The 72089-nt window shown below is 44.7% G+C and overlaps 2 protein-coding genes across 2 annotated transcripts; both read left to right on the top strand.

Moving 5' to 3' along the window:
- The first annotated feature begins 27223 nt into the window (after positions 1-27223).
- On the top strand, positions 27224-33031 carry SPRR4 (small proline rich protein 4). The gene is made up of 2 exons (XM_004589196.3): positions 27224-27407; positions 32639-33031. Exons 1-2 carry the CDS (start codon positions 27359-27361, stop codon positions 32893-32895), a joined length of 306 nt encoding a protein of 101 aa, XP_004589253.3. The 5' UTR covers positions 27224-27358; the 3' UTR covers positions 32896-33031.
- Positions 33032-49548: 16517 nt separating this feature from the next.
- Positions 49549-51268, top strand: LOC101517409 (cornifin alpha). The gene is made up of 2 exons (XM_058660925.1): positions 49549-49585; positions 50605-51268. Exon 2 carries the CDS (start codon positions 50624-50626, stop codon positions 51032-51034), a length of 411 nt encoding a protein of 136 aa, XP_058516908.1. The 5' UTR covers positions 49549-49585; positions 50605-50623; the 3' UTR covers positions 51035-51268.
- Positions 51269-72089: the final 20821 nt, after the last annotated feature.

Here is a 72089-nt window from a genome sequence, read left to right as displayed (position 1 = left end):
ACACTGTCCTGCATGCTCGCTTGGGACCATCCCAGATGCCAAGGCTCTACGTCAAAAGTCACGAGGAGTGGGTTTGTAAATCCAAGGAGGCTAGCCCTTGTGGTGTGCTGGGGGGGGTGGGGCGCAGGTGAGGGTGTCATCCCTAAATCCCGCCGCACCAAGAGGGAGGGTGCCAGCCATGCAGAGGGGTGAGTAAAACCTAAAATTTGAGGAAGGACAGGTGGATCCTATTGTGATTAGGGACTAATTAGGACACCCCCATCCTAGGCCATCCCTTGGCCTCAGGCAAGGACGTGAAGTGTATAAAAGGTAGGCGGGCTCAGAGCATCCCAAACCCCTTGGTCTCCACTCATTCCAGTCGCCCGTGGGAACTGCGGTAAGTCCGGCAAAGTGGTTTGTCTCAGAGGAGCCTCATTCTGATCAGCTACGCTGGCCTCATTAGGGTATCTCTCTTTAACTTGGGTCCTGAAAGTCCCAGTGGAGGGCTGTGGGAAGCTGGACTCTGATGGGAGGGGAGAGGTGATGAGAGGAGCAGTGTCTCAGGGTCCTGCTGACATAGCATAAGCACTGTTCCTTGGCCGGTGCCGAGGGGGGACCTGTAGCAGAAGGGAGCACAGCTCTGGGCAGAGCAATTGGCAGGGCTTCCCTTGCAAAGCAAACAGAGGCGCAAAGAGCGGCAGGGAAGAGGATAGCTTTGCGGATGCGTCTTGCCAGCAGGCAGAGGAGACCACGCTTCTTTCTCCAGTGCTGAGTGGTGATGCCTCCTTCTCCCGCTCTCTGAGGTTTGCTTTCTTCAGTGCTACTGAATGAATCCAGCTGAAAGCTAAATGGTCCATTTTGTCTATCCCTAGATTCCTCATTTCTACAACTAACCTGATAAGTTAAGATGCTTCTTTTAAAGACTTTTAAAATCTATTCAGTCAATCAAAACCCTCTGTAGTGTTCAGCATATCCTGGATGTTGATCGTGTGTGTGTGTGTGTGTGTGTGTGTGTGTGTGTCAAAAAAATACATCAAAGTCTATTGGAAAAATGGAATTAAGCAATAAGTTTATTTGGTGCAATTTTTTGGAACTCATGCACAATTTTTTATGATGTACATTTTCTATGATTTTTTTTTTAAAGATTTATTTATTGTATTACAAAGTCAGATATACAGAGAGGAGGAAAGACAGAGAGGAAGATCTTCCGTCCGATGATTCACTCCCCAAGTGAGCCGCAATGGGCCGATGCACGCCGATCCGAAGCTGGGAACCTGGAACCTCTTCCAGGTCTCCCACGTGGGTGCAGTGTCCCAAAGCTTTGGGCCGTCCTCGACTGCTTTCCCAGGCCACAAGCAGGGAGCTGGATGGGAAGTGGAGCTGCCGAGATTAGAACCGGCGCCCACATGGGATCCCAGGGCTTTCAAGGCGAGGACTTTAGCCGCTAGGCCACGCCGCCGGGCCCTCTATGATCTTTTTGAAGCACCCTCCTGTGTGTGGGCAGATTCATTTATACATGTATGGTTGTACATGTGTATTTTTGTATGTTTATTTAATCCTTACAGCAAACCTAGTAGGGATGTACCCTACAAGTTAACTTTACTAGTTAACTTGCTCAATCACACATCTTATAAATGGGATAGCCAGGCCTCAGTGCCAGTCCAGAACAGTAGCCAAGCGTTCACTCGTAACTGCCTCCTTTCCCTTTCCTTCTCTTGTTTTTATCATTGTTGTTTTTTCCACCTCTCTTCCCACCCATCTCTCCTCGCTCGCTTGCTCCCTTTTTCCCTTCATTCTTTACTCCTTCTCCACTCTCTCCAGATTTGCTTGTTCCAAAGGGAGTTGAAATGGCTTATGAACATTTTGCCACAGTTCACACCAACACTCCTTAAGGTCTGTGAAGGGTAAGCACAGAGCAGGATGTGAATGTAGCAGGTGGCTCATCTGGATCATAGCGCCTCTCCAGGCCTGCAGAGTTCCTCACGTCTGTTTCTCTTTGCTTCCAGATACAAGTCCAGCCCAGAATGTCTCAGCAGAGTCAGAATCCGTGTGCTCCTCCCCAGCAGTGTGCTCCTCCCCAACAGTGCTGCCCCCCAGCTCAGCAGACCAAGCAGCCTTGCCAACCACCCCCCAAGTGCAAGGAGCCTTGTGCCCCCAAGTGCCAACAGAAGTGCCCACCCCCTCAGCAGTGTCAGAAGTCCAAGCAGAAGTAAGCAGAGAAAATAAAGCATGAAGTGCCCCTGGTCGATACCCTGCCCGCCCTCACTCATCAGCCAAGCCTCCGCCCCACTCACCCCTGCTTCTGGATTCAGCCCCACATCACACACTGGGGAAAGGCAGCAGCACCAGGCTGGTGTCTTCCTCGGTCTTGACCTCTTTGCAGCAGCTGCAGTTTCCATCTCAGACAAGGATCACCTTCGTCGACAGGCAGCTACATCATCCTGCTAGAAGCCTGGGCGGCACGCCCAGGCACCTTCACTAATCACCTTCCTGAAACAATTAAAACAGAATTCCTCTGGCACTGAGTGTCTCTGTCTTACAATTGTTGAAAAATGCTACATTTCTGTGCAATTTCATATTCCTCCTCCAAACCAGAGCCCCAGAAGAGCGGGGTGGGGAGAAGCAGGCCTGGGGAGAAGCACTCCTGAGCTGTAGGTATATTTACAAGGGTCCTGCCCAGGCATGGAGTGACAGATGAGGACTCCTGCAGCCGAGACAGATGCTCGATGCACAGAAAACAAGAACACTGCATGGTCCCAGGGAGAACAGTAGTTGTTCAAGGGAGAGCCAAGCCCCCAGGCCTAGAGTAAGGGAGCTTGCTACAAAGACCTACACAACTGGAGGACAGGACTGAGGCAAACAGACTCTCATTGGATTCAAATGAGTCAAAGACAGGTCCTTAAAAAATCCCCATAAATAAAAGGAAAAGCCAGAGTTTAGTTCAAGCAAAGTAAATGTGTAACTAGAAAGCATTAAATGCAGATATATACATATATCTGCCAGTCAACAGCTCTCCAAAATTATAGGTCCTCTATTTTTTTCAATTAGGAATTCTGAATTCTTTTTGTCCCCAATTCTTTGTTCATGCTCTTAGTTCCTGAGAAATTGAGGAATGAATCAGATATATAGACAATACAAAGTCTGTTCTTATTGCTTCAATTACCCACCCTCATCTTTTTCCAGCAGATCTTTCTCAGGTTCACAGATGGGGGCATTGGAACCTCCTCTCCTACACCTGCCTCCCCATTCATGTCTGTGGCCTCCAGAGAGTTGCAGAGAACCAGCAAAGGATCCAAAAAAAAAAAAAAGACGAAAAAATAATATCAGCTGAAAGTCTGGATTATCTCCAACATACATTACTGGTCCCAGAAAATGAGAAGTTAGCCGAAGATCACAGCTTTTAGGCTGACTAGTTTCTTCTTCCTCCATCCTACCTACTTCAATACCTTTGAGTTGTCCTCTATTCATCCAGCCACACATGCAACATGTCCACACATCCAACGAGCATCATCCATCATTGTACTCTTAGTTTAAAGATTTTCTTATTTTTTACTGGAAAAGAAGTTTCACAGACATTAGATACAGAGAGAAAGATCTTCCATCTGCTGGTTCATTCCCCAAGTGGCCACATTGGCCAGAGCTGAGCTGATTCAAAACCAGGAGCCAGGAGCTTCTTCCAGGTCTCCCACACGGGTGCACAGTCCCGAGGTTTGGGCCATCCTCAACTGCTTTCCCAGGCCACAAACGGAGCTGGATGGGAAGTGAGGCAGTTGAGACATGAATCAGTGCCCATATGAAATCCTTGCAGTCGAAGGGGAGGATTTAGCCAATTAAGCCATTACTCCAGAAACAATATACTCTTATTTTCAATTAGTTGATTTATTTATTGGAAAGGTAAAATGATAGAGGTGTGGAAGAGAGATTCTATCTGCTGATTCATTTCCCAAATGGCCACAACAGTCAGGTCTGAACCAGGCAAAGCTAAGTTCCAGGAACTCCATCCCGGTCTCTCTTGGGTAGCAGGCTTCTGCTATCTCTTCAGGTGCATTATCAGGAAGCTATTTTTGAAGGGGAGCAATGAAGACTGGGATCAACACTCAGATATGGCATGCTGTGGTTTAACTCACTGCACCACAAACCACTACACCACAACACCGGCCTCACCATGCACTCTTCTTCTTTGGAATATTTATTTATTTGTTAGAAATGCAGAGTTAGAGAAATGGAGGAAAGGAGAGAAATAGAGAGAATTTCAATTCTCTAGTTTACTACCCAAATGGTTAACAGTCAGAGTGGAGGCAGGCTGAAGCCAGGATCCTAGAGCTTCATCTGGGTTTGCCACATGAGTTACAAGGGCACAGGCACTTTAAGGTAGCTGGCTCTTGAACCAGCACCCACATGGGATGCTAGCATCACAGGTGGTTTAACTTACTACGCCACAATGTACTATCTTTATGTGGTCACCTCGCATTTGCTTACAATGTGATGAACACAGCACAAGGATCTGAGCCTCTTGGCTTAACAGCCTCCATATGAAGACTGGGCTGAGCAATTAGACAAGGCAACATCTAATTAAGAGATGACTTAGGTGGCCACTGCCTCCTGCATGCTCTCAGAACTTGAAGGTGACAGAGAGGGAGGACAGTGAGAACTACTGGGTGAGGGTGGAGGACTTGGCCATCTCTAGTTATATCACCCTGCAGGGAATAGGTGTCCAGAGAAGGTCCATGTATTGACAAATGCCTGAAAAAGGAGGGGTTGACAGTGGAGGACAGAAGACTTGGCTAGGCAGGAAGAAGAGCCATTAGGACCTAGGTACGTCATGAGCCACTGCTGAGTACCAGGTGCCATGTATCTAATCCCTGGCACAGGGTGTCAGAAAACCACAGCCATCTACCCCTACAGAAAGTGAGGAGATAGATCTGATTTTGTAAACTACGACTTACAACACTTTTCCCTAGAGTACTGCATTCAAACAAAACACAAATCTGAGGCACAAAGAACGCATTGCCAACTTATGTGAACTTTAACTGAACTCCTAGGAAATGATGTCAATGTCTCCCCATGCTCGGATATCTCACCCAATAGTCTCCATTCATCATCCTCCGCAACTTTATCTTTTTTTTTTTTCATGACTCACTTTTTATTTTCTTCATTTGTAACATTTACTTTGGATTACAATGAGAAAGTAAGCAAAATATGATCTACATGATTCATCTCATGATACAATTTAACAACCTTGCAAAAGCTTTACATGTATTATGCCTTGCAATAAACATTGACATTGATAATCTAGAAATCTCATTTGGTAAAGGCAAACTCACTCTTTCACTTAGGTAATGAAAATTTAATATACTATGTGTATGTGCATGATAAGAGAAGGGGAATGTAAAATGTATTAAGTAATTCACTTGTATATTATACTACCAGCAAGAGGACATCATTTTTTATTCTCACTTTTCTCAAGCAATAGATTTTACAGCCAAATTGTCAACTGACGTAAGAGTTTTAGGATTTTTCTGACACAGTAAATTTGCTGAGAAAAGACAGTCTTCTCTGAGCAATTCCAATTTTCCATTTCCTCAGCATTCAAAACGTTGCAGCAGAACATATAAAATTAGTGTTTTTTTTAAATTTTTTTAATTAATTATTTCGCATTATGTGACAATTTCATAGGCTCTGGGAATCCCCCCACCCCTCCCCACGCCCCTCCCCCCCTGGTGGATTCCTCCACCTTGTTGCAGTATTACAGTTCAAATTCAATCAAGATTCTTTCCTTGCAAACGTATACCAAGCATAGAGTCCAGCTACTTATTGTCCAGATGGATTGAACAGTTTCTCGGGGAGACCATTTCTGGTCTGAAGTTAGAGCTGGTAGAATATCATCCCAGTCAATTAAGAGTCCCAATATAACATCAACAGCAATTTGCAACATTATGGAATTGACATGGTTTTGAGTAACCAGTATGTTAAAAAAATTAAAAAAAGCAAGTTCTTAACCTCAACCTATGATTAGCTCATTGACATTTCAATTTTAGTTTATATACAGGACCGGCTGCTATATACCTTAAAATGGCTATAAGGTACCATTCAGCTGTCTCGTGTCTATTTCATTTTAGTATTTAGCCATTTGTTGTGTTGAAGTACAATTTTGCTGATCTTGGCAGATTTTAGGATAATCTAGACTGGCTTGTAACTCTAACAAGACATTTGTCGACAATTAAGGTGCAGAACATTTTCTTTTGGGGGGGGGTGTGCAGGAAAATCTCCAACACCATGGTGAGGAGTGACTAATCATTGGCTCATGCCTCGCAACTTTATCTTAAGTAACCTCTAACCCCCTCTCTCCTTACCCTCCCTAGCTCAACAAGTTAATATAGGTTGAACTCTACAGCTCCATGCTTCATTCAATTCTCTTCTCTGCTCATAATTTGCAGGCACAAGCACATATGCCAGTAGAATGAGCAAGCAGCATCATAGAAACCTCCTCGGAAGCAGTTACTCCAGCTGGTTTTAGGTTTATTCGCAGTGGAAATGAAGTACTAAACATGGCCAACAGTAAGTGTTGAGTCAATGCCAGATCTGCCTCTACGCAACAGAGCAGCAAGCCTGCAGGCAGCACAGGATCCAGCCTTCTAGGGACACAAAGGTGTGAGGGAATGGGTGACAAAATTAAGGACTCCCTAAGTAGAACTAACAGACAGAGCTGTGTGCATAGGGGAAGCCAAATTTAGTCTGGGATACAAGTACTCTATTTGATGGCTCTCCTCTTCCAAAATATTTTCTTCTTAACACATTTACACAGTAGATCCTGCTCTTGAGGGAGTTCTGGGAAACACTGCACACACCCCCAACGCTCAGTCCCCTGATGACATCTGTCTGTCCCAGTGAAAAATGCTCCTGTCCCTTTTTTTTTTTTTCTGAGAAGGACAGAGAGAGGATTCTTATCCTCTGGACACTCCCTAAATGCCCACAGTGACTGAGATGTGGCAAGATAGAAGCCAGGAGCTCAGAATCCAATCCAAGAAACCCAAGTACTTGAGCCACCACCACTGCCTCCCAGGGTCTGCACTTGAACTCAGATACCCTAACATGGGTTGTGGGCATCTAACTTACTAGACCAAATGCACACCCGAGTCCTGTCTTTTGGAGGACAGTAGTAGAAGCTGATGATGTAAAAAAGCACATGCGGGGCAGAGTCTTGCTGTCATGAAGGGGTCCAGCATGCAGATACTTCTGCCCAGGTCAGCTAGAACCACCGTGCTGAGGCAGGTGTGGAGCAGAGTCCTGTTTCATGGTCATAACAGCTTGAAGGTGGTGGAGGTGAGATTCAAAATGGGGACCCTAGGACTCTCTGGTTTGTGTTCTTTATAGTCCAATGAGTGTTCTTGCTGGTTTGTGACTGTCAAAACACACAGAATCCTGGACCCAATCCTTACAGAATTTGCCATCCACCGGTTCCCTGGGAATGCCAAGCTGGGCATGTTCAATCACACACACATGTTTATACATGCATATACATACATGCACACTCAGACATGCTCATCTACTCACATCAATTCCACACAAAGTTTGTTCATAACATAGTGCTACAACTTTATTGGTTAATACCACATGGAGAGTAGAGACCTAGAGCGCCCTTGCAGTGCCCTGCATCAGCCTCTTAGTTTCTTCACGGTGTTGAGAATTCAGCAGGCAGCCAGGGAACCAGCAGGATACTGTGGGAAATGGAGTTAGTCTGGTGCTACGAAGGTATTGTCAATATTTTAATGATGCATTCAGCACCATCCATGCAGAACCTCAATCCTTTGCACACTCACACACACATGTGCAAATATATGCTGGTAGTCCTGCACGTGCGCATTCATGAACCTGCCCAAGAGGGCTCCACACACACTGATACACAATCCTTTGCTGTCTGTAACACACAACTGTGTCTTTACTCATCAACACACACTCACAAACACCCAAATGTGCACATGCACACTCATACATCATTATTCCCATCCCTATGTATGACCCAAAGGAGTGAGTCTGGTCTCAGGTCTCACGACCCAGTGGCTTGTTCTCTCAGCTCTCCCCAGGCCTTCAGCCCTCATTGAATTTCCAGGATGAGGACATAATGAGGGGGATCTGAAGGGGATCTGCCTTCCTCAGACACGCATGACAGGGGGTGTAGGATGGCCCAGGAAAGTGATCTCTTATGCATTATTTTAGTCTGGCAGATTTGGGTTCCAATCCTCTCTTCCCTCCTTTAGCAGTAGGTGACCTTGCCCTTCTTGTTTCAATTTGCTAAGCTATTCAATGATAATAACTCTAACTCCAAAGTCAGAATTTGAAGTTCAGAGAACTTCAAAGTGTCAGAGAAGCAGTGATAGTCTACACTTGGCTCATCTTCACCCTCTACAAACACACCTGGGAAAGTGAAGCCCCATCACCCTGCTAGGTACACTGCCTGCTGCAGCCCAGGGGCCCAGAGCTAGTGGATTTTGCAGAGGAGCTTCAGTCCTGGACAGCCAGGAATCCTGTGGAGGGAGCCCAGCCTGTGGGTGAGCCAGGTTTGATGGGCTCCACCTTCTCCTGCAGGTTGGTACCTGTGCCTAAGGTGGCTGGCATTCCTCAGGGATTCACAGAATCTATGTGATGAGTTTGGCTAACACTGTGCTAAGCTGAAACTTCTCCCAGGTCACACTTTGCTGACATATGCTTGGCCTGTGCACATGTATGGGGCATTGCTGTTTTCTGGGGTTCCTGTCTACCCACTAAGAGCAGTCAGTTTTGCCCCCAGAGTTTTGACTTCCTATATTTAGCATTATCTTCTAGAATTAGATCTTGGCAGCTTCCATCTCACTCAGCACCATTTTCTGTTTCCTGGGTAGACCAGGCAGCTCTTGGCTTGGGTCTCCTCTGCTCCCAAGGGCTAATGATCTGTAGGACCTGGATGCTTGTCTTCAGTGCACTTGAGTGGCATTCTAGTGCCAATTAAAAAGAAATGGGCAGGAGACTCGCAAGATGGCCGACATAGGAGGAAGACTGTGAGAGAGCTCACAGACAGAGAGGGCTAGAACGCGACAAAAGCGTAAGTGGAGCAGCATAGAACTACAGGGAGAAGAACGTGAAGCTTCCTGGACAGTGTGGAGCCAAAAAAATCCACACAACTCGGAAGAGCAACCAGGGAAAAACAAAGCAAAGGACAGGGAAGACGACTTTCCGCTCCTGACCTGCTGAGTCACCTCTTAGTGCAGACGCTGAAAGCCGCCGAACCCACCCAAAGACCGACCTGCAGACGCTGTGGCCGTGAGGACCGGCGGTGATTGGGACCCGCTGGCATCTGCTCACCCTGGTCACCAGGACTCACCAGGACCTGCCCCGCTGCGGACACCAGGACCCTGAATCACCGGGACCCGCCGGCATCTGCCCACCCTGGTCGCCAACCCCCGGGACCTGCACCAGCCGCAGCCTCCAGGCTCCATCGCGACCCGCGGAGACCAGCAACGGACGCAGCAGTCGGGAGACGCACTGGCGGCCAGGATTCCCACCAGAGGAAGAGGCAGACTGCAAGAACCTGAGGTTTGAGTGAGTTGGGTGGGGACAGTGGTGGGTTGGAGGCTTCGGGAGTTGGCCCCCCAGGGGCACGGACAGAGCCTGAACACAATTGGCCTCCCCGCCCCTCCCCCCCCCAGGCTCCAGCCTCTAGAGACACAGGGCGAGTGCCTTGAGACTGCCAAAACTGTGTCTGGGAGAAAGGCAAAAGGCACACTGGATACTCCCCTGTGCCTTTGCGGTGTGGCACTCAGCTGGGCGGTGCTATCCCACAGGAACCCAAGCACGCCTCTGGGCTGGGCAGTTCCCTGCTAGCGCCGGGGCGGTCGGTCCCCTGCAAGTGCTGGGGTGGGCGGGCCTGCGCAGGAGGCGTTTCCAGAGAGCACCTGGAACACGCCCTATAGTCCCTTGCTCCGAGCCCTGTGATCCAGTAAACAGGGTGCGCGCACAGAGAGTGCCTTCACTCCCCCACGCCCTGTGGTAGCATACCTGTAGGGGACGAGCTGAGAGTGCGCTTTGAATCCTCTGGGCCCTGGAAGAGGCGCCCTGAGGTCCAGTGTTCTGGAGACGCACCAAAAGTGCCTTGAAAATTCCCACACCCTGCTACTCCACGCCTGCAGACTCCGATCTCTACAGGATAGTGCTTGGAGACCCCTCAGCACACTGGTGCCTAGGTCTCTCAAAAAAGAAACACTAACACAATGGGAAGAAATACCAGAAAAGGTAATGATCCAGATGAGAGTGCCAACACCCTACCAATAAAGGATCGAAAGCCAATGTCTATTTCGGAGATGCGAGATGAAGACATAGAAGATCTACCAGACAAGGAATTCAAAAAAATAATGTTAAAATATGTCAGAGACAATGAGAAGAATTGGGAGGACTTCAAGGAATTCAAGAACCACATAGCCTCAGAAATACAACAAATGAAAAGTAAAATCCTTGACTTAGAGCACAAAATTGAGAGCCTAACCAACAGAACAAATACAGCAGAAGAGAGGATCTCTGAAACGGAAGACACACAAAACGAACACACCCAGTTCATGAAACAGCTGGAGACAAGTCTGAACAAAGCCAATAAGACCATACAAGAAATGAAAGACAACCTCAGAAAATCAAATATTAGGATTATTGGCCTTCCTGAAGGAGCGGAAAAAGAATCAGGAATGCAAATGGTGCTCGACGAAATTATACAGGAAAACTTTCAAAACACTTGGAACATGAATCCAGCTCAAATCCAGGACGGTCAGAGGACTCCCAGCAGATATGACCCAAAGCGATCTTCACCCAGACATATGGTGCTCAAGTTCCACTCCAACGAAGACAAAGAAAGAATCCTGAGACAAGTACGAAGCAGAGAAAAGATCACATACCGGGGAAAACCAATCAGGATCACGGCTGACTTTTCTGAAGAGACCTTACAAGCAAGAAGAGAATGGACAAAGATCTTCCAAATCCTGAATCAGAACAACTGTCAACCAAGACTATTGTACCCAGCAAAGATCTCATTCGTATTTGAGAACGAAATCAAATACTTCCACAGCAAAGAGAAATTAGAAGAATATGCCAGCACAAAACCAGCTCTACAAAATCTCCTTAGAAATGCACTAATTCCAGAAAAAAAGGAGGTGAATCATAAGCAAAGATGGCAAACAGGAAGGTCTCCCCACTAAAGTCCACACAAGGAAGGGCAATAACACAGATATCAACACCCACAAAAACAAGTATGGCAGGGCAAAATCACAACCTCTCAATTTTAACTCTCAACACAAATGGCCTGAACTCACCAATCAAAAGGCATAGATTAACAGAATGGATTATCAAACAGCACCCAACTATCTGTTGCCTACAAGAGACACATCTAACCAGAAGAGATTCAAAGAAGCTGAAAGTGAAAGGTTGGAAACAGATATTTCATGCCAATGGACGAGAAAAAAAGGCTGGGGTAGCTGTCTTAATTTCAGATGATGTGGACTTCAATCTGACACACATCAAAAAGGACAGGGAAGGACATTATATATTGGTGAAGGGACTGATCCATCAGGAAGTAATTACCATTGTGAACATATATGCACCAAATTCAAACGCACCTAGCTACGTGAAGCAATTACTCACGGACTTAAGGGGAGACATAGATATGCACACAATAATAGTGGGTGATCTTAACACCCCACTAACAACTATAGACAGATCAACAAAACAAAAACTCAACAAAGAAACAACAGAACTCATACAAACAATAGAACAACTGGACTTGGTTGACATTTATAGAATTTTTTACCCTAAGGCCACAGATTATACATTTTTTTCAGCAGTGCATGGCACCTTCTCCAGGATCGACCACATGATAGGACACAAAGCAAACCTAAATAACTTCCAAAAGATAGGAATCATACCATGTACCCTCTCAGACCACCACGGAATGAAGCTGGAAATCAGCAATTCAAAATGCCCCAGGAAATACAGAAACTCTTGGAGGCTGAACAATATGCTACTAAACGAACAATGGATCAGAGAAGAAATTAAAGATGAGATCAAAAAATTTATGGAAACCAATGAAAACTCTGACACAACATTCCAAAATTTGTGGGACACTGCCAAAGCAGTGCTACGGGGTAAACTCATCGCAATTGGAGCTCATGTCAAGGCCCAAGAGAGGCGCCAAATACAGGAACTAAACACACACCTCCAGGAACTGGAAAAACAACAGCAGAAGAGCCCCACACACAATAGGAAACAAGAAATCATCAAAACAAGGGAGGAAATCAACCAGATAGAAATAAAAAAAACCATACACAAAATCAATGAATCAAAAAGCTGGTTTTTTGAGAAGATAAACAAGATAGACACTCCACTGGCCCGACTGACAAAGAAAAAACAAGAGAAGGCAAGAATTAACAGCATCAAAGATGAAAAAGGCAACATAACAACAGACACCGCATCCATTAAGGCCATAATCAGAAATTACTACAAAGCACTGTACTCCAACAAATCAGAAGATCACCAAGAAATGGAAAAGTTCTTAGACTTCTACCACTTGCCAAAACTTAGCCCAGAGGCAACAAACGACCTGAACAAACCCATAACTGAAGTAGAGATTGAATCAGTGATTAAAGACCTCCCAACAAGGAAAAGCCCAGGCCCAGACGGCTTCACTCCAGAATTCTACAAAACATTCCGAACAGAGCTGACCCCAATCCTCTACAAACTCTTCAAAACAATAGAAAAAGAGGCAACCCTTCCAAACTCATTCTATGAAGCCAACATTACCTTAATCCCAAAACCAGACAGAGAACTAACAGAGAAGGAAAACTACAGACCTATCTCTTTGATGAACATTGATGCTAAGATTCTCAACAAAATCCTAGCCAACAGAATTCAAAAACACATCAGACAGATCATTCATCCAGATCAAGTAGGATTCATCCCTGGAATGCAGGGATGGTTCAACATTCGAAAATCTATAAATGTGATACACCACATCCAAAAACTGAAAAACAAGAATCACATGATAGTATCAATAGATGCGGAAAAAGCTTTCGACAAAATCCAACATCACTTCCTACTAAAAACCCTAACCAAGGTAGGCATAGATGGAAAAATCCACAACATAATTAAAGCAATATATGAAAAACCCAACGCCAGCATCATACTGAATGGAGAAAAGCTGGAACCCTTCCCACTGAGATCTGGAACAAGACAGGGATGTCCACTTTCTCCACTACTATTCAACATAGTCCTAGAGGTACTCGCTGAGGCCATAAGACAAGAAAAAGAAATCAGAGGAATCCAAATGGGAAACGAAGAAGTCAAGCTCTCACTATACGCAGATGATATGATTCTTTATGTAGAAGAGCCAAGAGACTCAATACAGAGACTGCTAGAACTTGTACGAGAGTTTGGTAGAGTGGCAGGGTACAAAATTAATGAACAAAAATCAACAGCCATAGTGTATGCGAACAGCCCCAAGATGGAAAAAGACTTAACCAGCAAGATACCATTCAAAATAACAGAGAAAAGTATGAAATATCTGGGAATAAATCTAACCAAAAATGTAGAAGACTTATTTGAAGAAAACTACAATCTGCTTAAAAAAGAAATTGAACAAGACCTCAAAAGATGGAGTAATATCCCATGCTCCTGGATAGGTAAAATCAATATCATTAAAATGTCTATACTGCCAAAAGCAATATATACATTCAACGCAATCCCAATCAAATTGCCCAAAACATTCTTCACAGATCTGGAAACAATGATCCAAAGGTTCATCTGGAAGCACAAAAAACCACGGATAGCTAGAACTATCCTGAAGAACAGGAAGTTAGCAGGGGGAATCACAGTTCCGGACCTCTGGACATACTATAGGGCAGTGGTTATCAAAACAGCGTGGTACTGGCACAAAGATAGAGAGGAAGATCAATGGAGCAGAATAGAAACGCCAGAAGGAAACCCACACAGATACAGCCAAATAATCTTTGACAAAAAGACAAACGACAACCCAGGCAAATGGGAAGGTCTGTTCAATAAATGCTGCTGGGACAACTGGTTGATAGCCTGCAGAAACAAAAAATAGATCCACATCTCTCACCATACACTAAGATCAGATCTAAATGGATAACAGATCTAAACCTACATCCAGAAACCTTCAAACTTTTGGAAGAAAATGTTGGAAACACACTGGAACACTTAGGGGTAGGCCCTCACTTCCTAAAAAAGACTCCAGATGCAGTAGAAATCAAGACCAAAATAAACAATTGGGACCTCATCAAACTAAGAAGCTTCTGTACAGCTAGAGAAACAATCAACAAAGTAAAAAGGCAACCCACAGAATGGGAGAAGATCTTCGCACACGACATAGGTGATAGAGGGCTAATCTCCAGAATATACAAAGAGCTACAAAACAACCAAAATGTCAAAACAAACAACCCACTCAAGAAATGGGCACGGGAAATGGGCAGACACTTCACAAAGGAACAAACCCAAATGGCAAATAAACATATGAAAAAATGCTCAAGTTCCCTGGCAATAAGGGAAATCCAAATTAAAACATCAATGAGGTACCACCTAACGCCAGTAAGACTGGCCCACATGAATAAAAGCACCAACGACACTTGTTGGCGAGGTTGCGGGGAAAAGGGAACCCTACTCCACTGCTGGTGGGGCTGCAGGCTGGTACAGCCTCTATGGAAATCAGTATGGAGAATATTCAAACAACTCAAATTCAACATACCATATGATCCAGCAATAGCACTCCTAGGAATATATCCAGAACACTTGTTCTATGAGAAACCAACATGTACTCCTATGTTCATAGCAGCACAATCAGTAATTGCAAAAACATGGAAACAACCAAAATGCCCATCAGCAGAGGATTGGATAAGAAAGCTATGGTTCATCTACTCCATGGAATACTACTCAGCTATTAAACAAAACAAAATGCAGTTCTTTGTGGCCAAATGGGCCAAACTGGAAACCATCATGCTAAGGGAAATGAGCCAATCACAAAAGGTTAAATACCACATGTTTGCCTTAATTTAAGATGATATGATGTTATGTATAACATGTTATGTTTTGAATGTTATATGTTGTGTATAAACTAAAATTGAAGTATAGGTGAGGTGGTCACAGAAGGTGGCTGGGAACCCGCATTTACTTTTAACATATTGGTTACTCATTACTATGTCAATTAATTCCATAATGATGTAAATTTTTGCTGATGGTATGTTGGAGCTTTCAATTGACTGGGATGATACTCTGCTGGCTCTGTCTTCAGACCAGAGAGGGTATACCTAAGAAGCCGTTGAACTTGGCGGGACAATAAGATGCTGGACTCTATGTTTGGTATACGCTTGCAATGGGGAAATCTCAACTGAACTTTAGCTGTGGTTATGCAATAAGGTGGAGGAATCCACCATGGTGGGAGGGTGTGGGGAGGGGTGGGGAGAACCCAAGTATCTATGTAACTGTGTCACATAATACAATGTAATTACTGAAGTTAAATAATAAATAATTAAAAAAAAAAAAAAAAAAAGAAAAAAAAAAAAAAAAAAAAAAAAAGAAATGGGCAGGGCCCAGCGGCGTGGCCTAGCGGCTTGGGTCCTCACCTTGAACACCCCGGGATCCCATGTGGGTGCCAGTTCTGATCCCGGCAGCTCCACTTCCCATCCAGCTCCCTGCTTGTGGCCTGGGAAGGCAGTCGAGGACGGCCCAAGGCTTTGGGACCCTGCACCCGCATGGGGGACCTGGAAGAGGTTCCAGGTTCCCGGCATCGGATTGGCGCGCACCGGCCCGTTGCGGCTCACTTGGGGAGTGAATCATCGGACGGAAGATCTTCCTCTCTGTCTCTCCTCCTCTCTGTATATCTGACTTTGTAATAAAATAAATAAATCTTTTTTAAAAAAGAAATGGGCAGAGGGTCCAAGGCCTGAACTAATGTCCTGGTTTTTCCCAGCCTCCTGTGTGCTGCTGGACAAGTACAGCCCTTTCTCTAAGCCCCAGCATCCTCGCCTGTACATGACCAGTGGGGCTTGCTGAATTATTTCTCAACTTCCTCCTAGTTCTAGCTCAATAAGAAGTGACTCATTCTAATCTTCCCTTGATACCTTCTCCTGCTAACTACTCACAGTCACGGAGAAGCCTCACAGAGGTAACTGGGGGTGAGGCCATCCAGATGCTTCCTCCCAGAGACATGGGGACTCATTAGAGAAAGCCTGAGACTGCATCTCAAGGGCCTTCACACTGAAGACTAACTTTGCCCCCTTTGGTTCCTTTGCAGGGAACCACCAGACACAGAAGCCTGAGAACAGTCACACACACACACACACACACACACACACACACACACACACACACAAAAACACACACACACAGCATGTTACTGCTATAAGCGAGGCAGTGCTCTAGGATCTTGATGTCCTTATATTATACAATGTTTGCTGCTATCTTACAAGATTATTTTTCAAATGAAGAAAGTAGGACCCATTAAGGGTAGTTGTGGCCAGACTCACCACCCACTGGCATGTGCTATAGCCAGATCTGGGTCCAGCTTGGTAGAAGCTCTGGAGAGTTGCGTCAACCAAGCCAGGGCACCCCCACAGTTGGCATGAATCAGGTCTAAGGGAGGGCCAGGTTAGGCCATTGCACCTGCTGATGTCAATGTCTCAAGAGAGGTAGGTCTAGGGAATGGCCTGGTAGGGGCTCAAAGGACGGCCCTGTCTGCCAGCGCATGAGAACTGGGGCTTGGAACATGTAAGAGCTGAGGCTGGGGACATGCGAGAGTTGGAGATGGGGCTGGGGTCAGACTGATGCACCTACCAGCACTTGCAAGACCTGGGACTGGAGGCTAACCTGGTAGGGGTTCCAGAGGATCCCCAGACCATATCTACACACCCACAGAAAAGTTACAACAATTCACCTAGAAGTGGGAGAACTGGAGCCAGGGCTGGGCTGGGTTGGGTGACCTGGGCAGGAGTGGACCCCTGAACTACATTAATACCTTGGACTGACAGGATCCCCAATCTCAAGGAACATCCCATGGATGTGTGGTCCAACAGCAGAAGGACTAGGCCACTCCTGTGCTGAATCCAGAAAAAAAGATGAAGAGTATACCCAGATGCACAAGAAAGATAAGGCAACCAACTCCCATAATCCAATAGAAGACTTCAATTACCTCTTTGAAGGTTGGACAAAAAAGTATGTGGCACAACACTTCAGGACAAGGTCTATGAGACCACCTAGATTTGCGGACACTCTGAGGCAGACATGGACAACCAACATGTCTCAGAACTTACACAGAGAGAACAAGGAAGAGACCTTGTGAGGACAATAGGACTGTCACCTCTCACACAATGCCCACTGAACACCCCCAAGACATTCTCCACCACTTTGAGACCATCTCTGTTTCCTGCCTGTAATGTGGTGTGACAGCAAGGAGCAGCACACCCTCTTCCGCATCCAACCTCTGTCACAGGCACATCTCTTTCAGCTCACCTCCCCTTTCTGACACTCTCCATCCCTACCAGAGGCTCACATGAGTTTTGCAATCCCTATCTCTTCACATGAACATGGAAAAATGAATACTTTATAAAAATTAAATAAACAAAATCCCTGATTTTAAAGTGTAAAAAAAAAGAACCAAGAAAACAAAGTAGGACCCAAAAAGATCATCAACATTGCCCAAGACTGCACAGCTAAGCAATAAAAAAATCTGAGATGCAAATATAAGTCTAACAGGATGCAGGAAAGCCAGTGTTGCCTTATTTTACCTGTATGTGAAAGTAAATCATCAAATTTGAAGAGACTGGAATGAGATAACCAGGGACTGGCAGTGCAGATGGGTGTGTGGGAGGGGGGAAGGTTGGAAGAAGACCCAATATTTCAGTTATACAGGAAGAATCTTCAAGAAACCTGTGAGATAACATGACGACTCCAGCTGACAGTCATCTACATGAAAACATCTGAGACAGAGTAGATCTTGGCTCTGTCAGGATGTTCTCATCACCCAAAAATGGTATTTGAGGTAATATATACAAGAAATAGCCCACTTTAACCACTGGACAATGTGCATATGTTTTAAAAAATCACATTGCATATGGTAATACATAATTTTGGTCAGTTAAAAATTTAAAAAGAAGAAAAAATGTCAACATTGGAGGAACTATCTTTGCAAGTTTTCTGTAAATCTAAAATAAATCCAAAACCTAAAAATTTCCCTAAGTGTATACACATTGGTGTGTCTTTTCATGGAAACTCATCTTGTTGGTTATGGTCCCAACATGCTTAGGCTGAGAACTTCCAGAGTTGGCAGAGCTGAGTTCGGCTCATTGATGTTTCACTGTAGTACTTGCTAGGGAGGAGAACTCTGGATGATGTCGAATATGATGTTTGGGTGTGAGTTACAGCCTCTTTGAAATAGACCCAGAGCCTTTTCTCTTTCTCATACTGGACTTGAGAGAAGGAAGTATGAATGGTGGGATGAACGTGCATGTACCAAGGCTCCCCTGATGGGAACGGTTGGGAGATCAGGGGTTTGTAAGACAGGCAACTGCAGTCATCCATAGGCTTTACAAGTCTCTTACCAAACTCCATGCCATTCTCTGCTTGAGACCTTGACTCCCTCTGGGCAAAGTGTGTGTATGTGCAAGTGTGTCACTATGCACGTGTGTCCATGTATATACACGCATACACAGGCTAACACACCTGCTGTTTTCTTTGTGAAGTCAGCAAAATGGCACCAGTTACCATAATCTTTTCACAGTTGCATGTTAAACGCCCAGGGCTTTATGTGGGGAAGCTTGTAAAATTGGTGCGGATGCGTTTTACATTCCTTAGGCCAGACTTGAGGACAGTTTATACAATTGTGTTTGCTTTTCCATCCCAGGGGCCTGGTGACTTGTGATTATGGAACATCTAGATGGACAGAGGTGTTAAATAGGAAAGATGGGATCAGAAAGCAGGAGCAACAGCCTTGTCAGAGGCATGTGGACACCAGGCAGAGACTCTCTCAAGCCCTGCTGAGGCCAAGCTCAGTGCTCATGCAGCTCAGCTTGGCATCAATCACAGGTTCCTTCTATCATAGATTGGGCCAAGGCAGGTGTCTACCTGGGGCTAGAAGCCTGGAGGACATTTTATGGGAAGAAGAGCAGCAACTGAATAATAATCAAAATAAATTTTATGAGACGTCTCTACCAGTTTAAACAAGCTAAAGGTTAGCAGTGAGGACAACCCTGATTATTGCTCCCCAACAGCCACTTCCACTTAGAGATCTCCAGCTGACGCCTCCTTAAAGCCTTGGCTTTGGAACTCAAATGAAGCCAGAGTAGCTTTTGGACAGGACTAAAAGTTCGGTCATCACCATGGTAAGTGCACACGAACAGGGATGTGGAACCTTGCCAATTGTCGATGAATGCATTCCCAGCAAGGACCCCACTGCTAGGCCATCTTCCTGTTCAGGCCCTCTTCTGCCATCACACCGCAAGACCACCTGACCCCCACAGTCCAGGAGTTCGCTCGGGCATGCCCAGGCCTTCCACAAAACCAGCCCTTCCTTACTGTTTCTTGCTCTTTCAATCACCGTATTGGTGGTAGAGTTCTCAAAGGGAGAAGGTAACAGGGTCTCCACACTGATATCACCATATCCAGCCCTTGTGTGAACCCAAGAAAAACAAATGTTCTACAGGACTCCCTGAGTTGTGTCTAACAGAAGGTGGCTGTGTTTAGCTGGCCTGGAACCAACAGATTCTGTCATAATCACCTGGCACCTGCTACCTGTTTATTCCCCAAATACAAGGTTTGACACCCAGAGGTTATTCCAGTAGTACTGATGAAGGACATGCACGTTCAAGCTACTGTGCAGCTCAGAACAAGTGTCCTAGCTTGTGGCTGCTGCTGTTCCTCCCTGGTCCTCCATCAAAGCCAGCTCTGATTTGCTCAGCGAACCCCTTGATGTGCACCATGTAATCCCTGTTGCTGGATCACTCTCTGCAAGAACCTGAGCCCGTGGTGTGCCCTGTGCCAAAAGGTGGAGTCAAGAGGCAGAGAGCTTAGGCTTGGGGTTGCGGGGGAGGAGAGGGGCAAGTAGCATGATTCAGTACAAAGTTCAGTCTTTGAATACAGTGCATGACACAGGACGAGTCAAGTACCTCTCCGGGTTTTAGATTTCTCATTTACTAAACAGGGTGTGTTTCTCCTTCAGAGATCTGAGCTTCAGTGTACAAAGTCTTGGCATTCACATGGGAACTTCCCAGAAAGCCATTCCTCCAAGAGCTTCTCCTCCTGCATCCAGGCAGATTTTGCTGTACTCCAGTTTCTCACTGCCAATCCCATGCATTGTCCCAAACCAGTCTGTCTGCTTCCAGCCACACTGCTACTTGAACTGGAAGAGGAGCCCTAGACAGATACTGGATACAAAGGAAAATGTCGGTCCCTCCGTCTAAGAGGATGTGGTCCCGACGAGAGTGGGAGGAGGACAGAGGAATGGCTCTGTGCCTTCAGAGGAGATGAGGGATCCCCAGGGCCTCAGCTGGGTCTGAGGTCTGAGTAACTGCAGCGTGGGGAAGAACTCAGCTGCACTGGCTTGGTATGCGCAGCAGGTGGCGCTGTGTCCTATAGCCTGGGGGCTCTACTCCTTGTGGTTTGACCCAAGTCCTGTGGTCACAAATGAGACCTCATCAAACTGAGAAGCTTCTGTACAGCAAAGGAAACAATCAATAAAGTAAAAAAGCAGCCCACAGAATGGGAGAAGATCTTTACGCACTACATAGGCGATAGAGGGCTAATCTCCAGAATATACAAAGAACTACAAAACAGCCAAAACACCAAAATAAACAAGCCACTCAAGAAGTGGGCACGGGAAATGGGCAGACACTTCACAAAAGAACAAACCCAAATGGCAAATAAACATATGAAAAAATGCTCAAGTTCCCTGGCAATAAGGGAAATCCAAATTAAAACATCAATGAGGTACCACCTAACGCCAGTAAGACTGGCCCACATAAATAAAAGCACCAACATCACTTGTTGGCGAGGTTGTGGGGAAAAGGGAACCCTACTCCACTGCTGGTGGGGCTGCAGGTTGGTACAGCCTCTATGGAAATCAGTATGGAGAACATTCAAACAACTCAAAATCAACATACCATATGATCCAGCAATAGCACTCCTAGGAATATATCCAAAACACTTGTTTTATGAGAAACCAACATGCACTCCTATGTTCATAGCAGCACAATCAGTAATTATGAAAACATGGAAGCAGCCAAAATGCCCATCAGCAGAGGATTGGATAAGAAAACTATGGTTCATCTACTCCATGGAATACTACTCAGCTATTAAACAAAACAAAATGCAGTTCTTTGTGGCCAAATGGGTCCAACTGGAAACCATAATGCTAAGGGAAATGAGCCAATCCCAAAAGGTTAAATACCACATGTTTGCCTTAGTTTAAGATGATATGATGTTATGTATAACATATTATGTTATGAATGTTATATGTTGTGTATAAACCAAAATTGAAATGTCAATGAGGTGGTCACAGAAGGTGGTTAAGAACTTGCATTTACTCTTAACATATTGGTTACTCATTACTATGTCAATTAATTCCATGGTGATGGAAATTTTCGCTGATGGTATGTTCGAGCTTTTAATTGACTGGGATGATACTCTGCTGGCTCTGTTTTCAGACCAGAGAGGGTATACCTAAGAAGCCGATGAACTTGACTGGACAATAAGATGCTGGACTCTATGTTTGGTATATGCTTGCAATGGGGGATTCTCAACTGAACTTGAACTATGGTTATGCAACAAGGTGGAGGAATCCACCATGGTGGGAGGGTTTGGGGAGGGGTGGGGAGAATCCAAGTACCTATGAAACTGTGTCACATAATAAAATGTAATTAATGAATTAATAAAAAAAAGAGAAAAAAAAGAAATGATTTGTTTACCTTCTTGACCATAGACAAAGTCATTCATGGGAAAAATCAATTGCCTACAAACATATCGTTCTTGTCAGGTACTGTGTGCGCCCAGCTGACTTCTCCCATCATCTTCCTCTTGTCTCTCCTCCATCCCCCACATCTGCATGCACGCGCTTGTGCGCACGCACACACACACACACTCGGGCACATATGAGTCACTGTTTTGGCGATCATTGGTACTCAGTGTACTTATCTTTGCGTTCTCATTTGGCTGATGTCAGGCACTTTTTCCCCAAGAGAAAGAAACTAATTCTTGTATATCCCAATGTAACAATCAGGACAGACTGTTAGGCTCCAGTAACCAATAAACCACAGATCCCAGGGCCTGGAATGGGGTTATTTCACTTGCCCTGTTTGTTCCTTGCGGGTCTGCTGCAACCTGCTGTGCACTATTTGGGACCCAGGTTGACAGAGCAGCCTCTCTTTGAAACATGGCAGTCCTCACGGCCGTGAGGGGAGAGAGCACAGTGTCTTTGCAAGCTTGTGTCTCACAGACAAAGCAGGCCACCTTGCCAGGCTGTTGTCACCAGTAGGTAAGACAGGGCACACGCTTGGAAGATGGGGTCAGAAGCAAAAATGGCCTAGGAGCTGTTCTGTGGATTTTCTCACTCTGGTACAGAGGTTTGGGATTGCCTATACCTTTGTTGCCATCCTCTGAACCATGGGGATCCTTCTAGATAACCCATCTTACAAACTATCAACTTCCATACACAAGGACTCTACAGCATGGAGGAAGAAGAGGGAATCAAACTTGAGAGATGTATGCCCCTGTCCTTGGCAGGCTTTGCAACCTGGTGAAAAGTGAACACGGACTGAAAACAAAGCAAACCAGACACATGTATGCCACGAGCCAGCACACAGAGAAGGCCAAAAGGCCCCAGGAAGAGAACAGGCCAACGAAGGGCAAGCAACCAGGCTTGGGGTGCGTCAGGCCCATAGGGATAAGTTTTCTAGCACAGACACCCAGAGGAGCACCCAGGATTGCACTTCCTCTGGGCTGACTCTGCACTTGATTTTTTGTTAACACATTAAGTGTTGTGTAGCATCCTGGACCACGTATTGTGCTACATTTAGGAGCCCAGGGGAAAGCAAAGAAGGCTCCCTTGTCCCAGGGTTCTCTCGGGTCATACAGAAATTGGTTAGTAGATATTCTCTTCCCAAGTAGTGGCATCTGTGGCAACTTGGACAGAGCACCCTGGATCCCATGAAGCAGGGAGTGCTCAGGGAAGAGAGGAGCTGGTTTCTGAAAGTCTGAGAGAGCTCACCAGACACAGATGAAAGGCAGAGGGAGTGCCTTGTTGGCAGGGAAAGAGACCGCACTACTTAAAACAAAAACTCTAGGTGATTCATCATGGCTTGTTCTGGAGCAGCAGGACAGCGACATGGAAAGGCAAGAGGTCATGAGGGGAGAAATGAAGTTGGGTGGCCTTCTCAGAGAGGGGCCAACTGTGCAAGACCTTTCCAACCATGTCAAAAAATGTGACAGTAGACCCTGGAGGGTGAGTTCCTGAAAGGGTTTGGGCATGGAGTGGTATAGCTCCCAGGAAGATTAAGTGTTCTCCCATTTCTTCCCTTCTCTCCCAGCTGGGGAACACGGATGCAGCAGATGGCATATCGATGCGCCCGTCTGCTGAGTGTGAGCCGGGCCGACCACTCCAGGAGGTGGTGGTTGCTCAGAGCTCTGTGAGCCCTGGTCCTGACCCTGTGTCTGCACCATCACAAGACCCTGTGTGGGGCTGATACTGGCAGCTCGAGTTTGCTGCCTTTCTTAGCCATTTTCCCAAGGGCGGTCTCTATAGCCGGGACACCAACTGGACAGTCTTGTTTTGCGCATAGTGGCTGTAGGCTTGTGTGCTGGATTGGGTCCTTTATCCCAGCCACATCACAAAGGCCCAATTCTCTGGCCTGGAGGATAGCTTGAACCCCAGTTAGCCACCCCTCAAAGACAGTGCCAAGATGGAAATGGACACCTGCCCCAATTGTCCTCTGCTTTCACTGGTTACTGGCTGAGCTCCATGGCCAGTGGCAATGATTCTTGGACCAAATCTCAGTCAGCCAGCTGTATGTTCTCCTGGTTCACCTGTGCACTTCCTTGTAAAATTCAGTTTCCACAATAAATTCTGCTCATTCAGTGGCACAATATACAAGATTAAAACAAACTTCAGGACAATGATAAGAAATGATATTTTTAATCTTTTTTCATAAATTATCATTAACTTAAATAAAGTTAAGAAAATATCCAGCTCTCAGAGCATGTGTTTTAGCAGCATCCATGGGGACTATTCTTTTTTTATTCTCTTAATTCCCGCTTCCCTCCATATCTGATCATCCTTGACATCCAAGCAGGTTCCTAGTCTCCAGGTGAAACATCTGATCATCCTGGCCCGTCTTCCACCAGAATGGTCTGGGCTCAGAGGTTTGATCGCTCCTGATTCTGATGCTTTAATCATTTTCCCGCCATTGACCCTGTCCCCACTCTTCCACTGGTTGGTCATAAATTTCCACCTGACATACTATATTTGAAGTTGAGTAAAAAGTCTTTCCTCCACAGCAAAATAGCATTCAACTGGCTCCTTTGCCTATTCCGATGGTCCTGAATAAAATCTTCCTTACCAATGTCTTTAAAAATGCCAATCACATCACTTCTCGGCCTTCGGGCTAAATCAAGTGAAAATGCTAATCACAGGTAATTCCTAAAATAAAAAGTCAAAAATTAAAAAAAAAGCTTGAATAGCTGAAATGACACATTTATTGATACAGCATATCATTTTTTTTCTTTTATATCCTTAGGCCCTTGTTCCCAAGAAGGTTTTCTTTGTTTTATTATATCACAATCTGCTTTTCAAGGTTAGCCAATAAGCCAACAAGTCTGTAACTCAGTTGTTTGGGCACTCAACAGGCAATTGGTCAATTATTCCTGTAATATTGCCAGTTAGGCAGTTGGTTTTTCAGCTGATTTCTTGTTTCTGTTCTAACCTACTCACTCCCTCTGTCTCACCCTTGCTCACTCTCTGACTCACTCAGGAGCCCTCTTTAGTAACTGGACCACCCAGTTACGAACTAGTCTATCAGCTGGACTTGTTCCAGTTTTTACCAGGGCTTAAGTTCTGTTCTAAACAATTATCTGCCCTTGGAGAGTTTGCACTTTGGCTGGGTATAAAAACTGCCCAACCCAACACATGGACAAGTGTATACACACACACACATACACACACTCACAATACACACAGTACACTCAGGCATCAGACCTCCTATGGATGCTAGGTGATTTCAGCACATATCTTTTACCAGGAGGAATATAACAATGTACACGGTTGGATAAACAGAGACTCACACATCTGCCTAAACTCAAACGGGCAGGTTAGTCCAGTAAGTATTCCAGGACTTTGTGGGTTCCATCCATAAAGCCAAAATGTTGCCTGCGGTGTGACGATCAATTCAACATATCTGTTTATAAATCATTTGCCAATTCATTGATGTTTATTTGTTTGGCCACATTTACATAGTGACTACAATATTTGTTCAGCTAGTAGGAAGAGGCAAATAATAAATACCTGGGTATATCCTGGATTGAAATAGCTCCCACCCTCAGGGGGCTTTCATTTAATACTAAGAGCATATACATTTCACAATTTATATGTCCATGAAGTCAGTCTAGACAACGTACTCTGAAAGAAGCAGAAATTAAGCATGATGAATATTGAGCACGACTGGAAAGCATACCTTTTGGGAAATATTAGGGGAAGGATCATGAGGAACATGGTATTAAAGATGATTCCTGAGGACTGGATTTCACTAGGAAACTGGGGAATACAATGCCCTTGCAGGTTGAAGTCAGGGAAGGAGGAGATATATTTTTGAAACCAGAATATTCTTGTTGGTCTGGGGTTGTGTCAAGAAGTGATGGACGCTTAAGAATTACAGGTTCATCAGTGTGTCCAGGATCTGTAAGCAGCTCATTTTCCCTGTTTCTCTCAGTGCTTGGTGAGCTGTTACTCATAATGCTTCACACCCAATTCCCTGCATTAGACTACTGGAAACCTGTGACCATTCATCCCTCTCATAGCAGACACCATTAATCAATTAAGAGACTCTTTCTGGTCAGCCCTGAACTCAGCCTTAATACTTTCAACTCACCATGAATCTAGCTATGATGACTCAGATGTTTAAAAACCAATAGTACTTGATGGGGGCTTTGGGATCATCTCTGCCAATCTCCCATGTTAGAGAACAGGACAATGGAGGCCCGGAAAGTGTGCTGAGATCTCACAGTCGGGTTGGGGGTGCTGCTAGCAGAGCTAATTCCCTGCACACAGGACTGCTTTCCTGCATGTCTAGTTGCAACTAAGTGGGTCAGAGGAAGAAGGGACTGGTGCCCCAGCTCCACTGGACCTCCAGCAAGCAGAGCCCAGCAGTCTTTTGAGAGACAGGAGACATGGCCTCTCATACCCTCCTGTACCACCATGTCCACAGTTGACATCTGGTGTCTGATTGGAAGTAGCCTCTCACAAGACAATAGGGCTTGCTCCCCCTTCACAAAGTTTCTTGTACTGCCAGGAGTCTTCTAAAAGCTCATTATAGGAGTCCTAGGGATAGGGTGGGGATAGATGTTTCTGGAAACTCATCTTCTCACACTTCCCTCTTCTATAGGACTGCTTTTAATGCTATCACACGGGACTCCTAGCATTAATTTGTCCCCATCGTACTTGCAAGCAAATAAACCAAGCGTGACACCAGTCATGTTGCTAGTGGAATATGAAACATGATCACATGGTTTTCTTAAGTAGCATCTCCTCAAGGCTTTGCTGATGGATTGTTAAGTAATTACTCAAAATTAAAATGTTCTCAGCCATAACTGCTGATTAAGTATCAACCAGAAAATATGATAAAGACAACTGTGATGTGACTATGATTTAGATTAGATGCCAGTTGCTTAGATGTACATTTACTGGACAGGCAGCTAAAATGCAAGGAAATCTGGCAGCTCCAAACCTCCACTGTGCACCTCACAGCTCAGTAATCTACTTTTCATCTTTTCTTATTTCAAACCTGCACATACCATAGTAAAGGTTTTCGATTTGTTCTCAAATGGAGCCATCTACAACCTCCCTCTTTTTTCCAAAGCCCAGATGCGTCTCCATGGAGAGCCAACATTGTCTCCAGCAGGGTCTCTCTCTCTCTCTCTCTTTGCTTCCTGGTCACCCCATTGTTGGCTCACAGGGTGGGGCTGGCTTTCTCAACCCTTGAGTCACCTCCTGAGTGCTTCCCTCCCTGATGGAGTCACAGGCACACACCTGTTCTCAGGTGCCTGCTCCCTAAAGCAGGAAGATGCAGAGCCGGGCTGCCTGATTTCAACACCTTTGAAGATGAGAGAGCAGGCACAGGACCCAAGACTGCCGGGGAGGTCGGCCCCTGGTGAGACTAGCCACCTGGTGGGGAAGGGAGCCAGGATTATGCTTTCCATATGGTTTCTCAGGGCCTGCCCTCCCTGCAGGGGACATTTCTGTGGGGCGATTTGAGGGGTGCCAAGGAGTCTCCTAGCCTCCTGTGAAGAATGGTCCACTGGCTCAGCCGGTTGGGGAGTTAAAAACCAGACATGACTGATGTAAAAGATTCCAGCCACGTTTCCCTTCAGAGTGCTGGATTCATCCAGAGGTCTCTTCACCATGAAATGCATAATGCTTTTTTTTACAGAATGTTACAAACACTGTGCCAAGAGATGTTTTTAATGACCAATACGAACCCACCTTTACCTGGCAGTGCTCGGAGAGTGATCAACCACAGTCCCTCAGTGGGGTGGAGATCACCAGAACTAAGACCATGGTTTGTCCTCAGCAGAGCCTCTACTACAAAGCTGCCTGGGTGTTCAGTCGCTGCAGCCAGCTGGACACGACTGCAAAGTCAGCAGACCCGTACTGCAGCACTGGCTTTGACATTGACCTCTGTGTGAGCTTGGCCAAGGCATGTCCTCATTCCGAGTCTCTGCTTCCTTCTCTATAAAATTGGGATATTATGTTTAGCAGGGAAGTTAGGTGGAGGATTTTGAAAGGTGGAGTGTGAATGCCTGTGGGGTCAGTTGTCCTTGGGTATTTACACCTAGCAGACATGACACCTCTTCAGGCCATTTGTGTTTAGGTCTCCATGCCGTCCACATGTGACAAGGTGACTGCTGTGTTACAGATCGTGAAAATTGTTCAAGACTAATAAGGAGCCATTTATGAATAAATTAAGGGTCAATGGGGGCGGGTAAGGAGGGACAAATACGATTTTATAAAGCCATGTGGGTGATTGGGTCAGGGAGGCTGGTGTTTTCTATCCATTCATACCACAGGCAGCACACACACACACTCTCACACACACACACACACACACACACACACATGCACTCGCCTTCCAGCTGCCTAGCCTATGACCATGTTTGATGTGTGTTTGTGCCAAGTCTGTCTTGCTGCCTATTTTCCTGGTAGAGCATGTGTATCAAGAGGAGTGTGGAGGAGGTGGCAGTGGAAGCAAGGGGCACAGGTGGAGAGGAGGTTAAAGATGGAATGCAGAACCTGGAATCCAGAACCCAGGTTACTGCATACTTAACATTCACAGGCTTGGGAGTGGGAGGTGGGGGAGGCCTGACCTGGAGGGGGAAATTAAAAGAACCGTTGGCGTTTAAGTAAGGCTGACGCTAAGAAATGAGCAGTGCTTGGTCACATGTGACAGAAAGCTCAGAGAAGGTTATGACTCATGGTCCCCACACCCAGAGACAGTCACTTATCCACTGCTGAGGAACTGGCTACTGTGATGTAGTACAAAGGCTCTGAGCCAGTGCCACCAGCCAGCAACACCTGCACTGAGTGTTGCCATGCAGGTCCTTGAACAATGTGGGAACTGCATTTTCAGACTGCAGAATTAGACCCACACTGCACTCCAGAGTTGGCCTGGGGATCCAGTGAGGCACAAGGTGTGAGCAGCACATTAGGAAGGGTTTTGATGTACTCTTGCTGTTTCCCAACCTGTCTACCATTCCTCAGCTAAGCACAAATACAAGCACTTTGCCGGTCTCTTGTTAGGCAATATCCAAGGTCTGGGATGTGATTCCAAAGGTGGGTCAGCTTCCAGGAGCAGAAATGCCTTTCCCCAACCCAGGAGCCTGGAGGCCACCAGGAGGGCAAGGTGCTTCCTCCCCTGAATACACCTTTGAGCAGGGCTGCTATATTTAACAAACAAAATGGAGTCTTCCCAGTTAAATTGGAGTTTGGATGAGCAGCTGATTATATTCTAGCATAAATATGTATCATTCAATTTCTGCTGTCTTTAAAGATGTATCCATTTGAAAGGTAGAGTGACCCATACATACATATGGACACACACACACATACGAGAGAGAGAGAGAGAGAGAGAGAGAGAGAATCTTCCAATCTTCCATCCTCTGGCTCATCCCCCAGATAGCCACAACAACCAGGACTCAATAAACCCAAAGCCAGGGTCCACAAACTCCAACCAGGTCTCCCACGTGACCCAAAGTACTTGGGTCATCACTTGCTACTTTCCAGACACATTAACAGGAAACTAAAAAGGTATAGCCAGACCTCAACCCAGCTTTCTGATATGGGATGGGGTTACCCCAAGTGGTAGCTTATCCCACCACACCAGAGTGGTGGCTGAGCAATCATGATTTAGAACATATTTTGGATCTTAAAAATTGCATTGCTTACTTGAAATCAGGTTTAGCTACATGTCCTATACTTTTGGTGTCAAGCCTACTGCAGAAACTAAATTCCACCCTCTTTGACCACCACTAATTCCACCAGTGTCCCAACTTCTGATGACAGGCATGGCACAGCAGACCACACTGTACATCCCTCATCTCTGATTGCCTGGGAAGCCTCACAGGATACTGTGCAAGTCACCCAAAGATGAGGAAGCTTGGGGAATGGTGTATGGGAAAAGGACTAGGAGAAGGCAGAATCTGCCCTGAGTCCTGACTTCTCTTCATAAAACGGTCTGAGAATATGGGTTCTTTGAGTCGCCCAGATCTGAGTTCAAAGCTCCTCTCTACTGCAGATTCCCCGTGTGATCTTTCTCAGCCTCATAGTCTCATCTGTGAAGAGCTCACATTGGCCTTTGTGGAGAGATTCTCTCAAGGAATAAAAAATGAAGTAATGGGCACGAGACTGGGCTCTGTACAAGACACACAGTGAGTGAGTGTTAGATGGATGACAGCAAGAAGCAGTGCAGGCGAGGTTCACACATTTGTCAGAATGGCTCCAAACCCCATCCTCTTCCTTGGATACCCCTCCCTTGGCAATTCCAGTCTGCGAACAGCCCAAGTTCAAAAAGATCTCAAATCCTTGAGTTTGGGCAAACATCAGCTTGAGTTTGGGTTTCATCAGCTCAGGTATAGGGACCCAGGCTGCTGAGAACACCTGGTGGGTGGTTTCCATCAAAACAGGCCAGGAAAGCCAGGTCCCTGTGGGTAGGAAGTGCAGGTGGGAGAAGTGGGTGAGGAATTCCCAGACAGGTGGCAAGCAGAGCCACACCAAGGGCCTAGGGCAAGTTGAGGGCCCTTATAAGGGTTCCTGGGGTGGCTGCCACAGACCTGCACTCCACAACCTCTCCTGGGGTCCTGCTCACCAACACTGGTAAGTGGAAACACATCTCTCTTGAGATCTACTGCCCTCCTTCCTTCTCCTTGAACTGCCTGGAGCTATTAGGCCAAGCTTCCTTCCTTTTCTTGGTTAGCCAAGGAACTGACACAGCCTTCCTGACCATTGTAGAAATGCCATGCTAATCGTTACTTAGGGAATGCAGTTCGTGTTCTACACAAGCCCTAGGTATCACTCATTTCCTCATTCTGGGCTCGCATTCTTGGCAAGGGGATTTTTTTTTTAACCACTAAGGGTAGATACTGAGAGCTGTGCATTTGGTATCAAGTCTGAGCCTGTTCTGAAACTTTCTCATGCTGTATTCTGCTTTGTGGCATTACTGGAAAGCTTTAAACTGTGTGTTTAGGTTTGCAGACCTAGGTATATTGGCCCCTGTATGCTACACAAGGCAATTCTCACAATTTGGCCTTCTGTAGTCACTCTTCTAGCCTATACTTGCCACTAGAAATCACCAATTTAGAAGCTGAGCAATGCTGTTGCCAAGAGATTACACGCCTACATTAACGCTGGAGAGTTCTGAGACACCTTCAGACGATCATTTTACAAATGATGGCACAGCAATGCAGAGAAAGCAGAAGGCTTTAAGAGATGCTAGTCTGTGAGTGGCAGGTTTGTACCCAGGGTCTTCATCAACAGGGAGCTGGTGTCAGTCTCCAGAGACAGGAACTGAATTCTGATAGTCCAATATAGGGCATGGAGGAAGAGATCTGAGTTTGGGCGAAGGACGGGGGGCTGGGGAGGAAAAATCTTCCATCTGCTATTTCACTCTCCCAAACATCAGTAATGGACCAGGCTGAAGCCAGGAGCCAGAAGGGATATCTCTCATGAGTAGAAAATACCCAGGTACTTGAACCATCTTGTGCTATCACCCAGGGTGTGCATTAGCAGGAAGCTGGATCAGAAACAGAGGCAGCATTCAATCCCAGGTCCCCTAATATGCATAGGGCCCCAAAGGCGGCTTAATCCACTGCCACAATGCATTACCTGGTATGCATACCAGGCTAAGTATCCACTCCACCGACCTCCTTTTTAATCTGCAACTGATGCCTGAACTTTCCTGGTTTAGCTCTTTTCTCTGAACCAGCATGCTTCATCCTATGATCCTTGTGTGGCCTTCAGCAATGTATTTGGAATATTAAGACCCTCAGCTCCACAGAGGGCTGAAGCGACCCTCCTGGAGCCCATGTTAGAGTACTTGTCTTTGCATCAGGATAGGGTCAGGGTGGTATGAAAATTAGAACCTATACTTTCGAGCCCTGGTACTATGCTTCTCCAGTCCCATTGCTGACACATATAACACTTCGCTCTAGGATAGGGCCTGCCCTGCTCCTCCTCATACCCTTCCATCCTTGCCATCCTTGCTGTCCACATTACACAAGGCAGTCAGATGACATTGGACAGATCTTCCAGGAAAGAACAAATGTTTTGACCTGGCAAAGTTCCTGGGATACTTCTTAAAATTATTATTTGAAAAAGCAGAGACAGAGACAGAGCTCCCATCCACTGTTTGATTCCCAAAGCTCACAATAGCCAGAGTGGGGGAAAGACAAATCTAGGAGCTGGGAGCACAATGCAAGTCTCCCAAATTATTAAGAGCAATCCAGTAGCTTAAGTTATCACAGCTGCCTGTCAGGGTCCTCATCAGAAGGAACTAGAGTGAGAAACTAGAGTTGCATGGAGGTACACTGGTTTAAGATATGAATGTCTTAATTCCAGGCTTTTTTAAAATCCTTGACTCAACATTACTTCATTTCCTAGTAAGAATGATAAGTAAATTATGTATTCAGCTAAGTCAGCCATCCATGGGAGGATGAAGGGAAGGAAGAAAACAGAAGCACATGGAGAGGAGAGATGAGAGGATCACAATGAGTGTGTGTGAATCAATCCATCGTTCAGTTTGAGGCTGTTTATCATGACTACTGGAGGAAACCAGCCCCACAAGGAGTCCTTCTCATGCTTGCTCTCTTTCTGTCTCTCGGTTTCCTTCAGGTTCACCTGCTTGTGGAACAATGTCTTCTCAGCAACACCAGCAGCAGCAGCAGTGCCCACCACAACAGGCCCAGCAGCAGCAGGTGAAGCAGCCTTGTCAACCACCTCCGACCAAATGTCAAGAAAAGTGTCCATCCAAGAACAAGGACTCGTGTGCTCCCCAAGCCAAGAAACAATGCCCTCCCAAGGGCACAGCTGCTCCAGCCCAGCATAAGAATCCTGCCACCCAGCAAACCCACAAGAGTAAACCAAAGTAAACAAGGATGACAGTCACCACCTCCCTGCCATGCATCCCGGCTACTGTCCTACTCCTGCTGCTCTACCCTCCAGCTCCAAGATTTTCCATCTTCTCCCACCTCCTCCAGGCTAGGATTCAATAAAGCATTCTGCAGATTTCTTGTGCATGAATCCTTCATAATAAGCATCCCTTTTGCACCTTCTAAATCCCACCCTGACTCTGTCCTAGCTGGAGAGGAGACAGACCTCATCCTCACCAGCCTTCTTGCATGACCTCATCCATGACACAAAGCAAGTCTCCAGGCGGCTTCTGAGGTTCCATCCTGATGCGCAGGGATAGAAGAGCTGACCCACAGCTCCTGCCTCATTTCATTCCCAGGGCTTTCCTCTCTGGGCTTTTCTCCTGCTTCCTCTGTTAGTAAATTCGTGCTTCAATCCTGGGCTGATGGCCTACCCCACTGTTATCCCCATACTCGTGACCTGTTCATTGGTGTGGGCATAGTTCCTCCCTGATAACTCTTAAGAGAGAAGGACAGAGCCTGACACATCTCAGGTATAAGATGCTGGGTGGAGGAATCCCAAAAACCAGTTGGCAAAAGCCCAAGAGACTAACTTAACTGATCCTACCTAAGGAAGACAAAACAGGAGAAAATATTAAACTCCTATCTCACAGCCCATCCCCCTATTGAAAGTGCCATTCTGAAAAGTAGATAAAAAATGCATAAATTGACTTAAACACTATAAACATTTCTACAAATGTGCAGATAACTTTTTGTGTATATGTACCATTAATTCATTGATTTGACGGTGACTTCCAAGCCCCTTCCACCAGCCTGCCTGCCCGGCTCTGTGCATGCGCCATCTCTGGCACAGAGGACGCACAGGCTCCCTAGCACAGGGACTGTGGACTAAGCAGGGGTAGGGGAAGAGGATGTGGGGGAGGGAGGACCACTGAAGGAGTGTGTTGCGGGTGAAGACTAACTTCTGAGCGACTTCCACCAATAGAGCCCACTGTACTTGCGGGTAAGCAAAGGGGCTGAAAACCGAGTGGTTTGGCGGAGAGAAGCTAGAGAACTTTTATGATCCAGACCAATGTACAAGCCCACATGCAAGACCTGAGCTGGGCCAGTTATCATGGATTACCGCCAACTACCACTGACTGGTGCATACTAAAGCTAGGACTGGATCCTACCTGGCAGATCTAGATACCAAGTATGGTCAGAGCAACCAATGGCATATGCAAGGTCTGGATCTGGGAACAGCCCTGCTTGGGGAGCTAAGGGGATGCCCTGGCTGGGTTGTGGTTCCCACTGGTGAGCATGAGAGCTGGAATGGGGGCAATAGTCTGGGCTGGATATAGCAGCAGTGTCTCTCAGCATGGGTGTGGACTGGGTCTGGGATGTGCCAGACTGGGCTAGACTCTAGTACTCACTGATACTTATGAGAGCCAGGGTGGGTGTGGGATGGAGTGGGCCAGGCCTTGGCAGCTGCTGAACCACATGAGAGCTGTGTTTGGGCATGGATCAAATGTGGCTGGGCTATAGTGCCCAACAGAATTGGAATGGGTGTGTCCTGGTTGGGCAAGTCCATGGTTCCTGTCAAGACAGGAGGTGGACGAAGTCAGTCTGGACCAAGGTCCTACCACTGTACATGAGATCTGCCACTGGGAGGAGACCAGATAGAGGAATCTGGGGAACTCTCTTGTCAGGACAAAGTTCCTGCAAGTTGAGTGTGAGAATCAAGGCTGGAAGCAGCCCAGACCAGGTCAGGTTACAGTATCCATTGGCACACATGGAGGTCAGGTCTGGGGGCAACCCAGGCTGGACCAAGTCATAACACCCATTGGCATATCTGAGAAAGATCTCCCTTCTGGTCCCCAAAAGGTTGCCACAGGCAGGGTTGGGCCAAGCTACAGCCAGAAGCCAAGAGCTAAATCTGGTTCTCCCACAGAGATTCAAAGGCCCAAGCACGTGGGCCATCTTCAGCTGTTTTCCCAGGGCACATTAGGAGGGAGCTGGATCAGTGGCAGAATAGCTGTGAATAGAATCAGTGCCCCTTAGGGATGTAAGTATCTCGGGTGGAGTCTTAGCCCACGACATCACAATACTGGCCCATCAGCGTCTTCATTAACCAAAAAGAAACTGAAGAGCTCTCCTACAATCTCCAAAATGTTGAAACTCCTGAACTACTCAGAAATTCCCCTAGAAAACCCAAAATGCACCAGAATCCAACAACACCAGATAATTAACTTTTCTCCAAATTTACCAACTTTGATATCTACATTTTGGTTCATGCTAATCCTAAAATGTCAGTTCTCTACCTTGCTACCTAGAAAATTCTCTTCATTTTAAAAGTTTGATGGAAGTATTTCCATAAAATCTCACTTACTGCTTTAAAATGAACCAATACCTCTCATAAACTCTTATAACACTTTGTAGAGATTCTACTGTTAATTAAACTTATCATTATGCATTATAATTCACTTTTTATGTGCTTAATTCCTCTGCTCAGTTATGAGCCCTTGAAGCATAGATGTCCTATTGATCTCATTTTCCTTGAATGCACAGTGATTGACAATCACAGAACAATGCAGCGAACAGAACTCCTCTTTCTGAATAGAATTTGATAGCTGTGGCAACCAGCAGTTCAATGCACATGTGCACTGAGTTATAAGCTGTGCACATGGACCTGGGGCTCCATAGAGAGAAGCACAAAGAGGGATGCTAAAAACATTTTTCCTTGGGAGAATATGTGGCTTCTGGGCATGAAGAGAATGAAAACCTAGACTACACTGCAGAAAATCCTTTCTTACCAAGACAGAAAAACAAAGGGAATTGCACATGTTTCAAGGAGTTTTAACCACGTGTCTGGTTTTCTACTCTGAAAATTGACTGTAGTGTGGACATTTAGCCTGACTTCACTTGCAATTGCTGCTTACTGCTAACATGCCCCTGGGAGACAGCTGATGATAACTCCAGTCCTGGATCCCTGCTCTCTATGTGGAAGACTTGGACTGAGTGCCCCAGCTCCTGGCTGCAACTCTATGTAGCCCCAACTAGTACACGCATATGAGGAGTGAACCAGCTGATTGGAAGCTCTCTGTGTTTCTGCTTTTTTAAGTAAAAATAAACAAAAGAAACAAAATACATATTAGGGCTATTATATGATTCAGCAATTTTATCTACTAAGCATACACCCCCCAAAAATAAAATTTAAGCGTTAAAGAAATATCCTCACTTCCATGTTTATTGCAACACTATTCCAATATCAAGATATTCCATTACCTAAATGATCATCTATAATTGGGTATAAAAAATATGGTATACACATATATATACATACGGAGACACACACACACACACACACACACACACACACACTCAATGGAATGCTACTCAGTCATTAAAAGAAGGAATTCCTATCATTTCCAGCAACACAAATGAACTTGGAGAATATTGTGTTAAATAAAATGAGTCAGACACAAAAAAATACCACATGTTCTTCCTTGCTTTGGCATCTAAAAAGCAAGGAGTACAACGGTGGTTACCAGAGGCTGGACTGGTTAGGGGAAGAAGTGGACAGACGATAATGATCAAAAGATATATATTTGCAGTATGGGAGGAATATTTTAAAATATGTCCAGAATAGACAAATGTATAGACAGAAAATGAAAAAGGATTGCCTGAGGCTGGGAGCAGGCGGGCGGGGGAGGGAAGTGGAGGAAGTAGATGAGGATGGGAAAAGAAAGTGACTACTATTGGTCTTGGAGTTGCTTTGCCGTCCTACATGATGAAAATGTTCCAGAGCTGATCATGGCAATAGTTGCAGAACTCTGTGAGCATACTAAACACTTTCAATGAATGAGCAGTATATGTGAATTATGTCTCAATAAAATTGTTACAAAAAGAAAACAGGATTTGGACTTGGAGGGTGAGACATTGTGGAAAAGTGACTAGCAAATAAAGGGGGGAATTAGTAGAAGATAAGGTCTAGTTAAATGAGGTTATTACGTACTCATCTCAGGGCCAACCTTCCATTTCCATGGACAAGGGTTGCATGCCTAACACTGTGCAGAAGGGGAAATTCATGTCACTTCACTAATGGCAATATACTCCTGCTTTTAGGCAGATCAAGGAGGCCGAAGAATCTCTGTTTCTACTGATTCTTAATCATCTTCAACTAAAAAGGCACATTTTAGAATGACATATTATTCCTCCACTCTGCCCCTAGCCATCTACTAAGTTTAGAATAAATTTTGTTTCTCAAAATCACTTAAAACTCACAAGTGTCTCTTGTTTTTGTTTGTTTGCTTCTTTTAGATTTTCCTATTAGTGCAGTCTAAAATTGTTCTTGAACTGTGACCTTCATTTATTCATTTATTCTCCATGTTCTGGGCTTTGCTCATACCCCAAATCCACAGACTCTGCCTAGAGGATGAAGTAGGGAACAAGGCCCACCAAAAGCCTGGAAGAATTCATGGACCCACCTCATTTAAATCACAAGAAGGTATCCAACTGGCCTCTGCTTTTATGGATAGGGAAGTGAGGGTGAGTTACTGATCTATTCAGTAGCAGAGCCAGAACCACACTGTCATGCTCTGGAACTTCCCCCAGGCTGAGAAACAGAGGACAATTACATATTTCTGAGCTGGTGAAGAGACCTCCACACCACCACCTTTTAGGCAAAGGTGCATCCTTAGCTAATGCTCGGCCAGCTGCTAACTCCCTCTATCAATCATAAAACCAATCATTTAGTGAGCACACACTCTTGTCTAGATAGCATCATGAGTGCTCACAAAACTGTGATTTCTTCTTCTTTAAATATTTCTGTTCTTCACATAGCGGACCTATGCGAATGGATACCACAGAGACAGCCAATGTTAGAACTGACGCTTAACTCTGAGCTTGGCCACAGAGCTTCTGCTCTGACACAACTGAGTATGTGAACATCTACGGTGCAGGAATCTAGGCCTAGAGGTTGGTTTGCCGTTGAAGGATTCCTGGTTAGAGAAGAGGCAGGGATTTGAGCCAGCCAGGTTTGTGACAGATGGACCAGGTGAGCCATTGTTCTGTTTCGGTGGGGAGATAATTTTCGGGAAACATGGAATGGTGAGGAGGTATAGTGGAGGGAGAGGAGGTGAGGGCTCCCTCAGGGCAGCTGTGAGGTTTTGCTAGCTGTCTTCCTATGCCCAGAAAAACAGAGGTGCTTTAATTTCATCGATGTGTAGTGGATAAAGACTGAAGCCATGACAAAGTAGAAAACCGATATGCACAAGGAACAGTTAGAAAAGTCATGTATGTCAATAAGAGTGGAAGTATTGCCCAATTACTTTTACATTTAAATAATATTTTTAAAAGAAACAGCTCAACAAATTCTTACCAAAGTTACTACATCTATTTAAATAGTTCCCAGATTGAAAAAAAAAACACAAAAAGTGATCATCGGCTCCCTACAAAATTCATCCTCCCCTCATTTTGACTCCAAACAAATAAAATAGAATGTGTTTTCTTAAAATTTTTCATTTGCATGATACAGTTCCATAGGCTCTGGGAATTCCCCTTCCAGCTTCCCCATTTCCTTTCCCCACCCACCCCCGCACTATTTTCCCATATTATTATAATAGTAGCTCCTTCAGTAACAGTCACAAGACCATCATTTTGTTATTTAAGTGAACCAGGACATTGTAGGTATAGACAATGTTTTTTTTTTTTTTTTTCTCTCACGATTTTATTTGTAAGATTCATCCCTGTGCTGTAGTACAGTTTGACTAATCTCACTGCTGCATGGTATATATTTGAAGCCGTATTCCATAATTATAGCATTATATCTTTTCCATTGCTAACGGATATTTTCAATTGGTGTGCTTACAAATACTGATACTGTAATCAGTTTTATGTGTGAGTCTTAGCAATCATGTTACACATCTCTTCTGTGCACTCGCTACAAAGCGTTGTTGCTAGAATGGCGATACCTGTGCTCAGCTTTAGAAAATATTGTCCAGGAGTTTTTGAAATTGTCCAGTATATACAACTATCAGCAATTTACCCATATCTGCACCAACACCTGATACTGTCTGCTTTTTTTTCATTTTATTCATACATTGGAATGTGATTGATATCCATTTTATTCTAGTTTGTTCATCGTAGACCAATTTAAGGGTAATTAACATTTCTGCAAAATAGAATCTTCTGTTATGTGAATTTGTTACCTTTTTTCCTTAAGTTTCTACCCACGTTTTATATTTTTAGCATAAATACCATGTATACTCCATTCCATTTGCTTAAGGTAATTGATATTATTTTAATAGCATTTCAATTTTTCCTGAAGTTGAATTAATAAAAAAGAGGAATGCATAAGCCTGAAAAATAACAAGGAGTATTTTCGGGTATGCATTTATATCCAAGTGACTGCCACCCATAAGACTGAAGATTCTTCCAGAGAGCTCCACCAAGACTCCTTCCAGCAACTGCTCCCCCTAGCTATGAGCTTCTGTCTAACACTAGATTTCCCCTGGCCTTGCAGTTTTTGATGTTACAGCTGGTATATTTCGCAGAGTCCCTCCCCTTGGCAATGCCATTTGCTGTCTCATAAACCTATTGAAAACTTGCCTCTACTTTTTGGGGATCTTGTGCTTAGATGCTTAGTATCCTAATTTGAATGATACATTTTAAAAAATTCGCTAGAATTTAATCCTTTAGAAATGTATTAGAGAGGCACTGGACACGCGCGCACACACACACTACACTGATACATTCTCCCAAGGGTCCACAACAGCAGGGGCTGTGCCAAGGCAAGCATAGTTCAAATCTTCTGTGCAGATGACAGGAACCCCATAACTTGAACCATGACCACTGTTTCCCAGTGCCTCCAAATAGCTGAAGTCAGAAACTGAAGCTAAGGCTCAACCCCAACTATCCTTGTATGAGATACAGACCATCTTAACTACTGGGTTGAATGCTTGCCTTCTGCTCTTTTTCTTTGAGTAACCTCCAGGCTGCTTTCACAATAGCTATACATTAACTTACATGTTCTCATCTACAGTGTGTAAGGATAACCTTTTCTCCACATCCCCACCAGCATTTACTAATTTTTGCCTTTTTCAAAATAACAATTCTGAGTGAGGGGTTATCCCATTGAGGTTTTGACTTGTATTTTCTCAATAATCATTGATGTTGAGCCTTTTTTCACATACCTATTGGCCATTTGTATATTTGCTTTTAATAAATGTTTATTCAAATCTTTCCCCACTAAAATTTTCTTTTAAATTTTTAAGGCAAAATTTGTACAATTTTATAGAATGCGATATGATCATTCATTTCATGCATACACTGTATGATATTTAGTTAGGATAAGTATAGTTAATCCTTTCAAGCATTTAACATTTTTACGGTTAAAAACATTCAAAATTGCACACTCTAGTTCTCAGTAGGTGCATCAACATTATCTATAATCAACCTCCTGTGCAATGGAACCCCACAACTTCTAATTCTCCAAATTTTTCTATCTACCTACCTACCTATCATCTATCAGAAATGTAAAGGAGAGAGAGTACAAGGGAGACACACACACACACACACACACACACACACACAGAGCGAGAAGGGAAGAAAAAAGATCTTCTGTCCTCTGGTTCACTCCCCAAGTGTCCACAACACCCAGCACTAGGCCCAGCCAAGAGCCTGGAACTCAACCAGGGTCTTCCATATGGGTGGCAAGAACTAAAGTATTTGGACTATCATCTAATGCCCATGAGGAACACTGGCAAGGATCTCAACGAGAAACATGGAGTAGCCAGGACTCAAACCAGGCACTCCAGTAAAGGATGCAGGTGTCCCAAACAGCAGCTCAGCGCACTGTGCCAAAACACCTGCCTCATTACTCCTGCTTCCTTGTGCTTGTTTTTCATCTTGTTTTGTTGTTACTGAGTTATTCCAGTTAAGTTTTTTTGGATACTAACCCTTTACCTGATGTGTCATATACCAATATGCTCTCCCTTTTTGTAGATTATCTCTTTGTTTTGTTGACTATTATCTCTGCTGTGTAGAATCTTTTAAGTTCGATGTAACCCTGATTGTCTAGTTTGATTTTGTTGCCTTTGCTTTGAGATCATAGCTATGAAATCTCCATCCATACCAACGTCACGGAATGTTTTCTCTATGTTTTCAATTATTCATTTCATAGTGGAAGATCTTATATATCTTTAATCCATTTGGATTCAATTTTATATATAATTGAGAATAAGGCATAAGTTCATTCTTTTGTGTGTATATTTTAATTTTATCAACAGCATGTATTTAAAAAAATCACCCCTTCCTCAAACCATGTCATTGTTATCTTTATCAAAACTCAATCTATTCTAAGTGTGTAGGTTAATTTCTGCATTCTCTGCTTTTGTCCATATGTCTTTTGACAATATTAATTTGGATATTTGGGGTCTTTTATGGCTCAAAGAAATTGTATGACTGATTTTTCTACTTCTGTCTAAATCCAACTGTCTGAGTTTTCACTTCTTTTCGGTGAGTTTGTATTTGTCACGTGAACATATTGACATCAGAGGTTGACATTATTGCACATTAAATTAAGCCACTACTTGGAATGCCTCCGTCCCATATTGGAGTGTCAGAGTCCTGGCTAATCTACTTCTGACCCAGCGCCCCATTAATCTGTCTGAGAAGAAGGAAAGAAGTAGATGCTAGTTCAAGTCCTTGGGTCACCTGGATGGAGCTCCTGGCTCTAGACTTCAGCCTAACACAGCTCCGTTTGTTGTGACATCTCAGGAGTGAACAGCAGATGGAAGTTCTCCTCTCGTGCATGCATGCACTCTCTCTCTGTTTCCATGTGTGTCTGTCTTTCCTTTTTACTTTGCCCTTCAAATAAATGAAAACATTAATTTTCTTTAAAACAATGATGTCAATAAAAACGCTTGCATTTTCTAGCATTTGCCTCTATCAGTTGAGTTTACAGACCCCGTTCTTGAATGTAATAGAGGAAAAGAGTTTCCTCTTCAACAGCAGAAGACTACACTCTGTTAGTACTTTTGGAGTCTAAATATTATAGTTTGGCTTTGCCAGAAGCTGCTTGGAGGTAAAATGTTCAGATCTTTAACTTGGGAAACTTCTTCATACCTTTCATGTGATGTTGTCCAGAAAGGTGATACACAGGGTCATCGCATGCTCCAGGCTACTGGCTGCAGGGCCAGCCCAGCACAGCCAGCCTGAGCCTGTCCTCTGATGAGTCACTCACTGGAGGGAGAGTGAGGTTCAAGGGTGTGTAGATGTACTTAGCCTCTCTTACATGGAATCTAATTGCTTCCCAGGGCTCTCAATAGCTTCAAGCCAAACACCTACACTCATCAGTATCTTGTTACATCCACAGGATCTCGGGAAACACAGACCCACCCACATCTCCTTCCACCTGGATGAGTTCACAGCACTTTGGACTCTTCAGCTGGTTTCAAGCACTGAAAGTTGAGATACTCTTAGTAGAGCAGTAATCTTCAACCCTAGTTTTATCTGAAGACTTTTTAGAATTCAGCTGATTTCATAAAAGTCTGTAATGGACCCAGGATATGGATATAGTTATTTTGAATATTTATTTATTTGAAAGATCATAGGGAGAGACAGAGGGAGCTCTTCCATCTTGTGGTTCACTCTCCAGATGTCTACACAAACTGGACTGTCATGGGACCAAGAACCAAGGACTGTTTCCAGATCTCTTACATGAATGGTAGGAGCCCAAGTACTTGGACCATCATGTGCTGCCTCCCAGGTGCATCATCAGGAGGCTGGGTGGTGAAGTTGGTAGTACTCGGACCAGGTACTCTAATACGAAATATGGACATCCAAAACAGCATCTTTTTTTTAAAGATTTATTTATTTTATTACAAAGTCAGATATACAGAGAGGAGGAGAGACAGAGAGGAAGATCTTCCGTCCGATGATTCACTCCCCAAGTGAGCCGCAACGGTCAGTGTGCGCCAATCCGAAGCTGGGAACCAGGAACCTCTTCCGGGTCTCCCACGTGGGTGCAGGGTCCCAAAGCTGTGGGCCGTCCTCGACTGCTGTCCCAGGCCACAAGCAGGGAGCTGGATGGGAAGTGGAGCTGCGGGGATTAGAACCGGCGCCCATATGGGATCTCAGGGCGCGATCAAGGGGAGGACTTTAGTTGCTAGGCCACGCCGCGGGCCCCAAAACAGCAACTTAACCTATAGTAACCAATAGTACCAATAGTGCCAATCTTAACCTATAGTGCCAATGGCCCATCTTTAAAGATAGCAGATGAAGTCGACTGCAATCAAAATAGGAAACCCACTGTATGTAGAACAGTTCCCCAACTTGTTTGATCCTAAAATTCACCTGATGTACACTTTAGAGAGACACATCCCTAGCTACCTTCCCCCAGAAATTCATCAGAATGGAGAATGGTAGCTTCATCTCTAGCAAGCATTCCAAGGTCCTCACTGATAGGGACAAGATTACAGGAGAGCACAGACTGTCAACTCGATCCTCAGACTTGCTAAAGCTGGGATGTCATGCTCGACATTAGACTGTCATTCAGCAGGTATGTGTTAAATGAATGACTCATTGTCTACTTTGAAAACAAATAAAATGGTGGGATTTTCTGAGTCACTGGAGATGGAGTTTCTAATAATAGATGTTGTTGAGTCCTAAAAGGGAAAAAGAGTGCTTGATATCTACTAACCATCCCCATGTTACAGTCACTACAGTAGTTATCTGACATACGTAATCTCAATTAATAACAACTCTGAGGGCGAATATTATCATTCCTCATGTATAGGTAAGATAAATTGAGATTTACGTAGACCTGGGAGTCACAGTGCTGAATCTACATTTTTGTCCTGTCAGCTATTTTCCCATAAACATGGGCAAGTGGCTTAGGTTTTGTGCTTCAACTTCTATATCTATAGGGTATGGTTAATAACTTGTTCCTGGCACTGTTATGAGAGCCTGAAACATCCCAGAAAAAGTTCATCAGTATCTTCTCATCGCTCATTCCAAGAGAAACTGTTTGACAGAGGATATGCAACTGATCAATTCAGATATGTGAGAGTGTCAGGAACCAGTATTTGTTCTTAGAATGGGCCTCCCACTCACAAAACAACCGCTTAGTATGGGAAGCAGCATACATATTGTCAAGCGACTGCACCCTGGAATCTTCATGATCTCCCAGCAGAGTTGCTTACCATATCCTTATCTAGAACATGCCATGGTCACCAATAGCTTCAGCCACCTCCTGGGCCCTATTCATTTAAAGCATGGACTGTGCAGTCACTGCCAGTTCCAAGTAACTCCAGGTATAATTCTGTGACTGTATGAACCTGAAAGTTAAGTGAAAAAAAGTGAGGGGAGATAAAGTCAACACAAGAGGCAAGAATATTTTCACAATGGAAAACGTGCCTGCTTTTGGGTACACACACACACACATTTGTATACATGCAAACACATGCAGTAAGCAAAACAAAAGGGGGGAGTGGGAATCATAGTTAATGGGAAGAGGTACCATCTGATTTCAAGTGTAAGAGAAAAAAAAGAATAAGACAAATTTCAAAAATAAGTGCACTTGACTTACTTATCGTATTCATCCTAAAAGTGGTTGAAGCATCACTAGATTTAATCTTTATAATAATCTTATACACTGGCATTTAAAGCTCCCATTTTGAACATAAGGACATCGAAGTAAAAGAAGTTTCAGCAACTTGCCACGGTCACCAAACAAGGCTATGAAACAGCTGCCCTAACTGCTGAGCTTGGGCCCTTGCTTTACTACTCTGCTCAAGCAAGAGAATTCAGGATTAAATTTGTATCTGATCCCTCAGGGGACTGAGATACAGACGATGGAGGGCAAGGGGCTGGCTGTGTGTTGGGGAAATGATGAAGGGGAGAGGAAATTGAATATCCCAGGCTTCTGTTTTATGTTTGCTTCTGCTGCTGAGGAAGTTGTGAAGCCTGGAAGCATCTCTACCCTTACATGCACCGGTTTCCTTCCTCTAGCATGAGGGCTGGACAGTGGCTCCAGTTCTAGTAGTGCCTCTGCCTCTGCACTCAGAGTTGCATGTTTAGCTTCCCCTGCACACCAGGTCAAAGTGTGTAGGGCCCTCCTCATACCAGGTATCTCTTCCTCATTCCCCTGTTCTTTTTCAGCTGAGGGGTTCTGTGTGCCATAGAGATTCTCTTCTAAATCATTGAGGCTTGTATGGAGCAGCCAACTCCCTGGTGTCCTTAGGTCCTCAAAAGGGGTCAGAGAGGAGAAGACAAAACTTTTCCAGGACTGTGGGGTTCTAGCAGAGACCATGCTTTAAAGGTAAATCCCTACAGGAAAAGGACCAAAATCCCAACTCTGCCTGACCCTCTTGATCAGGAATCGGCCTCAGTAAATGGGGAGAAGGCCAAAATCCATCCAAACAAGGTAAAGTCTGGATACAGGTTAAGGCACAGGGCCCTGGACCTCACCTGCTTTGCAAATGAGCAGAGAAATAGAGGCCCCAGCAATTCAGAACTGTTGAACTGTCAAAACCACTTGAGCAGGACCCTCAGAACATGCTCCACACTGGGGACATGGGATGGGTGGGAGGCTGGATGCAGCTTCTCCCTTTATCTCCCCCCTTACCCCAAATACAGAAAAAAGAGAGAGTGTGGAGACAATAGAGTTATCCACTTTCTTGTAGCCCTTGAACCTTTGTGACCTAGTCAACTATGTTAAGATTATCAAAATAGAATAATAATTAAAAAAAATAGAAAAAATATCAACCACAAAAATAATACATTATAAAAGATCTTAAAAGAAGCAATCATCTGAAACACCTTTGGAGAGACCAGTACTGTGATATAGCAGGTTAAGCCACTGCCTACAGCACTAGCATCCTATATAGATGCCAGATTTGAATCCTAAACGCTCCACATCTGATCTAGCTCCCTGCTAATGTGCCAGGGGAAGAAACGGAAGTTGGCCCAACCAGGTACAGTGGCCTAGTGGATAAATCCTAGCCTTGCAAATACTGGCATCACATTCGGGCAACAATTCACATCCTGGCTATTCCACTTCCCATCCAACTCCCTGTTTGTGATCTGAGAAAACATTGGAGGATGGTCCAAAGCCTCGAGACTCTGCACCTATTTGGGAGACCCAAAGAAGCTTCTGACTCCTCACTTTGGATCAGATCATCTCTGGCCATTGCAGCCATTTGGAGAGCAAACCAGTGAGTGGAAGGTTTTTGTCTCTGTCTCTCTTTCTCTCTATAAATATGCCTTTCAATAAAAATGATAAACAAAATCTTAGAAAGGAGAGGAAGGAACTGGAGGAGGAGAAGGAGACAGCCCAAGTTCTTGGGCCCCTGTACTCATCTTGCAGACCCAGAAAAAACTCCTGGATTAGCCCATCCCTGGCCATTGCAGCTATTTGACAAGTGAACCAGCAGTTGAAACACCTCTCTCCATGTCTCCCACTGTGTCTCTCTGTAACTCTTCCTCTCAAGGAAATAAAATAAGTCTTAAAAGAAAAAAAAAGAAAGAAATAGAGGCCCCATTCCATCAGTGGAGTATCTGGATCCGAGGAAGCTCCTCCTATGTACAGCACAGGAAGAGCCACAGCCTCCTCTGTCCTAAGCAAAGGCCCTGGGCAAGGCCAAGAGATTCCAGGAGCTATGCTTACCCCCAGACATCACTAGGTTTCCCTTTCTTGATAGGCCTGAGGCCTGCTTACTGACTAACCTCACCCTGGAGGTGAAGGCAGAAGAACCTAGCACAAGCCACTGAGTGAGCTGCAGGTGAATATACAGGGAGAGCCCTGTCCACATAAAGGGAAATTTCCGGAGTCTGGAGCCAAAGCATGCTTGGCTGGGATGAGAAAGCACAGGTCAGAGCAGGCAGGGGACAGCCAGGGCGGTTACCCCATAAAAGAGAGTGCTCAGCACCCAGGGTCACTGACCAGGGAGTGTGTTGGAGTTCCCTGACTCCAGAGAGAGCTTGGATCAGGCCATCAGGGGCAACAGAGGACAGAAGGGGTGAGGAGCAGATAGCTTTGGGACTGAGGGTCCTCAACACAGCACAGGAGGAGGCTCTGCCTGGAGCTTTATCTGTCATGGGGGCTCCTTGGGAGGGCAGTTGTGAAGGGATGACCTGCGTCTCCCCAGAGGGGAGATGAAGTGAGGTGGCAGCTCCAGGCTCAGCATGTCAGTGGCGCCATGCTCCAGCCCAGAGGGAATGGGTCATTAAACTAGCTGATGTGAGACAGATGGGTGGGGAAGGTGGTGGAGGTGTCATCTGCTCTTACTGAGCCTTCCCAGCTCCCTCGTTTCAACTCATCACTGGGAAACATTTCTCCTCCAAGAACCTCCATCTGCTCTGAAGACAGTCTCCAAACCTCTCTACAGAGCATGCAGTCCATCTACAGGACTAAGCATCTGCCACACACCAGACCCCACGTGAGGATGAATGCAAACCACTGGCTATTGGGACACAATGAGAGGCTGATCCTAAACTTCAGTTCACAGATGACACATCTGTGGGGCCACCAGGTGCTTCACAAATACTTCAGTGTATGTTTGGGGAAGGGAGGAGCGGGATGAATAGAAAGAGCCACCCACATATTTGAGCTCTAAAAGTAATTTAGATTTTCCAAAGTCCACAACCATCTACAGATTGCATTCTGAGTAGGGATCTCAGATTCATTTTATGTTGATCAGTGGACATCGACAGTGTAGGAGGGACTCAGGGAAGCCCTGTTCTTATGTCTCAGAAAAGTCTTTGGATAAGGCAGTCTTCAGGATCTGAACATCCTGTCAGGTACTCAGAGGCTTCCCCAGTATTTCTGCTGACAGGGGACCCAGACCCTGTTACTGTGCCAACTATGACACTTTCCCTGTCATTCTGAGCCCCCTCCAGAATGAAAGTTACTGAACTCAAACAAGAATGAGTCCCTTCCTTCCAACCTATGTGTGTTCATGCCTTCCCTTATTTTGACAGAATTATAAATAATGCTGTTCATCTTCAGAGTCATTATAAGTGCAAGCAGCCTTGTTCCTACCTAAGAGGATTCACCTTAACGATGATTAAAGGTCCACCCAGCAGGCAACGCTCTGTCCTCTCACACAGCCCCTCACACAAGCCTCCATGGCAACTAGCAGTGTCTCCAGTTCAAGTCAGGAAAACTAACATCACCCTTCATTGTTTACCTGCCTGGGTTCATTTTCCTTCCTAGAGAACAGGAAAGGATTAAAACCAAAGAGAACAAGGAATGTGCATGTAGATTTTGTTTCCTCCTGGGGTTTGTTGTTTATGGATGAGTTTGCTTACATCTTGTAGCCTTATATTCCCTCATCACCCCTTGAAAAATATGCCCTAAACAGGGATGGGGAGCTTTTTTTTTTCTGTTTGGACATTTATAACAACCTCACAGGTCATATGAAGTTGTCAAATTGAAAATTACCCTGCAGTAGATTATTTTGAATTTTAAGTCCTGCTTATGGTTGCTTTGGCAAGACCAGACCAAATGAGTCTGGAGGCCTAATATGGGTGAGGGTCAGAAGTTCACTACTCAGTGGCTCTGAGAGTGTTGAACAGTGCTGGGTCTCCCACTCCAGGGGAGGGAGTACCCACTTGTCCACAGGAAGTGGTCTTCTACCTCAGCTCTGAAAATGATATGCATGACTGGAATCTATCAAGTACCCCCATTAACACTTGCTGAATGAAGTTTAGACACCATTAGTTTGACAGTCATAGAAAGCTCTCAGGGCTGTCAGAGGCACAAACGGAAGGAGGATAATGCAATGCTCTCACCAAATGTTGGGCTAGAGTTGGAACAGGGAATGGGTCAGCTATGGAAGAGTGCTCAGAGATGAGGACTTTGTGGATGGACTTGGGTGCAGCTAGCTGGAACAGGTTTCCAGGATTTCAATGAAAGAAAGAGCAGAGTTGTATTAGGAAAGAGGAAAGGGTCATTGCCGAATTAGCTGGGTGGAGTGGAGGGGAAAGGCTACCCCAGAAAAAGGATTAGTGCTTGAGAATTTCAGAGCTGGGAAAGGGGAAAAGGTGTGGTTGATGAAAGCAAAGCAGGTTTACCCAGATTAGTAACAAGTTGGGGAAGGGTGGGTGGAGGTGACAAGTAAATCATTCTGGATATGTGTCATTCATTGGAGCTGGAGAAAGAAGACATGAATGTAAGGGTCTTGGATCACCCCAGCCATCCAAAGGGTCAGTTGTCATTGAATTTCAGTATTTGCAGTATCACCTTCATTAAAGAAAACAACTAACACCTATCTAAACCCCTTCTCCAACCCATCTTTTGCCACCTGCTGATGTGCCCAAAAGAATTCTGTCTCAAACGACATCTCAGCAAGAAAGAGCCAATGGCAGGGCCACAGGAGGACTCAAATCTCCCTCTAGGGTCAACTCATTAAACCCTCCAGGAAGCCCATTGCTCATCTCTCCCCCAGCATAAACCCTACACACATGGGTCTGATAGGGAGGGTGGCAGTGGAACCCAAGTGACATCATTGTCAGACAAGTGCCAAAAAAATCAGGTGAGTAGTTTTCATCACGGAAGCTGTGTCAACAGGTGATTGAAAGAAGTAGAGTGAGTCATGTGTGACAAGTAAGAAATGAAAACAGAGCAAGGCTCATTATAAAAGGCAGCTGGCCATAGTTGCCACACAGACCCAAGGGACCAGACAGCCTGTTCTCCTCTGTGTATCAGGTGAGTCTCTGATTCCAACTAGTTCGAAACTTTAGAAAACTAAACAGGAGTAAGAGAGGCCATGCACAGGATTAATTAGAATTAGAGGATATTGGAACCACTTTGTTTTAAAATGAAGCTCAGTTTGAATTTGAGGGAACCCCAGAGAGAGTTACGTCTACCGTGTCAGTGAATAGCCATGGATGTGGTGTGGGGACAGGGAAGAGGAGAGATCTGCCAAAGTGCCTGTAGCAAGCTCATAGCAGGAGCAGGGTTAAGGCTCTGGTCCACAACCCTCTTAGCAACAGGACAATTCTCTCTGCAATGATACCTGTGGTGGAAATTGTGGTACAGCGCATGCAGTGGAGCTCTTCCGAGATCTGATGATCTTGAAGACAATACAGTAGACACTTGGATAAATCAGAACATGTGGAACTTACTGGACTTTAAATGATTGGAGGGGGTTATGTGCCCTTGTCTAGAAACAGATTAAATGCAATGCAAATAGTGACAGTGTGAGGAGGGATAGACAGCAAAGGGGCTGTGCTGTTTGGAGGAGCATTGTTGAAGAAAAGCCTCCTAGGATGGGAAGTGATGGGAAATGATGGGGAGGAGTTTGAGAAGGAAAGCATTTTTCAGCAATGTGGGAGCATGGGGCAAAATCAGAGGGAGCTAGTTTAATATAGAGCCATCCTCTAAGACACATGGCATTTTATATGGTGCTGTTGTAAACAGGCTAAATTCACAACAATACACTTCGTTAGAAGCCTACCATGTGGACCTCAGAGTTCTCTCAGAATCCAGCTTTGTCTGAGTGTTTTTCAACAAGGGATGTGATATACTTGGGGTAGAAAAGGGAGCAAGGAAAGAAGCTTGATGAAATGGAGCAGAACAACTTGTAAGTTCTTCCTCTTCAAAGGGCTCAGAAATTGTCACAGTTTATTTTATTTTCAAATGGAGGGGACTGCGAAGAAATCTGGTACTGAGCCTCATTTCTCCTCTGCTGCATTGAATCACTGATCATGCTTTTCTGTCTCCAGGACCAGCCGCCTATAAAACATGAGTTCCCAGCAGCAGAAGCAGCCCTGCACTGTACCCCCTCAGCTGCAGCAGCACCAGGTGAAGCAGCCTTGCCAGCCTCCACCCCAGGAACCGTGCGGCCCCGCAACCAAGGATCCCTGCCACCCCAAGGTTCCTGAGCCATGCCAGCCAAAGGTGCCTGAACCCTGTCAACCCAAGGTGCCTGAACCCTGTCAACCCAAGGTGCCTGAACCGTGCCAACCCAAGGTGCCTGAGCCTTGCCACCCCAAGGTGCCTGAGCCATGCCACCCCAAAGTGCCGGAGCCATGCCAACCCAAGGTTCCTGAGCCATGCCAACCCAAGGTGCCTGAACCCTGCCACCCCAAGGTACCTGAGCCATGCCAATCTAAGGTGCCTGAACCATGTCAGCAGAAGACAAAGCAGAAGTGAAGTGATCTATCACTACACTCATGAGGAGCCAGCTGCCGGGTGCTGAATCTCTTATCCCTTTCTGCATATAAGTCCCATTCTCTTATTGCCCTTGCAGTCAGCGTGATGTCATTATGAGTCATCCCTCTTCCTTCTTTGCACGGGTCCCTTATACTCACTCTGGAGGGTTCTGGAGCCTCTGAAGAAGGCTGAAGTTCTCACTGGGTGAACTGGTGTCCTAGCTGCTCAGCATACATTGGGAGAGGAGTTTTTAAGAGATCAAGTGAATCTTCCTATTTTGTTCCCATTAAATGACTTTTAACTCCACACCTGGATCTGTGTGTGTCATTGACTGATTCTATCGCCACTGCTTTCTCAGCGTGAAGCAGGAGATAACAAACCAAGGGCCGGGGGTGAGATCTGTCATCAGAAGATATGGGACTCTGGCACTGAAAGAGTGTGTGTGTGTGTATGTGTGTGTGTGTGTGTGTGACTCTGTATGTGATTATGTGAGTGTGCATGTGTGCTGCTGCACACTCCTGACTACAGACAGTGTTTAAGGTCACCTGCAGTCATTTGTTTTGGCTGGCCACAGCTGATGCGGGACTGTTTTCTCTTACTTGAGTCACACCTGAGGGTAAATGAGACCTACTTCAATCCATTCTAACTCCATGTCTTTGCCCTAGATCTCTCTTACTTTTTTCAGCTGATTCCCTTTATAAAATTGCTCCAAAGAGATTATGCTTGCTTATATTTCAAACTGTGTTTCACTCATATTCCCTTTCTAAAGCATATGGAATCAAAGATTCAAACTCACACCCACAAACTCACCCTCACCCACTCTACACACAGCCACACAGGGAATGACTCAAACATATTAAAATTCACATCTTCCCACACACAGACTCTTAGGACACACACACACACACACAGTACTTCTTTAAGCAAGACATAAAAACAAATACATCAAATGAAAAAGGAAAAACTGAAATATTCAAATAAGGTTAAGAAGCAAGAGAGTTTAACAAGGTAAAAGCAACATAAAGTTGAATGATCAGCTCATTACAATAAAAAGTGTCAGGGTGCAAAAAGCCTTGAGGAACACACATTGAAACTCAATTGCTTCCTGAACTAAGGTCCAGAGGGGAGAGAATTACTCGAGGTCATTCAGAAGTTTCTAAATACCTCCAGACCCCAGGTCCCCAGATGCCCAGTCTCTGGCTTTTGCCCTCCAGTCCTAGCAGGTTTTCCTAGCAGGTAATAAGTTTGAAAAGCTCTGGTGACCAGGTCTGGAAGTCTACAGAGCTATTTCCAGAGGATGAGAGAGCACTACAAATTTTTAGAGATCAGTACTGATGAACCCCATTTCTTAACAAAATGATGGTCTGTAACACAAGCATTAGAGTGTTGCAGGACATAAATATAATGTGCAAAATACTCCAAGTTGGTTTGAAAAGAGTGTAGAAATACTTGAAAAATGCAAGACAAAAGCAGTTGGTTGGTCAGGGTTTGCAAGCTGGTGAGTTCAGGAGAGAATAACATCTTGTGGCTCATGTGGCTTAAATTGTGGCTCATGGGCAAGATAGAAAATATCACCAACACCTCTAGAAGCAGTCATCATTAAAGCGGCCAGGTTTGAGTGCAGCCCCAGGCTGATGATCAAGATGTTAAGCAAACTAAATTCTATTGTTTTTTTTCTTTGAATGGCAGAGTTACACACACACACACACACACACACACACACACACAGAGGTCTTTCATTCTCCTCCATCTTCTGGTTCACTCCCACCAACGACCAGGTCTGGGCCAGGCCAAGCCAGAATCCAAGAGGTTCTTCCCTGTGTCCCATGTGGGCTCAGGAGTCCACACATTTAAGACAATAGCAGCAGAACTGGATCAGCATCCAGAGCTCAAATCGGTACCCATATGGGATGCCCACACTGTGGGTGGTGGCTAAACTTGCTTGGCTACAGCACCAGCCCCCACAAAGTGAATCCTAAAATATCTGCTTGCCCACTACATTCCATTGGAAACTATTCATTCACAAGCACAAACATTTATTCATGACAACGATCATTTCAACATCAGGTATTCTATTTTCAAAGATGGGAATGAATCAACTTGCATTCTGAACTGAAAAAGGCTGAATGTGTTACTGTCTATATGAGTGACGATTATGCAAATAATAGCAAATAATAATATGTATGATTGAAATCTTGTAATCTATTTTGGCGTGGAATATAGAATCACAACTTTGTACCAAAAACAAATCCAATCTAATAATAAATACAAAAAAACCCACAAACACTGGTCATGTGTGAATAACGAGTAAAAAGCATTGCTGATTTTATTACTTGAGTATTTCCATGTGAGAATCTCAAAAAAAAAATTCATGCAGATACACATTTTGAGAAATAAATTCCAAGCAATTGCAAGGATAACTTTGCCTTGATTCCAAAACCAGACAAGGATACAATAAAAAAAAAATAGCTGTAGACTAATATCCCTGGTGAATGTGTGTGCAAAACTTCTCAACAAAATAGTAGCAAATTGAATCCAACAATACAACAAAAAGATCATTAACTCTGATGAAGTGATATTCATTCCAGGAATGCAGGGGTAGTTCAATACACACAAACCAGTAAAGATAACACATTACTTCAAGAGAATGAAGGATGAAAACACACACACACACACACGTATATATACACACACACACTCACACACAAGATCTGGAACTAGACCAGCAGTCCACTGTCACTGCTGTTACTCAGCAGAGTTCTTGAAGTCTGAGCCAGAGCCAGTATGCAAGAGAAAGAAATATGTCTGGTTTCATCTGATGAATGTATTGCGGTTTCTTCGACCTTCACCTTGCTTTGACCTAGCAGTCCCTGTGTGTGTGAAGGAAAGTGGAGATGTGTTTGACCTAAGTAAGAATTGCTGAATAAGGTAGTTTCTATGCCAATTGCTTGCCCACTAGACTTCCACCATCTCCTTCTTAATATGCTTTACTTTCTATCATGTTTCTCTCCGATTCTCTCTTTACCAGCTCATTCTTTTTTTAATTTTTATTAATATATAGAGAACAAATTTCATGTATTTCATAGGTACCCTTTTTTAAAATTGTATAGATTCTATTTTTGGTAAGTTTTACATATTTTATTAGGTTGCAAAGGGTCAAGGACTGGAGGAAAGTGGGTGAGACTGTTGTTCTTTACATTCTGTTTTTCTTTCCTATATCTGGGGGGAGGGAAGAGATAAAGGGAGAAGCCACACCCCACACCCAGCCTCCCAATCATCCCAGGAGTCCCCAATGTGGGGCATCAAGAGGTTTTGATAGCTCAACAGTTCTGTATTGCTGCCAATCTTGGCACTCCAATCACGATGAAATCTACCCAGACTCCACTGGTTGACATAGTCCATCTTAGAGTCTCCATTTGCCCAGGTATTCACTGCCAACACTTGGCTGGGGTAGTTGATCAATTTGTTCTGTCCTCCATCCTCTGTCATGGTACCAGGTGTCCTCTGCAGGCTCCAATGTACTATCATATCCTCCATATGCATCTGGATATGCTGTCCACTGCTCTGTCTAAGCCACAGAGGAGGCCCAGCTCTAACACACGCATTCCACAGTCAGACCATAGAACCTGTAATTTTCTCCATGGCTGGAGTTCTGGGTCCAGTGGTTCAGCTGAGGGGGGATTCCCAAAGAAACTTCATCTGGGGTGATCCCACACCTGATTCTTTTTTTTAATTTAATTTTTATCATTTTATGACGCAGTTTCATAAGCTCTTGGATTTCCCCCAGCCCCTTCACAAACCCTCCCCCCATATTGAATTCCTCCATATTGTTACAGTAGTACAGATCATATCCAGTAATGATTCTTTCATTGCAGGTATGGCATAGGTATCCTTCTAATATAACTATATTTCCCTCTCCCTTCCTCTCTTCCTCTTTCAAATTTCCCTCCTTCCTTCTATTACTTTTTTCTTTAATTTTTGCAAAACATAATTTTAATACACTCTATAATCACAGACTTGATTCACCACTGACAAAAGTACTCAATCAGTGAAACATGGGAGGACCACAGTTCCGCAGGAGTCTACATAAGGACGACAAATGACAACCGTATGCTTTTTGCTTTCTGTTGAACGTTCTCCCATACCTGTTACCGTATCCACTGCAGCACAGCCAAGTGCCAGTCCAGGCTTTGGGATCATAGGAAGCCTCTTTGGCCCTTGATGCACCTGCAGGCATAGCTGTGCAATGCTGCCACAGCCTGCATCCAACTGCCTGCACCCCTTATACTATAATCATATCCACCCACACCCCACGCTGCAGCACTGACTGACTTCTGATTTCTACAGACTGTGAACATCATGAGGCAGGGACTACGTGTGTCTTACTCAGGGATTCTTGGTGGATTCAGGACTAGGCTTCCTTCCAATTGAATGGTAGAAGCAACCTAATACCTCCTGAGAAGCTGAGAATTTTTCATTAGGCTGAGAAATGTGTACCTTTACTGAACGATGCTGTGGATTCATGGACAATGTCTGCACCATAGTCCCTGAATGCAGATTCCTGCTATCCTGGTGAAGACACTGAGCCTGATCCTTCTCCAACCTCATTCTCCACTTCTACATCTAAAGCAACCCTGTTCATAAGCACAAACCACCTACTCTTCATGGCTGTGTCTGATACTCTAGGGGAGAGATGTCCTGTATCTCTCTAAAGAATAGGAGTTGCCAAGGACAGAGCTATCTCCATCCAAACCTTGGTGACCCTGAAGGAGGTGAGGTAGCACAATTTCCCTAATCTGCTTTGAGGGGAAGACAACTTGTATTGTAGATTTTTATAGAGCAATTCAAATGGGTAGTATTGTTAATACTCTCTTATGCTTCAAAAAGAAATCACTGAATGTGTCCCTTTTAATATATTGTAAACTATAAGAAAAACTTTTCGTTTGGCTGCAACTAATAGCATGCTAGAAATAGAAACCATTGGAGCTATCATTGTGATACAGTCTCTCAGAATCCCGTATAGGAATAATGGTTCAAATCCTGGCTACTCTGCTTCTGATTCAGCTCTTCTTAGTGTATCTGAGAAGGCAGAAGAAGATGGCTCAAGTGCTTGGGCTCCTGCCACCCACTTGGCAGAGCAGGCTGGTGTTCATGGATCCCACCTTTGGACTGGTCCAACCCTGACTGTGGTGGCCATTTGGAGAGTGAAGCTGAGACTCTCTCTCTCTCTCTCTCTCTCATACATTTAATCTTCAGTTTCCTGCAATTCTCCAGGCTTATTTTTAAGTTTTTATTTCTTGTCAGTTGCAAGTAATCATAGCCTCTAGCAAACAGATAACATTTTGGCCTAAAAATAATGTTCAGGGACTGGAGCAATGGTTTAATTGACTATCCTCAAACTGCAAGCACCAGCATCCCATTAGGACACCATTTCCTTTCCAGCTCCCTGAGTGTGGCCTGGGCAAACAGTGGAGGACGGTCGAAGGCTTGGGACCGTGCACCTGCACAGGGAGATTCGCACAGGGTTCCTGGCTCTTGGCTTTGGGTTAACACACCTATGGCCTTTGTGACCATTTGGGAAGTGAACCAGCAGATGGAAGATCTTTCTCTCTGACTCTCCTTCTCTCTGTAAATCTGCATTTCCAATAAAAATAAATGATTTTTTAAAATAATATTATTATATAAATATTATTATATAAATATTATTATATATAATAATATTTTAAAAAATATTGTTAAAAAATCAATGGTCAAACCTTAGTTTGACCATTGATTCAGATATGTGTGAATTGGCAAGAATATTTTGCTCCCACTTACTCAGGGTCTCAGGCTCCTGACTGCATGATCTGTCTTCCAGGGTCTCTCTCTCCATTTTATGCTGTTCTCATCCTGGAAAGTTTGGATACAGAGATGGAAAACTTGCTTTTGGGGTCTGGAAGTAGGGACAGAGATCTCAAACTTTTCTACCCATATCCCACTGGGCAGTGTGCATTTTTATGATCACATCTAATGGTACTGCACCTGCAAATGTAAACCATACCCCTGTCCAGCAAGCAGGAAAGAACACGAAGGTTGAACATCCTTCAAACCTTGGCCAGTCTATTTTTTTTTAAATCATCAAGTAAGTATTTGCTTTCCTTTTCTATTTCACATAAAATATCTCCTTCTGAAGAAGTTATCACATGGTGGTAATTCCTTTCCATCTTCTCCTCATTGTGTGAGTCCCTGAGAGACATAGTCTTCTCCATCAGGCTCTTGTGAGATGGAAAATGTATGGATTAGAAAATTATTGTGATTGAAAAAAAAGAAACTGGGACAGGCGTTGTGCTATGGATTAAGCAACCACCTGCAATACCACCATCCCATATTAACAATTGGAGGCCCAAGACTTTCTGCTTCTGATTCTGCTCCCTGCTAATGCACCTGAGAAAACAGTGGAAGATGGTTCAAGTGCTTAGTTCCCTGCACTCACATGGGTTACCCCGATGGAGTTCCTGGCTCCTGGTTTCAACATGGTCCAGCCCCAGCTGTTGTAGTTCTTTGGGGTGTGAACCAGCAGCTTGCTTGCTAGCTCACTCTCTCTCTCCTCTGCTTTGTTCTGTCACTATGACTTTATTTTTAAAATAACATACATAAAACAAAACAGTATCTGCCTCGAGCACCAACACAGCACAGTTTAGCAGAAAAACGTCAATGCAAAGGTCCACATGGACAGACGAAAGATGGGAGTCCTGTCCACAGAGAATCTGAATTCCCACCTGACAAGTACTGTGAAGCCCACCTCTCCTTGATGCTGCTTTCAGGAAGGTCACTGTTTTTGGCCCTCTGCCTACCCCTGACCCTTGGTCCTCTGTCTCGGTGTACGTCTACAGCTCCTTTATTCATTCACCAGCAGGGCGATGCCTGCAAATACCCAGGAATACGAAGACAACCTTTGGGAAGGACATCCCCCTGCAAAAATTCATAAGTCTATAAGTGAAGCTTTCTTGTTCTACTACACTCTGGCATACTGGGTAGGTTTGTAATCTATAAGTACTCTTATTATATAAGAACTGATGTCTGCTAATAAAGGATTTCCTAGATAGGAAGTTTCACTGTTCCCCAAAGACTCTGACGCATGTTTTTAATTTATCCTTATGCTCTTCTTGGGAAAACCCAAAGAATGACTCCTTCCTTGAGTGAATTCTACTGCAACATTCCAAGAATCAGTGGGGAGTGTGCAGTCATTAATCACTCCACACTTTGTACACTCCAATGCTGTGCTATGTCCTACACAACCAGAATATGGAAATACTGGAAATATTGGACAATACAGTACAGACAAACCACATGCAGCTATTCAATAATTGAAAAGTGGCTAGTGCAGCTCAAGTACTGACTTTGTAAATGAAATTTAAATTTGATTAACTAAAGTTGATTTAAACTTTAAAATATTGATTGATTGATGTAAATATCAAGTACAAATCTTATGCAGATTCACAGAAAAGCAACTATATTTCCTCAAAGTGATTTTTTAAAAAAGATTTATTTTTTTATTGGAAAGTCAGATATACAGAGAGGAAGAGAGACAGTGAGAGGAAGATCTTCCATCCGATGATTCACTCCCCAAGTGAGCGCAACGGCCGATGCTCTGTGGATCTGAAGCCAGGATCCAGGAACTTCCTCCAGGTCTTCCACGCGGGTGCAGGGTCCCAAGGCTTTGGGCCGTCCTCGACTGCTTTCCCAGGCCACAGGTAGGGAGCTGGATTGGAAGTGGAGCTGCCGGGATTAGAACCGGTGCCCATATGGGATCCCGGTGCGTTCAAGGCGAGGACTTCAGCCGCTAGGCCATGCCACTGGGCCCCCCAAAGTGATTTTTTATAAAAGCAAATATTTTACAAATATCTTTATTGTCTGTGCTGCCAGAAAATGGTTGCATTTTCATACACTCTTCTTCATTCAATCTGTCACAAGAACGTTTGACTGAATTAGATGAAGAAAATTTGGCCTCATAAAGATGTATTTGGAAACAAAGGAATATTTTTACAGTCTTTTCATTTGATAATATATATTCTTTGATGTTATGATAAAGCTCAGTGAGTAGCAGTTTCTTTCATTTTAATTCATAGAAAAGCATATTTCTATATTTATTGTAAAGGGGGAAGATGGAAGAGAGGTTGTACTCACCTTGCTAACTCACTTCCAGGGGAACTTCCAGAGGACAAAGGACTGGAGCTGGGAACTCGGTCCAAGTGAGTGAATACATCTAGCAACAAGAGGAATGCAGACATTAAAGGAATCTGCAGAAATAGAAAAAAATTAATCAATTATAAAATATTAAAGCAGATATTTCCAGTGAGATTTATGCAAAATTTCAAAATAAAGTCTTTTTGAATATTTCTAGAATACTGATTAACTTATCCTGCACTTTCAATTCTCATTTATACATAATTTTATGCCATCACAAATTGGTTATCTTGATTTACTGAGTTTTGTAAATCTTACAAATGCTGGCATAGTTTGTTGCATAATATTTTTTTTTAATCACACTCATTAACATCACCACCAAGTCATGAGAAAATTAATTCAGTATTGGGAATTCAGCTTTATAGTTTGAGTGAGTAATTAAGAAGGAATCAGTCTTCCAAAATTATAAAATTTTGCATTAATATACACATTTTATCTTTGGCATTGATTTTACATATGTAACAAATTTTGTCATCTTAAACATGTTTTGTCATCTTAAAAAATGCAGGTTATTTCAGCCAACGTAACTCCCCAGGGGAGGGGGGCCTGTGAGGCTCCAGGTCCCCCAGCCTGGGTGCTTTTTGCTCGGCATGAAATCAAGCAGCCTGGTGGGAAGGGAGGCCCTGGGTGGCCCAAGCATCAGTGGCACCAGACGAAGCCTTCAGGCCACCAAGCAGCGCATTCTGGAATCAGACTGAAGCACCAGTACATGTAGGAGACCTGGGCTGGGGTAGTCAGCATCAACCACCACAGAACACCACTCACAGCACACACTTAAGCTAGGGTTGGGGGCTTACCATGTAGGGCTCGATCACAGTCTCACCAGTGAGATTCAGAACAGGGGTTGGGTATGTTAGGAGGCCCATGACACTAATCAACACATGAGAGAATTAGGTCTGGGGGTAGAATTTGTGGGGATTGTATGTGAGCTCACCCCTATAGAACTGCAATCTCCACTAGCACGTGTGAGATCTGTGGCTGGGAACAGGCCTGGTTGAGTAGCTAAGGGGATGCCCTCACTGGATTGGGGTTCCCACTGGTGAGCACAAGAACCAGAATGGGGACAGCAGTCTAGGCTGGATATGGCTGCATGGATGTGGACTGGTTCTGGGGAGCAACAAACAAGGCCAGATTTCAGCACCCCACTGGTACTTGTAATAGCCAGGGTGGGTGTAGAACAGGCTGGGTTAGGTCTTGGTTCCCACCGAACCATGTAAAAGCTGTGTCTGGGCTTAGACCAGGTATGGCTAGGCTATAACTCCCAAGAGTATCAACCAGAGTGGCTGTGGTCCAGCTGGGCAAGGACACTGTTCCTGCCAGGATAAGATGTGAACAAAATAATCCTGAGCCAAGAGCACACCAGTGTGCATGGGTTCTACCATTGGGAGGAGACCTGATAATGGAGCTTGGGGAACTCCTTTGTCAGGATGCAATCCCAACAGGTGAGCACAAGAACCAAGGCAAGGAGCATCCCAGACCAGGCCAGGTTACTGTACCACCAGCATACAAGTAAGTCAGGTCTGGTGCTGCATCAGGCTGGGCCAGTTCCTAGTAACCACTGGCTAATCTGAGAACCAAGATGGGGTGCAGGATGGGCCAAGTTGGACCACAACACCAGCCAATTCACATTAGGATCAGGATTGGGGACAGGCTGGACTAAACCAGGCTACAGCACCCACTGGTGGATGCTGAGGTGAAGTTAGCCATGCCAGTCTGGATGTGGCAGGTGCTGGGTCTGTAAGCCCCAGCTGGGGTCAGCGGGTCTTGTGGGGCCTGGAGCCTTAGGCCCATCAGTGCGGTAAGTGCAAGGACTGTGAGCCCCAGGGGTGGTGGTCCAGTAGAGCCCAGGTTGCCTGGCCCTATTTCTTGGGCCTACCTGCAAAAAATTGGTCCTCCTCAGTGGGCCAGTTGGATGTCAGGCCATCATGAACATGCAGGATATGGCAGCTCATTGGGGCCTACAGAGGACATCTCATACCACAGCAGAGGGAAGAGAACAGAACAAGTAGGACAACTATCCCCAGTCAAATGATGACACCAAAAATTTGGACAAATGCAGACTGTAAGGCCAACTGTGTCAGCCAATGAATATTGGAAGAGTTTCCTCATCCTTGAATCAGTGAGATTGACAGCATTTCAGAGTTATCAGAATCACCTGGACAGAACCCTCAGAGTGTGTACCACATTGGGACCCTGGGTAGATATCAAGTGATCGTTCTCCATCCCTGGGTACTGGGATGATTGGGACACTTCTTCCCTTTCCCCCAAAATAGGAAGAAGAAATAGAAAATTTGGAAATACTGATTACACCCACTTTTTGCTCACCCTCGATCCTTACCATCCTGGTCAGTTATGTAAACATCATAAAAAATAAAGAAGTAAATAAATACAAATTATTCCAGGGCTTCCAAATGTCACCATGAAGCTGCACAAGCTCTAATGGAGATGTCAGCCAGGTCACATTCCCATCTGGAACTCTCATTGGAAAAGAATTTATGCTCAACATCACTCAGGAATGTCATTGGCTGAATCCAGTTCCTGTGGCTCAGTGATTAGGGGCTCCAGCTTCCAGGTGGCTGCCCTCTGGGGTTCTCTCTGAGACCCGGAAGTCACCTGCATCTCCTAGAGGCTGCCCACAACTCCTTGTCAGGGAAACTTTCCTGCCATGGACCCTCACTTCATCAAACTTGCAAGTAGAGTCTGCAGCTCTCAATCTGCAGGTGACTCAGTCAGAATCACACACATCGCATCATCACAGCAGTGACACCCTCTGTCTGCACCATAGTCCATTGGTCAGATGCAGGTCACAGGACCCATCCACATGCACAGTGTGAGGATTACATCAAGGTATGCATGACAGGAGTAGCACCGCGGGGGCCACCTTAGGATCTGTGACCATACACTCTTTCAGTTACTTTCCTTAAAGTGACAGATGCACTTAGTTCATTTATTTTGTATTTTAATTTTTGGTTTTTATCAAAGCATATTTAATATAATTTGTAGATAGAATTCTAAGAAAACAATGATATTCCTCTCTTCCCTCACTCTCTCTCTCTTCCTGACATTCTCATTCTGTCTTCCTTTCTCATAATCTTTTTTTTTAATTTGTGAGATTACATGTCAAATTTACATTACAGCAAATGTAGTTCTGAGTGACCAAGTGTTACCTTTGAGTTACTCTTTCAAGTAAAAAGCACATTTCATGAAAACAGATCATTTAAATTAAAAAGCACACAAATGTTTCTTGTTGAGGTGAACATCACATTTTGAAGTATAGCAGAAATGCTTTATGTATAATTTCATTCAATCACATAGACTTTCAAAAAATTGTATTAACAAGTGGGGATTTGCTTACATGATCTTACCTTTTTCTCAAGAGCTTCTAAAACTGGCATTTGGTTTTTATTGCAAAGAGTATAGAGAAACTTACAATGACTAGTCCCTCACAGAAAACCTAACATGAGATATTGGACAAGATAAATGATTAACATAAAGTGCAAGGGGTCTCTTTCACCTCTTGTATTCTCTGCTTTTGAGGTTTCCTTGCCTTTGTAAAACTATGAGTCCCCCTGTAAGAATAATATTACTGCTTTTCAAATTCAGATAAATAAAATGGCAGTAAAGAACCAGTTATTAATATCTATGTGAGTAGGGTATGCAAATAAGTAATGAGTTGACCTTGTTTTCATCTTGTTAATCCTCAGTGACCATACAGTCCTCCTTCTACCAGAGTTTTCTAGCCGTGATTGATTACCTGTATTGAGATGGGAATTTGAGAGGCTTATACAATCTTCCCCTCTTTGAAGCTTTGTATTTGGTCTTGCCTTGGAGGCCAATTTGGCACAGCCTTAATTTTGCATGTTGAGGTTGTAGCACTAAGTCGCCAGTTTTCAAAGTGTGATCTTCAAAATTTCAGGAACTCTCTATCATACATGGAATCCATGATACCAGGACTGATAATACAATAATAAAAGGATGGTTTTGTCTTTCTACTTTGCTAATATTACACACATGATTCAATATAAATCAGGAAACACAGGTAAAATCCCTTACCCATGAGCAAAAATCAAAGTGCTGGCATGAAACCATTCCAGTAAGCAACACAAGGGGTTATTTCACCTGCATCTGACTTACAAATCCTACAGAACCAGCAGCACAGGGAACCTCAATGGCTACTGGGATCCACTCTGTCATCATAGGACTGACCCATTTGTCCTGGCTTCTCAAGTGTGAGATTCTGGAGAACACATCCTCTCGTGAGGGCTGTGCTTCCATCACTGCCAGAGTGATGAGCAGAATCCTGTTGAGTGCTGCTGACAAGTTTACCTAGGCACAGTGACAAGGTACTGACAATAACAGAGACAGTGATCTTGGAACCCCTGGCAGAGCTCCTGGAAACTTAGGGCTCATGGAGACAGCCTCCACATGTGAGCAACTCTTGTACAGCCCAAACTACAAGGCACCTTCCCAGTCGACTTTTTTTTTACCTTAGCATGTTAAGTTGTACTGCTTCTATCAGGCCAACCCCAAGGTTTAAACACATGCAAAAATCACTCAAAAACAGAACTGTGTAAAAACAGAACTGTGTAAAAACAGAATATATAAATACTCCCATAGGGTCTATACTAGGCTTTGGGCAACATGCTATCTCACCATGCTCATCTGCAATTCAGATCCCAGTAGTCCGCATTTGCCTTTGAACAGTTAAATAGGATTAGTGACTACTCTATTAGCCCAATTCCAGAATCTCCAAAGACAGGTCCCATATCAATTCTAAACTTCTTACCCTGATTCACCAGGTTCCTCAGACCTTGGCCTCTAGACAATGCCTTCCATTACTGGGAAGTTGTGTTTCTCTTTCTGTATCTCAAATGGAGTACATTACATGCTTTATAATGTACCTTTATCTTCATTACCCACCTTCCCCAAGAGCCCAAGACAAAGTCTAGAATGTAGTGAGTTTTAATGAGAATCTAATTAGAGAGAAAAAGAATTCAGTGTAAAAGGAGAATAAAACCAGACAAAGCAAAGTAAACAGATTTATAAGAAGGATGTTACTATTGAAGGCAGCCTCCAAGAACAACTAAGATTTGAACCCAGGGTCTTAGGAGAAAATGAAAGGTGGCAGATATTCATATACACCTCACACTCCTATGCTAGAGAAAGGAAAAGCAGAGTCCTAACAAGTGTGTGGGAATGGTTCCTGCAGTCAGGACAGGCAAAGCAGCAAGGTACAAAAGATCTGGAAAAGGCCTCACAGTATACAGCACCACTCACAAATGAGTCCCCAGAAAGTCTTAGAACGATGAGTTGGACAAGCAGCGGCCTTTTCACATTGGAGAAGGGAACTAGTGGGAAACTGAAGGTTACATGTGAAGGTGGAACTCACCATCAGAGCCACAGGTCCACCTCTCGGTATGAGCTGTATGTCCAGCACTGATGATGAAGAAACAAGGCTTCTCTAAAGGGTAGAAAGACTTGATCTTCAGCCACTGAGTACATTGGACCAAACAATCAGGAATAGCAGGGTTAGGATAAAACTAGGAGTTCCAGAAATTGATGCCAGAGATGCTTTTAACGAAGTGAATTGAATACCAATTAGGGAAGGGCAGCATAAAACCCATCCAAGGAAGAAACAGGAAGCAAGAAAGAAATTTCTTTAAGAAAAGAGGTTCAAAATGAAGGGAGAACCCGAGACACCCCAGTTGGTAAAGAAGAGCAGGAAGCGGTTCTTTTGCAAATTAGAATTGCAGGTGATGCAGCAGAATCAGGCCAGAGCTCTTGAGAGGTTTTGGTGAGAAGAGGAATCTAGATCCAACCTTAAAAGAGAGGCTATTGTTGGGAAAGCAGCAGAGGATGACCCAAAGCCTTGGGACCCTACACCCACGGGGGAGATCCAGAGGAAGCTCCTGGCTCCTAGCTTCATCTCCAGTCATTGTAGCCATTTGGGGAGTGAACCAACAGATGTAGAATCTTTCTGTCTCTCCTTCTCTGTATAAATCTGCCTTTCCAATGAGGATAAATAAATCTTAAAGAGAGAGAGCATGCACTATTGTTATGCCAGAGACTTGAGTTTAGGCCTGGTGACGGCCTGGCCATCACCCCAGAGGGAGTCGTCTGGTCAAAAGGTAACAGAGGGTGGGGAAGGGAGTGGACACATCCACTCCTTAATGAGCCTGCCACCTCTCAGTTCATCCCATAGAGCCTGTCACATGACAGTGAGTCATTTTCCAGAAGCAGCCTATGATCCTGAGAGCATTTCCTTGGTATCTCTCTAAAATGATGCTTTTCTTTCTCTTCATTTATCCCCAGTTCCTCTCCATTCTCTGTTTCTTCTTCTTCCCTCCCCTACTCCAGTGTTGCCCGTCTCTCTCCTGCGGTGCTCCTCCTTCCCTTCTGTCCTTCCTTCACTCATTTCTGTCTGCTTTATACATTCTTTCCTTTCCTGAACCTACAGGTCTATTCAGAAAGCAACCACGCATTGACTGATCCCCTATGGTAACCAGGCAATGTGTGAGAATGGGTATCTATTGACTTTGTGAAACAAGTGGATGGAGCTAATGTTGGGTACTAAGCCTGAAATAACAGGTTCATGGAGATGACACAGAGTAGTGGTAGATGGCTGGGGGGAGGGGCAAGAGCAATTTCATACCTGAGTTTCAAGGATATTAGGATTTCCAAAAGGCTACTCCTAGTAAGAGATTGTTTGCTGAGGGCAACTCTGGGTTAATGAGCTCTTATGATTAGAGGAAATGCCAATGCATGAAGGTAGAGACCAGAGATCTCTTCTTCCTCTGTCACTCAAGAGAAGATTGACACAATGAGGAGCAGGGTCTTCAGGAAGCCAGTAATTCCTGTTGATTCCCAATGACATTGTTGGTCAACATGGCATCTTAACATTTCCTCCAGAGAGAAAGAAAAGTCATTTTCATAGCAATAAATGACATTTTATTTGATTTCCCCTGCAAAGCCAAGATCCACTGAGCACATGAAAAATAGATGATTTGGTTATTGTACATCATTCCTATAGCCTCTCAGAAGAGTCAGAAATGCCTATTGCCATCCCCTCATTTGTTTAAAATATGAAGCGACTCCATAGTACTAATCTTGGCTACAGATTATGACCTAGGCCAAGAGGCATGGCTGTTTCTGGTCTAATTAGTTTCAGAATTCCCTCCTAGCTTAAAGCATGGCCACCTAAGCAGCCTGTTGTCTACAGTATTCACACCAGTAAATTTGGACAGCACAGACAGGTCAGGGGACATGACTGTCATACAGTCAGTGTGAAAAAATGTTAAGCCAGAGATTTTCATTACAAAACCTGGAATGAAGGCAGAGCAGGCAACACAAAATCTGTCTTCCTCAAGGCAGGGCTCATTTTCTGTATAAAATGCCGGCTGACCAGAGACTCCTCAGCAGATCCAGAGGCCGGCGCACCTGAGCTTTTCTGAATACCAGGTGAGTCTCTGCTTGAAGGTTTCTAATGCTCTATCTGTAGCTTGTATTGAATGGGACTTTTTGTCATGCTGAAGATATACTTGTTTCTAACCCAATTCTAACTTATAAATAGTGTGATCTCAGAAGTTCTGATAGAAATGACTTCTCTGAAGATTTGTTCTATTGGCAGGAGAATGTGCCCATGTCAGGGACCCTTTAGCAATATTTTAATTCTCCCTGTCATATTCATTAAGAATTTCCAATATGGAAGGCGCATCTCTGACAGTTTAGATGTTCAAAAGATAAGGTTTTTTTTCTTTATTCCATGAGTGTGTGATTCATCAGAAACTATACTCCTGGGGCATGTTTTGTGAAAATAGAATACGAGAATTGATTAACAGGTAGAGAGAACAGGTTAGGACTGAAGGAATTCAAGAAAGATGCCTTGGAGTCTGACAGAGATTATCTGGAAGGAGAGCCACAGCTGGGACCAAACAGTAGCACCACACACAGGCCTTCAGAAAGCATGTGCAGAGAGGACAGTGTGAAGAGACGCAAAGGTGGGTCATGTGGGCTTCACAGGGAGGTGTATATAAAATTACCCTAGGAGAACTAACACACGCTATCTAATGGACACAAGCGGGTAGACTCCAAGGTTTTGCTCTACCACATTTCCAAATGATTAGAAACCTGCACCTCTTGTCATTCTCAGGAGACTACCATTGTGCTGCACTGCATCTGTTGTGTTTTTGGCTTGTGTCTAGGCTTTTCAATAGGTCATGCACAGCTTAAGGAAATGCTGTATTCACGAGGAATGGAGTGCCTTTGCCTTCTTCCTTTAGAAGGGTGCAAGTACAAGAGTTATCAGGGCATCCTGTGTTATCAAAAGCAGAGAAGCAGAAAGAAAGAAAAGAGAATATGACTTCTGAAGGTACATGCAATAAGAGATTTATGCCACTCTCTAAACTGGTATTCTTTCTTCTCTCCCCAAATTACTCAGATTTTCTATCTCTAGGTCCAACATCTTTGGAAGCATGAGCTCCTACCAGCAGAAGCAGTCCGTTACCCCACCCCCTCCACCTCAACAGCACCAGGTGAAACAACCCCAACAGCTTCCACCTCAAGAAACATTTGTTCCTGTAACCAAAGATCCATGCCAGCCAACTGTTCCACAACCAGGAAGCACCAAGATTTCAGAAACAGGCTACATCAAGGCACCTGATTCTGGCTACACTGTGGTCTCTGGGCAAAGTGGCACCATTGTCTCTGGGCAAGGCCACATCAAGGTCCCTCAGTCTGGCTACACTGTGGTCTCTGGGCAGAGCCACACCATGCTCCCTGACTCTGGCTGCAGCACTGTGGTCTCTGGCCAAGGCAACACCAAGGTCCCTCAGTCTGGCTACACTGTGGTCTCGGGGCAGAGCCACACCGTGCTCCCTGACTCTGGCTGCAGCACTGTGGTCTCTGGCCAAGGCAACATCAAGGTCCCTCAGTCTGGCTACACCGTGGTCTCGGGGCAAAGCGGCACCATTGTCTCTGGGCAAGGCAACACCAAGGTCCCTCAGTCTGGCTACACCGTTGTCTCTGGGCAAGGCAACACCAAGATTCCCGATTCTAGCTACACCGTGGTCTCTGGGCAAGGCAACACCAAGGTCCCTCAGTCTGGCTGTAGCACTGTGGTCTCCGGGCAAGGCAACACCAAGGTCTCTCAGTCTGGCTACACTGTAGTCTCTGGGCAAAGCGGCACCGTTGTCCCTCAGCCTGGCTACACCACGGTCCTGGAGTCGGGATGCACCAGTGTCTCTGGATCAGGCCATTCCACAGTCACTCAGCCTGGTTATACCAAGGTTCATGAAACACATCATTCCGTAGTCCCTGCAGGCCCAGCTCTGCAGCAGACCAAGCAGCAGAAGTAATGTGGTGACATCCACGTCCTCCGGGAGCTGACCGCCAGATGCTGAACACCCCTCCCTTCCGCTCCATATCTCACCTCTCTCTTTATGTTGTAATCAGTATTTTTCACCTGAAACGTACTGTCTCTTCTTTGTGTCATAAAATTGTGCACTTTGACTTTCTTGGTATACACTTTGGAGTTCTGTAAACCTCTGAAATAAGTGAAGTTCTCAGTGGCCTGGCTGGCTTTCAACTGCCCCATGTTCATCTGAAGGAGAATTGGGGAAGAATTGTGTTACTTGAACTTCCTCCATTAAATCACTTGTAACCTCACTCTTGCTTGTATGTGTCATTAGTTGTATCTTCCCCTTTACTCTAGCTCCTGTGTGTGTCTGGATCCATAGGCAAAGAGGAGTTGCTACAAAACTGCATTTAATTCAGGCTCTGAATATTTTTATGAGCCCCAGGGTCTTCACTTAGGGGATGTTTTGTTACAGTAATCAGACCTTGTCATTTGGGAGGCCCAGATGAATATAGGCTTTCCTGTTGCACTTCACAGTTATGTTTGATTTCCAAGGTGCCAGTTCACCTGCTGTGCTAAATATCCCTCCCACAAGTCTCTTGTCTTTTCCTCCAGAACTGAAGTCGATTTGTCTATTTCTCTTTATTAATTCTGCCCTCCATATACCCTGACACCACAATACACACAAAGTGGTAGATTCATTGCAAATAGCCATCCATTCACATAAACACCCACAGAAGCTCCACCCTCATTAGCTTAGACAATTATATCTTTCGCTGATTAGCTATTATATCAAAAGAGGCTTAAAATGGTACCAGGAAGACATAGCATACTTAGTGCACAGTGTCTCCTGTTGGAGAATTTACAGTCTTCTCTAGATTTAGCATTCACACCTTTCTCGTATCTCAAGGATTTTCTGTCCAATAGGCCCTAAACCACCAAGGGGTGGGGCAATAGCATTCTATTACAGCAGAAACACCAGAGACAAACTGGCAGTGAGGGATGTCCATTTATTTGAAAGAAGTCACAAGCTTATATTGCATAGGAAAAGGAGGCAGGAAGAATGGCGATCCCGACAGTATCCCACCCAACAACATTGTGACTGGCTAGTAGGTATGTCTGTCTCTCTGGACTCTCCAATGAAGTGGTAGGTCATGAAGCACAGGAAACATGTCTCAACCAACTTGCTACCTGCTGAAAAGAAGGATGAATGCATCATTTGACTTCCTAGGGTTTACCAAGTTTATTAAGGAAGTCCTAGCACAGCTTGTTAAAGAGGCAGTTCATCGCTCTTGCTACATGCCCAGTGAACAGGTAAGGTTGGGGTGTCAGCCGAGACTCCTGTCAGGGGTTCCCCTGGGCACACGGTGTGCCATGTTCCTACAGCCTCTCACTTGGGCTAGGCAGACAGAGATCCAGGGACAATCTCCCACTCACAAATTCAAGCACATTGTCACACATGTGCACACACACACACTCCCAATTGTGTCTCTTCTAACACCACTGTCAAAATTTTATCAAGTGACTCTAAAAGGTGGTAAATTTTATTTACTTGTTTATACTTATTTGAAATGCTTAGAGAGACAGATGTATTGGACCCACTGGCTCCCTCTCAAATGACCACAGCATCTGGAGATGGGCCGTGCCATAGCCAGGAGACTGGAACTACGTATGGTCTCCAGCGTGGGAGACAGAGACCCAAAAACTTGAGCTATTACCTATTGCCTCTCAAGGTGTGTGTAAGCAGGAAAGTGGAATGGAAAGCGAGCCAGGACTTGAACACGGGCACTCTAGTATGGGAAGTGTGTGTTCCAAGCAGTGCCTTCACTACTGTGCCAAATGCACATCCCAAAGGATAAGTTTAAAGCAGATATTTAAAAATGGGTTCAATGACCCAATTTGGGTCAATAATCAGTTAAAATTTGATGAAGAGCAACTTATTAAACCTCAAAATGTCTGGGCCCGGCGGCATGGCCTGGCGGCTGAAGTCCTCGCCTTGGAAGCCCCGGGATCCCATGTGGGCGCCGGTTCTGATCCCGGCAGCTCCACTTCCCGTCCGGCTCCCTGCTTGTGGCCTGGGAAGGCGGTTGGGGACGGCCCAATGCATTGGGACACTGCGTCCGCGTGGGAGACCCGGAAGAGGTTCCGGGTTCCCGGCTTCGGATCGGCGCGCATCGGCCCGTTGCGGCTCACTTGAGGAGTGGATCATCGGACGGGGGATCTTCCTCTCTGTCTCTCCTCTGTATATATCTGGCTGTAATGGAATGAATAAATCTTTAAAAAAAAAAAAAAAAAACTCAAAATGTCATGAAATAATCAAAGAGCATCTAGTATGATTATTGAATTTCAATGCAAAGAAAAAATTAAGAGAAAGCAGAATTTATTTCTTCCTCACATCTACAGCCCAGTTCTCCAGATTCTCACACCTCCACATTTTCTCCTGCAGCCTGGTCTTCCCGTTGAGTCTCTGTTGGGTGGATCTGGAATTTAAGAAAGGCTGGTTCTCTCTCCAAATGGCCGCAATGCCTGGAGCTGAGCCAATCCGAAGCCAGGAGCTACTTCTGGCTCTCCCACATAGTTGAAGGATCCCAAGGCTTTGAGCCATCCTTGACTGCTTTCCCAGGTCACAAGCACGGAGCTGGATGGGAAGTGAAGCAGCCAGGATATGAAGTAGCACCCATATGAGATCCTGGCCCTTGTAAAAATAGAATTAGCCAATTCAGCTATCATGTTGTGCCCTTAAATAGTTCCTTATCTTATTAGTTACAATAATGTGAATTATTACATTTTAATCCTATCATCTCTGTGGCTTAGAGCAATGGATGTCTAGTTTAGATAACTATCATGGTTGAACTTATATTGCCAGGGATTTCTGTACTGCTTGATCACTCAGTGATTCCTTCCCCTTCCTGTAAAGCTCCAAAATCTTGAAGGATTTTTGTCTTTACTTCACACTGATATGTGTTTGCGTATCACCAGGAACCAGTGATTGCCTCCATCTCTCAGCCCATGTGCTACTGGATAGAACACGAGAGTATGTGATCTTTTAAAAGCACTGAGATTTGACAAGATGTTATGTCCATCCTCAGCAAGGTGAAGAGTACACAGATACTGAGGTCCTAAAACTCAGCCATAGTCCAGTCTATTAATGATCAAGTATGCATTTGTTTCCTTTTTCTCACATGCACAGAGTATGTCCTCTTCTTAATGAGTCAGCACAAGGTGATGAATCCTTACCACCCCCCCTCCTCTTTGTGTTGCCTCTCTGAGTTGATGTATGGCCTCCTTCATCAGGTTCTCGTAGAACTGAGCTGATCTGAAGCCAGGAGCCAGGATCCTCTTCTGGGTATCCCACATCGGTGAAGGATCCCAAGGCTTTGGACCATCCTCAACTGCTTTCCCAGACCACAAACAAGAAGCTGGATGGGAAATGGAGCACCCAGGATATGAAGAAATGGAAGAAATGAGATTTTATTT

This window comes from Ochotona princeps, chromosome 2, assembly GCF_030435755.1.
Source record: "Ochotona princeps isolate mOchPri1 chromosome 2, mOchPri1.hap1, whole genome shotgun sequence".
In the NCBI taxonomy this organism is placed as follows: domain Eukaryota; kingdom Metazoa; phylum Chordata; class Mammalia; order Lagomorpha; family Ochotonidae; genus Ochotona; species Ochotona princeps.
Note: the sequence above shows the minus strand (reverse complement) of the source record. Positions and strands in the feature narration are given on the sequence as shown.

What these genes read in the sequence shown, in the direction of transcription:
- SPRR4 (XM_004589196.3), top strand. Translation starts at nt 27,359, where the DNA reads ATGAGAGAGCAGGCACAGGACCCAAGACTGCCGGGGAGGTCGGCCCCT. An exon ending in GCCGGGGAGGTCGGCCCCTG is followed by an intron (nt 27,408 to 32,638) that starts GTGAGACTAGCC and finishes GGTTTCCTTCAG; the next exon opens with GTTCACCTGCTTGTGGAACA.
- LOC101517409 (XM_058660925.1), top strand. Translation starts at nt 50,624, where the DNA reads ATGAGTTCCCAGCAGCAGAAGCAGCCCTGCACTGTACCCCCTCAGCTG.